Raw genomic sequence first — 72,089 nt, 5'->3', positions numbered from 1 at the left:
GATGATATGTCTGCGAAAAATTGGTCCTAACCTGCCCACTAGTGGTTCCTAATGAAGACGTGCATGGGAATCGATAATTGCGAAACGACTCGGCAACCTACTTGCCACCTTATATCTTGGTTCTCTGATTGCTAGCTAGTTAAACAAGGCCACTCATTTGCCTTTGCTTTTAACATTTCAACCTTGATCATTGGTGTTGAAATAACCATACACTGAAAGAGTTTGTACAGAACACTAGAGCTTCCAGGGAGCATAAGAATTTGAATATAAGTCCCCATGGTTCCTAGTATGGTGATCTACCTTCAGTTGCTGGCGATCTATAGCCGGTTTTTATATTGTATTGCCCAAATAGTGCTATTAGTTTTAACTTTCCACGCTAGTTTTAATTCTAATTGTGATATTCTAGTTTTTTTACTGTCCTTCGTCGACAGGTTTTTATACCATACGTATATTCCATTTCAATGTCAAATGTGTTCTCGTCACGATAGGGGCGGTGGGGTAGCCTAGTGGTTAAAACGTTCGCTCGTCACGTCGAAGACCTGGGTTCGCATCCCCACATGGGTACAATGTGTGAAGCCCATTTCTGGTGTCCCCCGCCGTGAAATTGCTGGAATATTGCTAAAAGCGGCGTAAAACCAAACTCACTCACTCACTCACTCTCGTCACGATATGGCTGCAATATTGCCGATGTGACGTTAAATAATAACTCACTCACTCAGTCATAAGAATTTGAAGAGTGAAAGTCAGGGCATGACAAGGACACCGGATCAACGTTAGTTATTTAGAAATTATATTCAGGCATTTATCTGACCGAGAACTTGATTTGTTCATGTTAACGAATCCATGTTAATATATACTTGAGGCTAATCTGTGTGAAAAAGGGATGCTTTAGATGTAATTTAGCAACTTCAGGATAAAAGATTTTACATGAAGTTATATGACTCTGTTTTACATGGCATTGTTCTCTGGGTTTAAATGTATTTTAGTACTTTAAGATAAGAAATTAACATAAAGTTTATGTTTTACATGGCACTGTTTGGCTTTATGAAGTTACATTTTGAGGCATTGGGCGTGGGATGGGGATACGTGATGATGACTATACGTGCGGATTAACACGATACCTCAGGTGACAATGATTCCCCAGTGGGTTAAAGGGCAAGTGTACACGAAAATTAACCTTTTTGTCTTGCACATTTTCTTCATAAAAAGTGTTTATCAAGACGTTTTATATCCAAACCCGTACATATATGAGAAGTAACTAATTTATTATTTGCGTTATATCAATTCATATTTTCAACATTTACCGAGAGTTCTATGTCCACAATAAACACACCATGGCTTATGTCCCTTGGAAATGACGTCATTGGTGCCCAAACGATAAACGAATGACGTCGTCAGACCTTATTAGACCCATTTCACGTGGTGCAGGTAAAGGTGTGGTTCTTGTGTCTCGATGCGCAGGCTACTGTTTTAATCCACCTGCTGCTTGGCCGTCAGCTGACTATGTGGTCAGTTCTACACTGTAATGACGTTGCAGTTTGAAAAAAACGTATACATTGTACTAAAAGTGTTACCACGTAACCAAATTGTATAACATATTCAACCTGAGTCAGTCGCTTTTCCAACAGTATCTTTTTTCATGAAACCTAAAACGTATATGCACTACATCTTGCTTGCCATCGGTGAATGTGCCGGCATTCTACGTTTGTTACTAAACTTCTTACATAAATCGTATGATATGTCACTCCTCTTCCACCTAATTCACTTTGATATCGATAGTACATATCCAAATACATCACGCAGATAAATGCAATTTGTAGTTTTGAACACTGTTTGAAATTCGTTTTTCTATGATATCATCCGCTCATTGTAGATAAAATTTACTGAAAATTACATGCATCGTAAATCTCGCCAGTTTTGACACATTACTAAAGCACCATTCACTGCGTTTTGCGTAATTTATGGTATGTCTTAATTCAAATGTCAAATTTTACTGGGAGAATTGAATTTAAAAGAAAAAGACGTGATCATTGTGATCAGCGGTAGTTTTGTTGTTGTATGATCGAATCACCAATGCTCGTTCTGAAACATTATCAATGAACCGAGAATCGCTGAGAATGTTTTGGAAAATACGCAAACGTCAAAGTGAATTTTCAACCAAATTACATAGTGTTTATAAAATCACGTCACATGTATGTCGGTTATGTTTCGTCCATAAAATTCAACACCATCTTCCTGACACGAATCCCTGAATTCCTCACACAGTTCAAAATAAACTGACAAATGGACTTTGTCACCAATACAAAGTGTTTCAGTGAAATCTAACGAAATATATCGAGGATATGAGATGCCGCGCTGTGAAAGAATACTTGTTTGAAATGTATACAAAGCCAATCTCAGATTTTACACTGTGTATCCGTTCGCCTACTTGTTGCATACAATTGCTCATTAGTTTTAGAACATGCATGGGAAAGGTATCGTAGCAAGCGATAGTTAAATAAAACAGGTGTATTCCAATGATTTTCTAGATTCATCACAACATATTATAGTTTTTTGAAAGCATGACGCCATAACTGACGCAAACTCAAGCACAACGATGACGGTACTTCTCTTAATTTCTGACTATTTCCCTTGGTCACAATGAAAACAAAAAGAAAATAACAACCAGCAGACTGACAGAAGTTTCGGACTACTTACATGTCACATTTATGCATATACGTTGCTTGATACAACGAAAATTTCTTTCGAAAACTCCGGCGTACTCGTGTCAGTGAACACGCCATTTTGAAAAAGTCGCTTCCCGATAGTGATGTCATACGGACGTCAACATTGTTATACATATTTGGTATTTTCATTGAGGCGAGGTTATGAATGAAAATACACGCGATCAATCTGTCCTGCTGCTTACATTTTCTGCTCTTACGCTTCTTCGTATTTTCACAAACTTTTTTTCACGTGATTAATATCAGTATTATTATCTTTTGATTTGGGACTAGACAGTAGACCAGTTTAAAATCAAGTGGCACCAATTACGTCATAATCAAAGGGCGGTAACTCTGGCCTGTTTAGCTCGGCAAACAAATACCTCATATTGGCATAACATTTCAGCACTTATTTTGAGGGTTATACTTACATTGTAAAAAAAATGAGTATATTTTCAAACATTGGTATTAACTAATTAAAACAGTTCACTTTGATTCACATAAGAATAAATGTGATTTATTCGTGTACACTTCCCCTTTAAATATAGCATTCTTTCTGATGGTCTGAGCTTGAATCTTGGACAGCGGCCATGCAGGTTGGGTCTCTGAGGTCTCCAAGACACCGCGCCCGATTAGCCCCTGTTGTACTTGAACGTAATTAAAGTTTAGGTCTCAAATACAGAACCTACTTATAGACTTCTGTGATTGAACGATAGCTATATCGTCTCTTAGGTTTGGGATGGATTGTTTAAATATTTGAACATCTAAATATTTGAATATTTTCACCCATGGGATGCACATTGATATTTTTGAAATATTACATGTCAAAATTGTATTCTGATTTTCATCTAACCAAAAAAGTAGATTTTAAGAATGCGAGAACTACCTAAAAATGTAACAGCCATTTTTAGGCTCTGACAATTTCTTATGTAAAAACCATTTCAACTGCATGCATATGTGTGACATTGATTATCTTTTCAGACAGATGTTTCGAGGATATCACACTTACTGGGGATCCAGTAAACATAACATCTCCAGGATATCCTAAACCTTATGGCGCGTAAGCATTAATTGTTAAGATCAAATGTTTGTTTTTTCACTAGTGCAATGTGAAAATGGTTGCTAACATGGGTACGATCAATTACATAACACCACGTGCAGAGAAAGGCCTTATAAAGAGTCGTGATATGCTCAGGATAAGTGCTGCACTGCGGGGGGGAGGGAGGTAACACTCTTTAATTGACTCTAGATATACGATCTTGCCACGTTGTAAAATTTCAGCTAATAAACATTCCTACCATGATTACTGTTTATTTCAGAAACTTGACTTGTGGATGGAAGATACACACATCGTCACCTGACCGTCGCGTTGGCATTCACATTGCGTACTTTTCCTTGGAACCGTCCGTAAATTGCAAATATGACAATCTGTCTTTCTACGATGGTACGTATATCATTTGCAAATATTTATATCATTGTAGACGGCCCTGGTTAAAATTCAGGTTAGAAGAAGGCAATTGAATAATCAGCAATAACATTAAGATCCTTAGTATTGTCAACTGAATGCCAACTGAATTGAGATGTTATTTACACTTAGGCCCCTACCACCTACATGAGATGTACAAAACATTTCAAGAAGATAATACCTATACATGTAGATGTTGGTTAGATATAAAACATTCTTGCCGAGCCAAAATATGGACATATTAAGACATGTTCCTAATCGTGGATTATCATAAAGTAAATGATTTATACACATCGGGTCGAATGCAGCAAAATCTCTGCACAATTGCTGTCTTTCGTTTTCTAAAGATGGACAAATGATGTAACTCTTCTCCTTCGTCAGATACTTTACATTTTTTTCCCTTTGATCAAAGGTATATTTATCTACCTCCCAGTTTGAACAGTTGTTATCAAACTATGCATTGCTTTGTGAGGACTCTATCGCTCGCACTTATCCAACAATGTAGGTTAATGGTTGGAAAGTAGGGTTGGTGAATTGTGTTCTTCAAAAGTTTGATACTTGTAGTCTATTTATCTTTACACTTACTTTCCAAATACATTGTAGGTTGTCCAAGGAAGGTTAATTTACATGATTTCCTGGAAGAAAAGGGGACATCCCATTCTCAAATTTAATAGGCACAGTCTTCCAAGTTCCCTATATACCAAGAAACAAGAGGTCCAGGGCTTGAGCAATAGTCATTGTCCGTTATCTCACTATCTGTCACGGTACAAATCGTGAGCACTCGACCCCCACTGTAGTTACTTCTTATGAGACGCATTGTCATTGTCCTGATTCTGACCGGAGTCCCAAAGTGTAACGATGAGAATTAGGCGGTTTGGATTATCTTGTGTATCATATACAGGCTGTGCAGATTATGTATGTTTTAATCTTTTGTCTTTATCTATTATTAAACTGAATTACATTAAATAATCAATGTCCCATAGCGCATGGAGTAATTGCAATAACATGAAAACGTGTCTGACGATATCTGTCATTAAAATGTTTGCAATTGTGATATTTTTGTCACCAGGACCAGAGAAATCCAATGTATCCATGTTCACATTTTGTGGCAAAGAATCAACCCCCAGCAGCTTCCTCAGCACCAGAGATAGCATGTACATAGAGTTTATCTCTGATTCTTTCGTGAATGCTGCAGGGTTTCGCATCAACGTTATGGATATTGAAAGTAAGTAAAACCCTTCTTTTTAGCGAATTCTACCGAACAGATCTTGACACAAACGCTATGACTGATTTTGAAAATGAATTCTTTACCTGTCATGCCCTAGAAGAATATACAGAAGAACATTTATGCATACACTCCTCTGTTCATAATATATGACCACTGTCACACATGGAAAATATAACAAAGTTGCCAAAATTCTGCAAGACCCTGAGCTTTGAAAATGTGCTTCGTGATTCTAATAGAAATATGTACATCATCTCGAAATACAAGAATGTTCAGATACTCAAATGCATTTCAGCTTGATGCAGCTCATAAAGGATTAACACCATGTGTAAAGCATAAAATATATTTTAAGACTCTAGGAAATTGTCGGATTTGTATTTAGTGTAAAAGCAATAACCTTTCGTTTATATTACAATTGTTTTTATCTGCGTTAACTGTTCGCCAACACCAATACCTATTGATACTCAAAGTATTGAAAAACATGAAAACCTTATTGACAGTTTACCCAATGTGTGAAAACTATTGTAGAATGCGGCGGAACGTTGACAGCAACATCACAACAACAACACCTCAATTCCCCGGGGTATCCTTACACCTACTTCAAGTAAGTTGATGTTATTTCACTACAAAGTGGTTGAAATCGGTCATTTCTTCAGCTGGTAACGTCTCAATTCACGCATTCATGAATGCTATAATCTTACGTTTGTAAGGTATAGACGTTATTGATGTGAACTTTTTAAGGTCATCAAGGAGTTCGAATATACCAGGAAACCTTACGTTCCTTACAATTAAGTTGACACACGTAAATTGTCTCCGTTATATGTATCACTCCTGAATGCACATTCTGTTACCTATAATTTAGACATGCTCAGATCTTTAACACAATTCTGGCACGAGTTTTGTCCTATGCTTTGCACAAAACATTAAAACAATATTTATTCGTACTTGTTTACACTTTATTTATACAAGTAATATTTTAAACAATCGCAAATGTAATTAGCTGTGACATACTGTCTCTTGTGTTTGCTAATGTTCATATCCAATTCCATAACGTTAATAGTGATTCAGAAGACTCAACAAAGAGGCATGGTATTGTGTTTTCAGTAACCTTCGCTGCACGTGGATCATTACTGCAGAAAATGAATCCGAGACAGTTGGACTGAGAATTCTACGGTCAGAAATTGAGATAGCAGCCTCTGCCTCAAATATGTGCCGTTATGATGTCCTTCGTGTTTATAACGGAAACACGACTGAAGGTACCTACTGCCTTTTGGTACTGACGGTAGGAAAGACGACCGCCCAAGTCGGTGTCATTGAGGGAGTTCATCATTTACTGGCACCACGCATGATATCACCTGATCAATCACGTACACGCCTAATAAAGCGAACTTTAAGCAAAACTAGGATTGTTATATCTTACACTCGCATCCTAGTACATGGACGTGCCATGTACAACAGCATGCGAAACCGTTTCACCTTAGTAATGCCATTGGGATTTAGTGTCAGGCAGGGCTCTAGCATGGGCCTTTTGAAAAAATCTGCTCACAGATGCCAGATTGAGACCTGTTTGCTTTCGTAATATCTTCAGCTGAATTATGTCTCCCAGGTGCGATTATCTTTAGCTGGGAAAACCATTTGTGGGATGTTAAGCATTATTCACTCATTCATAAACTCACGACGTTGTGTATGGCTGCTGAATGTAGGATATTTTCAGTTCCAATATAATAACTCCATTAGCACAAACCTTAATATTTACCCTAAGACGCAATTTTCTCTGTTACGGAACCAAATCAATTCAAGACCTGTTCGAAAAGTCCGAAAATGTTTCAAATGATTTTTGTGTACACTGACGACAAAGTTACTGACACTGTCGGGTACTGGGCAGTACTACATGCATGCCCTCCTTCTCTACAGGTTTCAAATGTGTGTGGAATATGAAAACATTGGTGCAGTTAAGGTTGCTGATAGCAAATGTATTTCTATTAATACATGTTTGAATATTGGTATAATATTTATATAATAATGATAATGATACATAATATAATGAGGTTGACTGATTCAGAAATGATTTTTTTATTCCAGCTGATCACTATCTAGGGCAATCCTGTTCGAACCAGATCCCCAGATACCAGAGTTCGAAGAATTCGCTGGTAGTACAGTTTATCACCGACACTAGCACAACTAAGCAAGGCTTCAGGTTACAATATACTGCACGAAAAGGTATTTCTTTTAAGGCTTGCAGTTAGATTACCAATGTGTTGGTAATATTCAATTCAATGCAAGGTTTAGTACGCGATCCCATTTATCCAGATTTAACTGTGTGGTATTGGCAGAATCACACACGACAGTCTCGGCACTGAGTACTTACATCAAACCACAGATAACTCTACACATTCGTCTGTACGTCTTCGACGTAAGTCTGTACATGTATTACATTATCAGAATACTTTGTTTCTATGAGTTTCAAAGGTTTATGCATCATGACAGATCTGAACATGAGGACAAGTCATAGTTAAGATAATAGCGACACAAATCTAAGAAACGATGTAAATATCAACTTCACAATTGTATACACGTGGTAAGACAACTTTTTAAGTATCTATACATATGATCCGAACTTCTCCTATTGATAGTATTTATGTTGAAGCTGACGAGCCTTCTCTCAAGCAACGCCGTATCAAACTGTCTTTGCAGTATATTACTAAACTATCTTCTAATCAGTCCAACCCTGCATATAACTGTGTCTTCCATCCTCTCTATGAGGATCTGTACAACAAAAAGTCTTCTCTTGTTCCGCCTCTTGGGCACAGAATTAAACCATTCATTGCTGCTGCCGGCATTGAGCTGGAAAATATAGCCCCTTCCCGTTTGCTTTCTTCTCCTCCTTGGCAAATGGTGAGGCCAGATGTTGACTTAACATTAAGCACATTTAAAAAATCCGAAACTAATGATTTACAGTATAAACAAGAATTTAGTCAATTAAGAAATAAATATAATACATATAAATCCTTATTTACGGATGGATCCAAAGATGGTGGCGCGGTGGCTTGTGCTACTGTCATTGGGTCCAAAACAATATCTTCTCGGCTACCAACTAACAGTTCTATTTTCACAGCAGAAGCTAACGCCATATTAACAGCTCTTAAATATATAAATAAACACCGTAAATATAAACAATACATCATCTTTTCTGACTCTCTTTCTTGCCTTCAGGCTATTAAAAATCTTTCTTGCAATCATCCACTTTTATTAGAAATTCTTGAATTGTTTAATGAGCTTGCTACTGGCCAATGCGACATCGTCTTTTGTTGGGTACCCGGCCACGTTGGCATTTCTGGGAACACAATGGCTGATATTGCTGCTAAGGCAGCACTCAACAAATCTGTGACACCACTTCTTATTCCATACTCTGATTACAAAGCTAGCATTAGAACTTACATCCGTGATCTGCTGCAAAAGAAGTGGGACACCCAAGCAGGTATTAATAAATTACATGCAATAAAACCCTATATCGGATACACTTACTTGGGTTGTCAGTCCAGATTTGAAGAGGTCATCATACGACGATGTCGTATTGGCCACACAAGATATACTCATGAGTACCTATTGAAAGGTGAGGATCCTCCGTTTTGTATCCCTTGTGATGAACAAATCACAGTCAAGCATGTCTTGCTTGACTGTGTTGAGTATTCCATCACAAGGGATATCTATTTCAAATCACGAACGATGAAGGATCTTTTAATAATATCAGTTCTCATTTAGTTATTGCGTTTTTAAAAGAATTAGATTTGTTGAATGAATTGTAAATAGATAAGTATTTTATAATTGGTAGTTTAATTGAGCAGCTGAGATTGTTAGTGGCTGTATCCTCACAGGGGTTGAAGCACTGTAAAATTATTGTCCTCCTGTGGGGGGTACGTAAGTCCCCAAACATTCAGACTAAATTTAAATATACCATTAGTTTTAATCGTAGAATATGTGTTATTTTAACTTATGGCTAATTTGTCAAAACTTGCTGACGGCTGAAGGGATGGTGTAAATCCAGCTAGGGTCCATGCAGGAAGCAAATGTACTGTAAGTCCCCATGGTCCCTAGTATGGTGATCTACCTTCAGTTGTTTGCGATCTATAGCCCATTTTTATATTGTGTTGTCCCCTATAGTTAAAATGTTTTAGATTCAATTACTAGTTTTACATATATATCTGTGATAATCTAGTTATTTTACTGTCCTTCGTTGGCAGAATTTTATAACTTCACTTAAATTGTTGATATATTTATAACTTGCTTTAGTCACGATATGGCTGAAATATTGCTGATGTGACTAAAAATCTTAACTCACTCACTCACTCTATACATATGATGTCAATAATATTCTGAACTTCCTGACACTATATGTAGAACTAATCGATGATGTGTGAGACGACAAGGCGCCAGAACCTGATAGCGTCACACCTAAGATAATTAAATGTTGTAATGATGGACTTTCACCATTTGCCATTGTTTTTGTAAATATAATTTCTGTATAGCTGATCCTTTCCTGTGGAATGGGTAAAAGGTTTACTAAAACTATATACAACGAAGAGGGGAAGCAATCAGAGATTAATAACTACAGGGATGTTACCATAGGTGATGTTACGCAGAAAATATTTGATACAAATGATATGGAATATATTATATTGAATACCGGATTAACTACGTTTTACTGTATATGAGATGCAGTTTCAGATTCGCAGGTAGGATTTAGTTACACCTCTGTCTTTTGCTGGTTATATCTTTCACGTTTGTCTTGTTTCACAAACAGTGCATTTGTGTAATGGGCTGTGGTGACAACATAATTAAAAATGTGGAATTAATTAAAATAATTTGACATTTTCAGTTGGAGACTGCAATAATACGTATCCCGTGTATTTCTCACCCCTGGTCATTGTGTCACCTGGATATCCCGACTCTTATGAAAGGTATGTTAAATGTACTGTAAAATCATGTCTATCCGCATGCCGCCGCTCAAAGCTAATACACATGGAGGATAACGAATCAAAGCAAGCTGTACTACATTTTAATAGGTCACAAAGGAACAAGATAGGTCCTGATTAACAGGGTTTTATTGTGTAATGCAGTTATGCATGGTCGTCTAAGTTTCTTATGATGTTACTCACCTGCTCATCCAAAGAGTATTTAAAGAACGTATTTGTATATGACTGGGATGCCTTATTGCAAGCAATGGGCCGAATCGTATCATCCCAGCATATGCACTAATCTTATCAGCATTACTTTGGTAAGAGTCAATAGCCTCATGTTATACCGAGACTATTTATTATAAAAATTGATTTTTCTTGCGCGTTACAGATAATTCCGTGATGCGTGTTTTTAGCTTTAAATTACCTGGTACTTTCTGACTTATCGTGGGTTTCTCCCTTATTGAGCTGAATATCGAGGAATTGGAAACCAAATAGTTTCAGTGGATTTAAGGACCAAGAGCATATCATGGAAAACATATCAAACACTCAATGGATATGTTCGAATTTTAGGTATCACAGAAATATTGTACACCTCTATCCGAAATGAAATACTTATGAAAAGTATCCATGTGGTATTTGTAACTGAAGATGGTGTTCGTAAATATACTATGTATACTTCTATCTTCAATGATTCAGGACACTGACTGAAAGCAGAAGTCTGACAAACAGAACGCGAAATTCCTCATGTATAGCATCCATTTGAAATTTAAGAATTTATCTCGATATAATGTAAACTTTAGATATATCGAAGATTTGAAACTATTCAATAACAGTACAATACCCGATTTTCGTCCAGTGAATTACTTCACAATAGCATGGGAAAACGCCTGAAATCCGATATGGTTTACAGCTGTGAAAAATGATTGGAATGGTCACTTTTATGTCCTTGCCAATGCACGCTGTTTCTTACTGAAAATCTGTTACACACTTGCCCTGTTGCAAAATACTTATCACAGTTGTAAAATGTTCAGACAACACAATGTATATAATGATTAAAATTGTTTCAGTAACTTGGAATGCTTCATAACATTGGCCGATATATCACATTCAACGCCACGAAACTTGAAACTAGACATCGTCCACTCGGATTTAGACGGCGCCTACCCACACTGCGAAAATGACTCGGTTACTCTTTATCAAGGTTTGTGAGTAATGTTCAAAACCATGGAACAAGACCTACGCGTTGTCTACTCGGTGCAAAAGACGTTCATTGTAGCCAGGACAATCCCAAATCTTTCTCTATAGGGAAATACAAACTGACTGACCATGTGTTGAGACTTGTTAGGAAAATGACTTGGCAAAGGAAAGTGAATCTCGATAGATAATTACCGAGAAAGTGCATAACAAACTTCGACCTGTTCTTTACTGTTCTGACGCCCCTTAAAATAACTGAAATTCTGTTCAAAGCAGCGTTTGACCCGACGTACTCTGTCTAGTTTATGAATTGTGAATCGTTGTAGATTTGCAAAACTCAAAGTAAAATTCAAGTGTGAACAAAAGTAGAGGTTAAAGCTTTGTTCTGTATTTATTTGTGGGGCGTCTAAACGTATGTTTTGAATGTAGGTCAGAGAGGGAGCCGCATTGGAGAGGTTTGTGGTGATTCTTCAACAACTCCAGTGGGTCCGTACTACTCCAACGGAATGATAATGAAAATGGTGTTCAAAACCAACGGTGACACAAGTGGTCGGGGCTTCCGACTCCGTGCTTCACACAGCATACGGAAAGGTATGTGAAAGAGCTGCAGAAGTATACACTAAGACGAAAGTTGAATAACGTATATAATATTCGAATGTTAGGACACCGTGTCGTGTTCTGCAAACGGCAACATGAAGTTAGAAACGGATTCGGGATTCGGGATTCGAATGCATGCATATTTTTTCATATTCGGGATTCGAATCCCGAATCTGATTCTTTTTCAGATTCTGGGTTTTTCTTTTGCAGATTCGGCACTCGGCATTCGGTATTTGGTATTTGAGCTCTTATTATGCATTTCCTTTACACATTTGGAATTCGGAACTTCAGTGTCCTTGTAACTATATTCTTTGCACCTTTATCTGTCAAACGTATCTATCCTCGACGTTGCCGTGCACCCTCGGAGATAGTCAACGGTCCTGAAGCTCTTCCCTGCTTGCAAGCGTCAAATAAGCAGATTCGGGATTCGAATCCCCAACCAAGAATCCTGAAACCGTTTCTAACTTCATGTTGCTCGCAGTTACGTAGCCTTCAGAAATAATATGATTGATGTCGTCAATGTTGCAGTCGAACCACCTCAGTCAGGAAACTGTGGTTCTCTGTTCCTTAATGCGACCACAAATCGACAGTTCTTACAGTCCCCTGGATACCCTGTACGATATCAAAAGTAAGTATTCACTTAGTACCTGTGTGTTTACATGTGTATACATCAGCGATTAACTTTCGTAGATCTACACTGCCCATTATTCAGTGACATAGCTATATTTTCCATTATGTGATTATTTAAAATGAAATCATGGAATAGATAATAAAGGTAGAGCTCAGTCTCCATTTACATGGCGATACTACTGAGATGAATTCTTCTTACAGCAAGGAAGATTGTCGGTGGACAATAACGGCTTCTAGTCCAAATATGATGTTGCGCATCGAAGTTATCGACTCGGATATATACTCTAATGATAGAAGTTACGTAACCTGCAGATATGACCATGTTACGGCTTATGACGGTGAGTTATATGCAGTCTCTACTTCCGTAATGAAATGATAACGACCAAGACCAATGTATTGATCCATTGCCTTAATATTCTTTACAACAATCAAGGGATCAAGCACATTTTGGCATATTCCTGTGGAGTGAAGACTGATCACACAATGTCTGTATGTCCTTGATCTAGCTACGTGACCGTGGTCTGTAAATAATCGAGCCTGGACCGCACAAAAAAGGTTATTGACTCTATGGGAACCGAGCTACGTTACTGCGTTACGTAACGTTATGTAACGTTAAGTGTCAAGAAAGTCAGCGAGCGAGACCACCCTCTCTTAACTGGCAAGAGTTGCTGATAATCAAGTTTCGTTTTGCTCAAGCTGTCATAAGCATATATGTCCACCACAAGGACTAACGATTTCAAACAGAATAGAATAAGTTTCATTTTGTTATATATATCAAAGGAAATGCATTGATACATTTTGATAATAGTGTGTATTGTAATAAGTTAGTGATTTTGATTAGGTAATGGCTGTACCCCCGAAGGGGGCCAAATTAGCGGAGTTACTTAAGTCCTTGTCATTCAAAGTATTTAATATGTTGAACATAACGTGAATCGAAGAATATTTGATATTTTAACGTTCGGCTAAATTTAACCTGCCCGCTCAAATAGCGAAGGTACTGTAAGTCCACATGGTCGCTGGTATGATGGACCACTTTCAGTTGCTGGTGGTCTATAGCCTGTCTTTATACAGTGCTGTTCTGACATCTTTTGAGGACAATTTGCTAGTTTTCTGAGTTTGATACACCAGTTGCTTCAGTGTCTATTGTCAACAGGTTTTCCTTGTCTAAATATATTCAAATTAATGTATAATTGTTCTTGCTATGATATGACTAAAATATAACAATACACCCTAAATATTCACATATTCTTGTCACTCACTCTAAAACCAAACGATGATGGTTCTTGACATTGTGGAAATGTAAACGAGAGAAAACATCCGATAGTTAGTACCTCTTTCCACTGATACACGTCATTATTACCCACGTGGTCAACGTATGGGTAGTTGCATACTAATCTCGTACGTCACACAGTGTCGTATCGCATTGACATGTGTCGTAACGACTTGACCTGAGATTGTAACGATTTGATCTCAGTTAGTCACATTGTGGCAATTCATTAATTCTACAACTTATATGCATTGTGAGAATGTAAACATTGCGAATGTAAACAGTTCCGTGTCGCTGTTTAATTGTGAGTCGAACTGAGACATTATATCCGTGGAAAAAACATATACGCAATGTTTCCACCAGTGATGTTAGCCGAGTGAAGCAACTGCAAACTAAGAAACGGGGTACTACGGAGTAGTTTACTGTAGGAGGCTCTTCGAGGCGACGACAACTGACATGCATCGTGACGTCGGTCACCAAGGGGACAGACGAGAAATGGCGTAGATCTGACGTCATCACAGTGTCTACAGTACAAAATTCTTCCGCAACCACTTTATGAAACTGGTTTCGATTTGAAACCTTAAAAAGTATGCTTTTTTATCAATTTAATGTATGTAAGACGTGGGTAATAAATCAAATACCACACTCGGTGTCATTACATACAAATTATACGAAATTCGTGACCTTCTTATGGTATCTGACCTCGGTTTTGCTCGGTCAGATGCGATAGGAAGGACAAACGTTTCGTGTAATTCTATGTAATGAGACCGAATGTAGTATTCTCTATATACTTTATTCCTTTCTATTCACTCTATTCAGAAACATGAGAACTCTATGCAGTGTATGGAAAGGTCCATTTTCATAAAGAGCTATAATTTATGATCTTGGAAACTACACTAAACGATCTTAAGGACAGTGGCTATGGGTAAATTAAATTCCACACAGGAAATGTTTACTGATTGCAACGTATGATCAATGTGAAAAGAAAACAAAGTTTAACGCATTTCAAATATTCCACCAAATCGCTCTCATAGATTTACCATAATGCTTTCCATGCAGTATTAGGACAAGTTGAATTTATACTTTTTTATACTAAAAAGAGCAAAATATTTCTTTGAAATTTGGCAACCTTGGAACAAGAAATCATATTTTTAAAATATTTTTCACTTGGTACACCACAATCCCAATCACCAACTGATTTATTAAAATGAAAGCAATGTCATTTGAAGTTCACTTTGAAAGCAATTACCAGAAAAATAAGCATTCATAAACCGACCCACAGTCTTATAAATTTGAACATGTACTGGTGCTGAAAATGTGCAGATAGATCAAAGGTAACATGTGTGTTATTTAGAATGGCATAATCTTCTTCTTTGTCCCTGTAATTTAGATTCGTAAGATTATTTACTACGCAGTAAATTTGAAATTATCTGTTTGATTGGCATTTAGAAGTTTGTGACTAATATTCATATCTGTGATACTCTAATATTTTTACTCTTCAAAATGTTTTCATCTTTATTGTATAAATTGTTTTCGTCACGATATGGCTGAGATATTGCCGATGTGACTTTAAATATTAACTCACTCCCTCCCTCTTGGTTTCCACAAAATGATTGACGATCTATATCAGCCCGGATGTTCCTCCTAACATTATGCCCACATATCTCAGTCACGCATTTGTACTTTCCCGCCGTCGCTTATGCAATATCATCATACTTATTCTTTCCAGGACCATCAATCTTTAATGACACATTATCATCATGGTGCGGCCCTTCACGACCGACCTTTCAGAGCACTGGATCAGCTGTGACAATTCACTTCCATACAGATACATCAACAGCTAAAAGAGGCTTCAAGTTGGCATACTTTGAAACGAATGGTATTCCCTTCTTTACAGTTATCCACTTTCCCCTAAGTGACGTAAACAAAATGTCTATTAACACACATAAATTACGAAAATGTGAGAGATGTTAAGAGTCAGGGTCACGTTTGAATAGCGTTCTGAACAGCTGACAAAGGTTCCTTCAAAAATTCTGATCGTCATAGGTTCGAATTCCAAATTACCCCGTATTTCGAATATTGGTTTGTCAGAACCAATGGATTCAGAAACTCTTTACCACCTGTGTCGACCTCTCTTTAACAAAATGACACGCTAATATATTGCTGAAATAATGTCTTTTTCAGAACCATACCATTGTGGGGGAACTCTGAATATCACTACGACTGACTTCACAACCTTAACATCGCCTACCACCTCCTCGTGGTGGGTGCTGGGTCACGCTAAGCGCCCTTCAACCCCCGTTGTGGACCCGGGGGATTTTTTGGTCCACCAACCCGTTTGCCGTGGGTTGCGCCCCTGTGTCGGTGGAGGAAGGTAGTCTGGTGGTTGAGGGCACTGGTTCCAGGAACAGTGTTCCTCTGCCCAACACACCACTTCGGCCCTGACTTCACCTAGACGGGAGGTAGAACTGGCCCGGTTCTATCAATCGGCTGGTCACGCCAAGCCCTGTGCATTGATTATATGTAATTGCACAAAATTTGATTTGGAATTGTTGAAATTTCGGTCTTGGCAGCCTTTGTTCCTTTACACTAATTTTGGAATATGTTTATCATGAACTTTGCCTAGAGTCTCAATGCCCAGAAGGCGGTGGCTCATGGGCCAATCTGGTGGGATTTATCTTTTCAAGATTTTTTCTGCTTGAGTATACCCTCCTAGTATCCTTGGTGCCGTCTGCTGGAGATCCACAGACATTGAGGCATCGTCCTTGTTGACACTCCATGGTGGGTGGGGAGCTAGGAGGACGAATCATATATATTTCTATCATGGCACCCCCACTCAAAAAAAACGCTCACACGAATCTGACGATTCGTTGTCTTCAGATGATGACGGTCAAGCAATCTCTAACAATCCGGATAATTGGCCTCGTTTTCTAGTTATGTGTGATCCTGACGGTGGCTCTTTAAAATTGAATCCCTTTGCTGTATCAAAGGGCATTGAAGGTTTGGCCGGAGACGTAAAGGAAATAAAAAAGTTGAGATCTGGTTCCTTGCTAATCGAGTGCAGGAAACAAATACAGTCAAATATTCTGCTCAAAACAAAGTCTTTAGCAAATGTTCCTGTGGAGGTGTCCCCTCACAGGACGCTAAATAGCAGCAAGGGCATCGTCCGGGATACTGGACGTTGCCTTTCAGACATGAGCGAAATTGATATCATGACTGAACTGCACTCCCAAGGTGTAAGTCAGGTCAAACGCTTTACAGTCAAAAAAGAATAACGAAGTTATCAAAACTAACACTTACCTATTTACATTTTGTTTGCCAGTTCACCCACAATCTCTGAAAGCAGGTTATTGCAACTTGAGGGTGGAGACTTTTATCCCCAACCCCTTAAGGTGTTACACTTGTCAGAAGTATGGTCACGGGGCCAAGTCTTGCAACAATCCAGCTGCATGTCATCGATGTGCGGGAACATGCGAGGACAGTAGTCTTTGTGACAAAACACCTGTTTGTGTCAACTGCGCGGGTTGCCATCCTTCTTCATCCAAGGAATGTCCTTCCTGGAAGTTGCAATCAAGAATTTCGCGAGTAAAGCATGAGCGAAACGTGTCATTCTTTGAAGCAAAACAGATTGTTCTTACACGAGAACAATCAGGTCCGAGTTATGCTGCCACTGTTTCTGCTTCTGTTCAGGCTTCTACATCAAAACATGTCTCATGTACTTCAGTTGGTTGCCAAACCGACTATACGTGGGCTAGGACTTCTGCCCCAACCTTGATAACTTCCGAAATTCAAGCGAGACCTCCAAAGGTGACTTCCAGTGTTCAAACCACACCTCCACAAACCATCATTCAGTCAAAGGCGTCTTCTGAGAAGGACAAATCCTTATCTCAGAACCAACCATCTAAATCATCTGACACAAGTGCGAAAGCGACTGTGAAAAATCCATCCAAACCTAACTATGAAAACAAAAAGAGTCAAAGCAACAGACCCCGAAAGGGGTCAAATAACCAGGTCCAAATTTATAATAAGTTTGGATCCCTTGAGGACATGGATGTGTCCGACCAGAGCCATGGTAGGACTCATAGCTTGTCACCCTCAAGGAAGGTAAGGGGTAGATCTCCCGTTCATCCTCCGAAGAAATAATGTCTTCACCTATAATTCAATGGAATTGTAGAGGACTCCGGAATAATTTAAATGATTTACATCTGTTAAACCAAGATTTTACACCTTCAGCGTTCTGCATCCAAGAAACGTATCTGAAACAAACAGATAACTTTGACTTCCGTCATTTCAATGCATATCACTGTTTTTCTCCTCCGGGTGATAGAGCTTCTGGTGGATCATCCATCCTGGTGAGGAACACTGTGATCCATAGCCCAGTTCCACTTAAAACAAATCTTCAAGTCGTTGCAGTTCGACTTACATTACAGGTTGCTTTTACTTTATGCTCTTTGTACATTCCACCTTCATCGGCTGTACAACTAACCGATCTGCAAGCTCTTTATGATCAATTACCTAAACCCTGTATAATCATGGGTGATTTAAATGGCCACAACCCGCTCTGGGGTGGCACTCATACAAACACCAAAGGTAAATTACTTGAGGAATTTATTTCCAATAATGATTTATGCATTTATAATGACGGCTCAAATACGTATTTACATCCTGGCACAGGAACATATTCAGCTCTTGATTTGTCTATTACTGACCCCAACCTATTGAGTGAATTCGAATGGTCAGTCCACGATGACCTCTGTGGAAGTGACCATTTCCCAACAATACTGAAACCTGTGAATCCATCTGATGTTCTTCCTTCATCAAGATGGAATTTTAAAAGGCTAACTGGCCTTTATATGAAAATCTTTGTACTGACAAACTCAAACCTGAACTTTTCAATGACATTCCTGATGCCATACAATGTTTTTCAGATGAACTAAATAACATAGCTGATGAGTGTATCCCAAAGTCCTCTGCAATTCCTCACGTACGAAAACCATGGTTTACCAATGACTGCAAACAGGCTAGGAAGGCACGGAAGAAAGCCGAGCACTATTTCCGTCGCCATCCTATGGTCCACAATTTGGACAAATATAAAATTTTAAACGCCAAAGCACGACGTACTTTTAAGCAAAGTAAACGCCTATCTTGGCGAAATTATATATCAAAAATTAATTCTCGCACACCTATATCCAAGGTGTGGAATATGATCCAGAAAATCAAGGGTAAGGGCTCTAAGTCTAGCATTCACCATCTCAAAGATGGAAACGAATTACTTACTAATAAATCTGATATTGCTAATAAACTTGGTGAGACGTTGGTTAAACATTCTTCCTCATCTAATTATGTACCTGAATTCCAAAAATATCAAAAACAGCAAGAAAAGAAAGCTATTAATTTTAATTCTGATAATGGGGAAGACTACAATGAGACCTTTTCGATACATGAGCTACATACTGCTCTTGATCAGGCTCATGATACTGCTTCAGGGGCTGATAACATACATTATCAACTCCTGAAGCACTTACCTGAATCATGTTTAGAGACGCTCTTACACATTTTTGACGACATTTGGACATCTGGAAATTTTCCTTCGTCGTGGCGGGATGCTATTATTGTTCCCATACCTAAACCTGGACGGGATCATACAGATCCCTCAAATTATAGACCAATTTCACTCACTAGTTGCGTTTGCAAAACCATGGAACGCATGATCAACAATCGACTTGTTTGGTACTTGGAAACCAATAACCTTATAACTAATATACAATGTGGTTTCCGTAAAAACCGTAGTACCATCGACCATTTAGTGCGTTTAGAATCTTTTGTAAAAAATGCCATAATTAATAAACAACATGCAGTGTCAATCTTTTTTGATTTAGAAAAAGCATATGACACTACATGGAAACATGGTATTTTAAGAGATTTACACGATTTTGGATTGAGAGGCCGTTTGCCTCAATTTATATCCAAGTTTTTAGCTGACAGGCAATTTCAAGTCCGCGTGGGTTCTACCCTGTCTGACCATTATAATCAGGATCAGGGTGTCCCACAAGGCAGTATTTTGTCTGTCACACTTTTAGCATCAAAATTAACAGTTTATCCAAGGTTTTAAATGATTCAATAGATGGATCACTTTTTGTGGATGATTTTAATATTTCTTGTCGTGGTAAGAATATGCATACTATTGAACGGCAACTGCAGCTGTGTTTAAATAAAATACATAAATGGTGTCTTGAAAACGGTTTTAAATTTTCCAAGTCAAAAACTAATTGTCTACACTTTTGTAGAAAATATAAGCCGCATAAAGACCCGGAACTATCTCTAAATGGCACTCCTATCAAAGTTGTGAAGGAGGCCAAGTTCTTGGGTATTATTTTTGACTCACACTTAACGTTTCTACCACATATTAAAGCACTTAAAACTAAATGCCTGAAGGCACTTGACTTGTTGAAAGTCGTTTCCAATTCTAAGTGGGGAGGGGATCAAGCTACCCTCCTCCAACTATATCGATCATTGGTCCGCTCGAAACTTGATTATGGATCCATCGTATATGGTGGAGCCTGCAAAAGCAACCTAAAACTACTGGATTCTGTCCACCACCAAGGCCTAAGACTTTGTCTTGGGTCCTTTAGAACCTCTCCTATTGACAGTCTATATGTTGAAGCAGATGAGCCCTCTCTAACACAACGTCGTATCAAATTATCTTTACAATACATAACTAAACTATATTCTAGCGAGTCTAACCCTGCATTTAACTGTGTCTTTAATCCCCTCTACGAGGATTTATACAACAAAAAACCGTCTCTTGTTCCGCCTCTTGGGCACAGAATTAAGCCCTTCATTTCTGCTGCCGGCATTGAGCTGGAAAATATATCTCCTTCCCGTCTTCTTTCTTCTCCTCCTTGGCAATTGGTGAGGCCTGAAGTTGACCTTACTCTGACAAAGTTTAAGAAATCTGTAACTAATGAATTACAATATAAACAAGAATATAATCAATTAAAAAATAAATATAATACATACAAATCCTTATTTACAGATGGGTCCAAGGATGGTGGCGCGGTGGCATGTGCCACTGTCATTGGATCCCGAACAATCTCCTCTCGTTTACCAGATAACAGCTCTATTTTTACAGCTGAAGCAAACGCCATATTAACAGCCTTAAAGTATATTAAAAAACACACTAAATATCGACAATATATCATCTTTTCTGACTCTCTTTCTTGCCTTCAGGCTATTAAAAATATTTCTTGTAAACATCCACTTTTATTAGAAATTATTGAATTATATAATGAGCTTGCTACTGGCCAATGCGACATCGTCTTTTGTTGGTTACCCAGCCATGTTGGCATTTCTGGGAATACAATGGCCGATCTTGCTGCCAAGGCAGCACTCAACAAATCTGTGACACCACTTCTTATCCCATACTCTGATTACAAAGCTGCTATAAGATCTTATATCCGTGATCTGATGCAAAAGAAGTGGGACACCCAAGTAGGTATCAATAAATTACATGCAATAAAACCCTATATCGGTTACACTTACTTGGGTTGTCAGTCCAGATTTGAAGAGGTCATTATGCGACGATGTCGTATTGGCCATACTAGATATACGCATGAGTACCTATTAAAAGGTGAGGATCCTCCGTTTTGTATCCCTTGTGATGAACGAATCACGGTCAAGCATGTCTTGCTTGACTGTGTTGAGTACTCCATCACAAGGGATATCTATTTCAAATCCCGAACTATGAAGGATCTTTTTACTAATATAAGTCCTCATTTAATTATTGCTTTTTTAAAAGAATTAACTTTGTTAACCGATTTGTAAATAGCTAAATATTTTATGATTGAAAGTTTGAATTAGTAACATAGATTGTTAGTGGCTGTATCCTCGAGGGGGGTTAAAGTACTGTAAAATTATTGTCCTCCTGAGAGGGTACGTAAGTCCCAAAACATTCAAAGTGAATTTCAACTTTCCATTTTTTAATCGTAGAATATTTGTAATTTTAATGTATGGCTAGATATGTCTTAATTGCTAACGGCTGAGGGGATGATATAAATCCAGCTAGGGCCCATGCAGGAAGCAAATGTACTGTAAGTCCCCATGGTCCCTAGTATGGTGATCTACCTTCAGTTGTTAGCGATCTATAGCCCATTTTTAGATTGTGTTGTCCCCTATGGTTAAAATGTTTTAGATTCAATTACTAGTTTTACATATATATATCTGTGATACTCTAGTCGCTTTACTGTCCTTCGATGACAGGTTTTTAATTATAATATATTACATATTCCATTACAATGTAAAATGTTCTCGTCACGATATGGCTGAAATATTGCCGATGTGACGTTAAATAATAACTCACTCACTCAACTCCTTGAATGGTGTATCCCGCTTTAGACAACCACTGAGCATGACTCATTTAACGCTCTAATTGTCCTAGAAAGGGACATGCTCAAAACTGCAATGCGAAAGAACCCGTTGACCCGTGGAAAGTTGAAATTATCCCTCTTACAATACAGACTTTCGTGGACTTGTTTATATTTTTGAATTTTATGCCCGACTTTTCGCTGCAGACGTAAAATAAATAAAATAACACATGATGCTGAAGCTGCTTTCTCTCTGACAAGCAGCTGAGTTGAGAAAATTGTGTTGAGATTACGAACTTAAAGAAAATAGAAAACAAAGATATTGATCTTATGTATTCAAACACACAGTGCTTGTGGACCTATCAAGAAATTCCATGTAGCCATAAATGAAAATGTTTGTTTTCTTGTAATTTCATAGCATTTATGCGCTTACTATGCAGTATGAATATCATATTCTTTTTGCCATACACGACATTGTGAACGAGTGAATCTCCTTCACCTGTAAGTATTCTTGTGTGCTCTGATGGCATAAACCAGTCTGTTATGATTTTCATTTCAGCCACGAGGAATGCATCTGGACCATACATGCTCCAGCAAACACGAACATTGAAGCTAAAGTCAGGAACACATTGATTGAATCAACATCCCAATGTACATACGATTTCCTGGAAATATACGATGGTAATTATTCTTGAAACCATTTGATAATTGTAACATAGGAATATACCAATACTCCAATTTTATATGTGTCATTTGAACAAGATGTAAAGATAGCGTGCTACAGAAATGGGAGGGAGGGGAAGGGCATAATGTTGGTGGTGTTCACCAAGTCATCTTTTGCAGTGGATTATGAACAATATTTCCCTAATATTGCAAACGTCTACGACGCGTTATTGGCGCTTTTCATCTGACAGCTTGCAGACCGAGGCGGTATCACTGAAAATACACTTTTAAACAGTGTAAACGTATAATCATAAAATTTAAACATACAAATGATAATCATATAAGTTGGTTTATGAATTCTCGATTTGTATTAACGCGTTTTTGTGCTCAGGAGTATCATCCAGTTCATCAAGTGCCGGGAGGTTATGTGGGGATGACGACACTGACTACATCAGTTCCGGTCACGTCATCACCGTTAGGTTTCATTCTGACTCATTTACCAGACGCAAAGGATTTCAAATGCATCTCAAAGCGGGACACTTTAGTGGTAAGAAACGTGTATGCGCAATTCCAACACTGGACAAATATGATGTTGTATGTAACCTCTGCCTTTTATTGCCTTTTTCCCTTTGTACTCAAAGGCAGAAGTAACCGAAGAATGTCCTTGTTTATACCAAAGAATTTTTGAAAGTACGTCTTTCCACTTTTGTGCAAATTTCTTAAGTTACATTGAATTGTATAGTTGGTTACATTCATGCATGCATGCACGCACCAGCGCACGCACGCACAGACATGTATTGGATGCATGCATGCATACATACATACATACATACATACATACATACATACATACATACATACATACATACATACATACATACATACATACATACATACATACATACATACATACATACATACATACACGTATCTAAGTATTGTGTCATATTATATTTCAGTTTCTGAGACCGAGGAGTTTTCAGCTTCCTACAGTAGCAAGTACATATATTCTCCGAATTACCCATTTAATTACCCGAGGTGAGTGCTCGAGTTATGTACACAATTTACGATCATATGTCCTTTCCGCGATTCCGGTTATTTATGCCGACTATCAATACCATGTCTAAATACGAGGAAGGTAATCAACATTGGTCAGCCTGTTTTTTCACTAGATGTTGGCAAGCCCGTCGTAAACTACTGTTGTGTCTGGAGGTATAGGTGTAGGTATGATATAATATAAATGAGTGAGTGAGTTAATATTTAACGTCACATCGGCAATATCTCAGTCATATCGTGACGAAAACAATTTATACAATATAAAGAGAAAACATTTTGAAGATTAAAACCTGTCAACGATGGACAATAAAAATACTAGAGAATCAAAGATATGAAAAAAACTAGCGAGCAAAGCTAAAACATTTCAATAAAAGAGGACAATACAGCATAAAACAAGGGCTATAGATCGCCAACAACTGAAGGTAGATCACCATACTAGGAACCATGGGGACTTACATTACTTTTGCTACCTGCATGGACCCTAGCTGGATTTACACCATCCCTTCAGCCGCTGGCGATTGTAGGAAAATGTAGCCGGCAGTTAATATAAATGAAAAGCTATAATGAAATTAATATTGAAAAGAATAAGAACATTCCCCTGATCATCAATCCTGACAACAGTACCAGCTATATAACGGTTTCCTGTAAATAACAGAGTCTGGACAAGACAATCCAGTCATTGACATCATGAGCACCTATCTATTTGGAAACAATGTCATGCATCAACCAGGTCAGCGATCCAGACATCACGATGCCGGTTTTCGCCTCTTACGACAAACATGGGTTGCTGAAGATCAATTCTAACCCGATTCATCACGAGTGTTAAACTTTACTACACGTTAGAAATGTTATGACGTCGCGAGTAGAACAAACACAAAATTCATCACTGGTGAAAGGTTTACATATTGCCTACCTCCACTGTTTTGGCAGATCGTATGACCACAATACACGTGTGTTCTGTATTCTAGTAACGCTGAGGTCGGCTGGAAGATCACCGCGGATGAGGACTACATTGTCAAAGTCAACGTTATTGAATCTAGACTCGAAAAGTCCTTCGGCTGTGCCAATGACTATGTGGAGGCATTTGACGGTAAGGGATGGGCCATTTGGTATTCTTTCTGTTGATGTTCTTCGACAATAACTTCTTTTTTAATCCTCTGGAAAGCAATTTCGGATACAATTATTTTTCTTTACATAATATACAAGCATCTCACAAACATCGAATGGTCGAAGTGAATACATTTTCTGTATTCTCTGTGTTGCAAAGTATTGTGTTATAGTAAATGGTGTGCGTGCGTGCGTGCGTGTATGAACATTCTATGTATAAAGTTTCTGTGCCACTGTTGTCCAGTCCTGAGGTTATGATCTTTGTGGCTCCAGTATAACTATCGGATGTGAGTGGACACGTCATTATAGAACATGTGTCTGCACTGATTTGTAGAAAATATATAACTTGTTGGTTTAAAGGGCCGAACTCGAATGCCCCTTCACTTGGTTGCTGGTGTGGAAAGAGTGAGCCTATCAAACGCAGTTCTGGTTCTGTTATGTTCCTGAAATTCAAGTCGGATTCATCTGGTGTTGATCGTGGGTTCAAGATAGAGTATACCAACGAATATAATTATCATTCTGGTAAGTGTCGGACAAGTTGAATACACGATTTATAACCACATCAAGTTGAAAGGACTTTAACATAAGTCATTACAGTAAATGAATCAGTGTGTAAACATGGTGGCTGGGTGGGGTGATTTGGACGAGGGAGTAAGTGATATAAGCATCAGGTGCTTGCGAAGATTCCAAATATGTCTCTTGCTTGTATGTTGTTGATGCAGTTAGGTTCACATCCCAGGGGCTGTCTGGCCAAAATCGTCCCCTTCCTTAACTTGTGCCATATATCCCTTTCACTTGCTTGCGATTTGTTAAGGCTGCATCGACTGATCAGGATACGCTAAAAACACGAACGCTTGATGTCGTCGCTGTAAGATGGTGATTCATGTACGTTGTAGGAGACGTTCATGGACAGCTTTTAGCTCAATTTACCTATGATGAAGGAAGGGAGTTGTTCGATTATTATTACAATCATTACTGCACGGAATCCTTCTGACTGCATTTATTCCAAATTAATTCAATCAAAGAATAACAGTTTCTTGACAAATATGAATACAGTTTGTGGTAGAATTAAGCCACAGATTGAAATATTAAATCAATTAGAAGCTAACTGTCTGTAGAGTAATACCGTTGAAGCTAAATGAATTGCTGAATACCTTTTATCTTTCTGCTGTTATGCTACACTGAGATTTGCAATGTGTGAATTCATTCACAGAAATACTTTAAATTGGGATTTGAAAGAATTCGTATTACATGTCTGTTGAACTGCAATTAGGTATTTCACTGCCTGCTAATTGCATAAACATGAGCGACAGACTGTAAGACGTATATAATGACATACTTGTCAGATCCAAGTAAGGGTAGGCAATCTAATTAATGTGTTGCATCTGCTTGTCAGTAGTTTTCTGACTATTGATTTGTTAGTGAGTGAGTGAGTTAAAATTTAACGTCATATCGGCAATATCTCAGCCATATCGTGACGAGAACAATTAATTTTATACATAATAAGCAAGGGCAAACTATAAAAACCTGTCAACGAAGGACAGTAAAATAACTAGATTATCACAGATTCGAATTTAAAACTAGCAATCAAATCTAAAACAGTCTAACTATAGGACAATACAAGGTAAAAACCGGCTATATATTGCCAACAACTGAACGTAGATCACCATACTAGGGACCATGGGGACTTACAGTACATTAGCTTCCTGCATGGACCCTAGCTGGATTTACACCATCCCCTCAGCTATTAGCAATGTTAGATAATCTAGCCATATATTAAAGGAACATATATTCTACGATTAAAAGAGTAGTAGGTTGAAATTTACTTTGAATGTTTTGGGACTTACGTACCCTCTCAGGAGGACAATAATTTTACGCTACTTCAACCCCCTTTGAGGGCACTGCCACTCACAATCTAAGTTACAAATCAAAACTACCAATAATTAAAATACATCTATGTACAGAACATATTAATCAAAATTCATTCATTAAATCAATTTCTTTTAAAAAGCCAATAATTAAATGATAATTAACATTTGTAAAAAGATCCTTCATTGTTTTTACATTGAAATATTTATCCCTTATGATGGAGAATTCAACACAGTCAAGCAGGACATGCTTGACCGTGGTTCTCTCATCACAAGGGATACAAAACGGAGGATCCTCACCTTTCAATAGGTATTTGTGAGTATAACGCGTATGGCCAATGCGACATCGTCGCATAATGACCTCCTCAAATCTGGACTGACAACCCAAGTAGGTATAACCAATGTAGGGTTTTATTTCATGTAATTTATTAATACCTACTTGGGTGTCCCACTTCTTCTGCATCAGATCACGGATGTAAGTTCTAATGCCAGCTTTATAATCAGAATATGGAATAAGAAGTGGTGTCACAGATTTGTTGAGTGCCGCCTTGGCAACAAGATCAGCCATTGTGTTCCCAGAAATGCCAACGTGGCTGGGCAGCCAACAAAAGACGATGTCGCATTGGCCAGTAGCAAGTTCATTATATAATTCGATTATTTCAATTAAAAGTGGATGTTTGCAAGATAGATTTTTAATAGCCTGAAGGCAAGAAAGTGAGTCAGAAAAGATGATATATTGTTTATGTTTAGGATGTCTTTGAATATATTTAAGAGCTGTTAAGATGGCGTTTGCTTCTGCGGTAAATATAGAGCTGTTATCCGGTATTCTAGAAGATATTGTTCTGGATCCAATGACAGTGGCACATGCCACTGCGCCACCGTCCTTGGACCCATCCGTAAATAAGGATTTGTATGTATTATATTTATTTCGTAGTTGACTAAATTCTTGCTTATACTGTAAGTCATTTGTTTCTGATTTTTAAATGTAGTTAATGTTAGGTCAACGTGTGGTTTAACCAATTGCCAAGGAGGAGAAGAAAAAAGACGGGAAGGAGATATATTCTCCAACTCAATGCCGGCAGCAGAGATATATGGTTGGATTCGTATCCCAAGAGGCGGAACAAGGGCAGTTTTTTTATTGTACAAATCCTCATAAAGAGGGTGAAAAACGCAGTTGTGAGCAGGATTGGAATCATTAGAAGATAACTTTGTGACATATTGTAAAGACAATTTGATACGGCGAAGTGTTAAAGATGGCTCATCGGCCTCAACATAAAGACTGTCAATGGGTGAGGTTCTAAAGGATCCAAGACAAAGTCTTAGACCTTGGTGGTGGACAGAATCTAATAGACTCAAGTTACTTCTGCAGGCTCCACCATACACGATCGAACCATAATCAAGTTTGCAACGAATTAGTGCTCTGTATAAGTGAAGGAGGGTCGACTGATCACCTCCCCACTTAGCATTGGAGACGACTTTTAATATATCTAATGCCTTCAGACATTTTGCCTTAAGATATTTAATATGAGGTAAAAACGTAAGATGATGGTCAAATATGATACCCAAAAATTTAGCCTCCTTAACTACTTTAATGGGGGTACCCGATAGATGTAAATATGGGTCCTTGTGTGGTTTATATTTGCGACAGAAATGGATGCAGTTAGTTTTAGATTTAGAAAACTTAAAGCCATTTCGTTCGGACCAATCTTTAATTTTATTGAGACAGAACTGCAACTGTCTCTCAATCGTGTGCATATTTTTACCCCGACATGAGACATTAAAATCATCAACAAATAATGACCCATCAACAGAGTCATTTAACACTTTCGATAAACTACTTATTTTGATACTGAACAACGTTACAGATAATATGCTACCTTGCAGGACACCTTGATCTTGTTCATACAATTCAGACAAGGTGGAACCCACACGCACCTGGAAATGTCGATCTGTTAAAAACTGTGATATGAAATTAGGCAAACGGCCTCTCAGACCCATATCATGAAGATCATTCAAAATTCCATGTTTCCAGGTGGTATCATAAGCTTTTCGAGATCAAAAATATAGATACAGCATGTTGTTTATTTACGATAGCATTCTTAACAAACGTTTCTAATCTAACTAAATGGTCAATGGTACTTCTGTTTTTCCTAAACCCACACTGGATATTTGTAATAAGATTATTAGTTTCTAAGTACCATACAAGTCTGTTATTGACCATTCGTTCCATGGTCTTGCAAACGCAACTAGTAAGCGATATTGGCCTATAGTTGGAAGGATCAGTATGATCACGGCCTGGTTTTGGAATAGGAATAATGACAGCATTCCGCCACGAGGAAGGGAAATTACCCGTTGTCCATATTTGATCAAAAATATTTAACAGGGTTTCTAAACAAGAATCAGGTAAATGTTTAAGTAACTGATAATGAATACCATCAGCACCCGTAGCAGTATCATGAGCTTGCCCTAAGGCAGTGTGTAGTTCATGAATGGAAAAACCCTCATTATAGTCCCTCACCATTATCAGACGCAAAATTGATTTTCATTTTTCAGCTTGTTGTTTAAATTTTGAAATTTTGTGTATAATTTGATGATGAGGAATGTTGAGCTAAAGTTTCTCCTAATTTATTAGCTATGTCAGATTTATCAGTTAATATGGTGTTTCCATTTTTAAGATGATGAACACCAGATTTTGATCCTTTACCTTTTATCCTTTGCACCATATTCCATATTTTGGACATAGGTGTTCGTGAATTAATTTTGAAACATAGTCTCGCCAAGACTGACGTTTAGTTTGTTTGAAGGTATGACGCGCCTTCGCATTTAGTATTTTGAATTTATTTAAGTTATGGACAGTTGGGTGATGGCGGAAATATTTCTCTGCCTTCTTCCTTACTTTTCTAGCATTTTACAGTCTGCATTAAACCATGGCTTCCGCACATGTGGAGTTGTAGAGGACTTTGGTATACATTCATCAGCTATTACAGTTAAAACGTCAGAAAACATCTCAATAGGATCAGCAACATCACTGAAACATTCAGGTCTTAGTTTAGATGTACATAAAGTTTGAAATAAGGACCAATCTGCCTTGGAAAAAATTCCATTTTGAGTAAGATGGAGAATCAGTTGGGGAAATTTGTGATAGTATCGTTGGAAAATGATCACTTCCACAGAGATCATTATGGACTGACCAATCAAATTCATTGAGTAGATTAGAGTCTGCAACAGATAAATCTAAAGAAGAGTAGGTGCCGGTTGCAGGATGCAGATAAGTGCTTGAATCATCATTGAATATACACAAGTCATTGTTCGTGATGAAATCTTCTAGTAGTTTACCTTTAGTGTTAGTAGCTGTGCCACCCCAGAGTGGATTATGGCCATTGAGATCACCCATTATAATGCATGGTTTCGAAGCTGATCATAGAGACCCTGAAGATCAGACAGATGAAGTGTGAAAGAAGGCGGATATACAACGAGCATATTGTAAAGGCAATATGAAGAGTGATTCTTACTGCAACAGCTTGAAGATTAGTTGTAAGTTTTACTGGGCTGTGAATAACATTCTGCTTAACAAGGATTGAAGATCCGCCAGTGGCCCTGTCACCCAGAGGTGAGAAATAGTGATATGCATCGAACTGACGTAGATTAAATGTATCTGTCTGTTTCAGATAAGTTTCCTGCAGACAGAACGCTGATGGTGCCAGATCTTGAACTAAAAGATGTAACTCATTAAAATTTGTCCTTAATCCTCTACAATTCCACTGTACTATATTTTTGGAAAACATTATCTTTTTGGTGGGTTGACTGGGGATCTACCCCGCACGGTTTTTGAGGGCGACAAGCTATGTGCCCTGAATGGATAGTGTCAGACACTTCCATATCCTCCATTGATCCAAACCTATTAAACAATTTGATCTTATCATCTGACCCTTTAGGAGCTCGAGTTGGTTTCGAAGATTCTGTTCTTGTTTTGGTTTTCGATTTTACTGTTTGTTTTTCATTCTTCTTTTCACACTGAGATCGAGACTGAGAAGGAGGAGATACGTTTTGCTGCGTAGAAGGTGGTGTTGTCTGAGTGGTCTGTTCAGGAAAGATAGATTTGGGATGTTCTGTATTCACCCATGTCAAGTCAGTCTGACATGAGCTTGATGAAGTGATTACAGGTGAAGTAGTTCTTTTTTGAGGACGATTCAGGAGTTTTAGTGACGGAGGCGTAAGTCTCAGTGAGTTCAGAGGACAGTACAATTTTTTTGGCTTCTGCGAAACTGACGTTTCTGGAAAATTTGACTTTGTTAATTTCCATTTGCGTTTTCCAAATGGAACATTCTTTAGAAAAAGACGAGTGAGGTCCTGAACAGTTTGCACATTTTAGAAATACTATCACAATCTTCTGTTACATGTGTATTCTCAGCACAGTGAGCACATGTAACAGACAATGTGCAAGTATTCACACCATGTCCGTATTTCTGACACTTGAAGCAGCGCAGAGGGTTTGGAATATATACATCAACGTTTAGATTGCAATAACCTGCCTTGACTGACTTTGGAGGAAGTGGTGCAGAAAATGAAAACAGGTAAGTGTTTGTTTGAATGATCTCATTATTTTTCCGGGTTGTAAACCTTTGACGAATGAAACTCCTTGGTCTTTCATCTCGGATACAATATCGAGCTCAGTCATGTCTGCAAATAGATGATCCTGATCTCTAACAATACCTTTGCTGGTGTTTAACGTTCTGTGAGCTGACACCAGAACCGGAACTCCAATGAATACATCAATTGATAGCAGGTTGGTTGCTTGTATCTTTCTGTTACATCTGATTAACAGCGATCCTGTTCGCAAGCGTTTGATGTTTTGACTTCTCCTGCTATTCCAGAGACACCTTTAGAAATTGCAAAAGGGTTTAGTTTTAATGGAGTCTTGTCAAGAGTCTCGATAACCAAAAATCGTGGCCAATAATCGATAGATGTGGAGGGACGTTGCTGATCATCGCTTTCAAGTGGACGTTTGGTTTTTTTGTTAGGGGTTTGATAATCCATGGCTGTTGTTATATTGTTTCGTCATCCAAGCTCCCCACCCACCACGGAGTACCATATAGACAATGCTAAAAACAAGTGGATTTCCGACTTGTAGCACCAAGGATACTTGGATGATATACTCCAGCAGAAGAATTATAAATAATTACTCCACCAGATTGGCCCATGAGCCACCGCCTTCTGGGCATAGGACTCTAGGCAAGTTATAGAATGAAAGTTCTAATTGAATTTCGAAGGAAACATCATAAAGCCAAGACATTTGCCAAAACATTTAACTATATAAAATATATGTGCACCACAATATACATGCACAGGGCTTGGCATGACCAGCCGATTGGTAGAACCGGGCCCATTCTACCTCCCGTCTAGGTGAAGTCAGGGCCGAAGTGGTGTGTTGGGCAAAAGGAACACTGTTCCTGGCTCCAGTGCCCTCAACCACCAGAATCCCGTCCTCCACCGACACAGGGGCGCAACCCACGGCAAACGGGTTGGTGGACCATATATCCCCCCGGGTCCACAACGGGGGTTGAAGGGCGCTTAGCGTGACCCAGCACCCACCACGAGGAGGTGGCCCTTCATGGGTGCCTGATTTGTTAGTGAGTGAGTGAGTATGGTTTTACGCCGCTTTTAGCAATATTCCAGCAATATCACGGCGGGGGACACCAGAAATGGGCTTCACACATTGCACCCATGTGGGGAATCGAACCCGGGTCTTCAGCGTGTCGAGCGGACGCTTTAACCATTAGGCTACCCTACCGCCCCTATTAATTTGTGAAGAACGGATATAAAGGTACTGTACACAATTGGTAGAACTATGGTTGTGAGCCAAACCAAAAATTAATCCATGGATACATTGTAAATTACAACTCGTAAATAATTATTTTAACTCGGGATTTTGTACATAAACTTTGCAATGTCTTATTGGGTAATACCTAATGTTTCTGTATCATCATATTTTATAGATTTGGATACTGATGTTGGAGCCATTGTTGGGGGCTCGATTGGTGGCGCGTTTCTTTTGCTACTCATAATAAGTGTAATCGGCATATGCATCTACAAACACGGCCAACGCACCACTGCCACCAACCTCCCAGTGCAATATACTGTAGGCCAGGTACCTGTGATCAACCATTTTGGCCAAGCTCAGATCACCAACGCAATGCCCGCCACAACCTTCACTGGACCTCCTACCTACACACCGGCAGCTCAGGGTGCTGCCGTACCTTATTCAGGGTACGTCAATGCGGAAGCACTGCCAAACAAATATTGAAGGTCCATGTGTACATCCATCATCGATTATCAAATGCATGATATCACCATTCTGTCATGACTACAACAGGATAGTTAGGTTATTAGGCCATTTAAAATAGCACAATAGACCTCCACTCAAATGACTAATGGGCAGGGGTGCTTTAGCGAATGGCTCTGGCGTACTTATCCTCACTGATACCTGTGGTCAACAACTTTGACCAAGCACACACCGCCAACGCACCTTCTGCCAACACACTGGCAGCTCAGGGTGCTGCCATACCTTCTTCAGGGTACGTCAAGCAGGGTACGGAAGCATTGCCAAACAAATATTGACCTTCCATGTGTATAAACATCGTCGACTTTCTGATGCATGATATCACCATTCTGTCATGACTACAACAGGCTAATTAGGTCATAAGGCCATTTGAAATAGCATAATTGGCCTCTAATCAAATGACTCAAGCTGATTGGCAGAGGTGCTTTGGCGAATGGCTCTAGCGTACTTACCCTCAAAGCGTACATACCCTCACTATACACTTGTGTTCGCTTTATGCCATGTGCAGTCCGAAGCTTGAGTGAATAAAGTTCAGTTCATTTAAGTTTATACCATGTGCAGTGTAATAAAGTATTCTGTTGCCCTTAAAAGAACGATCAAATCAAGAACGATGCTACCAACAATGCCTCAGATCATACGGGAAGGGGGTCAGAGTTTGTGACGTCACCCATTATTTCGTAGTTCCACAGGATGCAGCACCGCCTGTGCCTTTGATCTTTTGATGACAGGATACGGCATGCTGTGATATGTATTGATCTGTTTTAGTTCTCTCCCTTTTTTCACATTTTTGTGATGGTAGAATTAGATGTTTGGTTGCGAATTCAGTTATATGAATATACTTGTACAGTTGTATATAGTTGTTTGATATCTTTATGTACTTAAACGTTGTACAGAAATGCATAATGTAACTATTCAGGGATCATGTATGCCTGTCTGTGTTGTACATGTAACAAATACCTCGGGTAACATGGATCTGAATGTAGAAATATGACGTTTATTGTGTTTATGTACTCCAACCAGACTGAAAATAATTCATGAACATTAGACAGCTACAACAGGGTATTAGTCTTTTCTTTCATATGTATTTTTCTGTCTTCGTTTAAAATTTAGGTGCAACATATGAATAAAACGATGACTGAAGGACATTTTCATTTCTTTTGTTTTATATTCATACGCCCCATGAAAGTCCGGGTTAGAATATTGATATTGAACTCGATTATTTACAGACCGCCGCCATATAGCTGGAATATTGCTGAGTGCGGCGTAAAACTAAACTCACTCTCTCTATATTCATAAACATATACACGTATTACAAGGGACGTAGCTCTACACAACGAATTGCGGATGGAAAATACACAATCCTCAATAGTTACGTAAAATCGTATATTCGACTGTATTCATTAACCGATGTGATTAAAGGATTTGTCTTTAAGTAAAAAGTAATTGTATTGTCAGCTTAATCACTCGGTGATAAACATAAACAACCCCGTCGTATACTGCAAGTACATATAATTCTGCATATTTGAGATACTGACACTCGCTTGCCAAGGAGATATATTTCTAACTACCTGTTAAGAAACTTACAAACGAATAAAGATTATACTGTCGCCAAAATCCACTCTCTTTGGAGTGTAACAGTTTATTACTATGAATATTCTTTCTCGATTCTTTTATTTGATAATCGACTTTTCAATTAAATTGGTAGTGCCCGGAGCAGAGAGAATCAGTAGTGTGATTAGTTTGTTTACATATCCTCTTATGTCAACGTAAAACAATGGTACGACACAGCAAGCTACATTTTCAAGTTATATCTGGGTAAGCTGAATGCTCACTGCGAATGCTTACGGGAGTTAGTTTCTCTGTGTTTTCAAACCACGGTTACTCGTTCTTAAATAACCATCAACAGGTTTTCCAGTGAACATGAAATTGAATGTCAGAGCCTTTTTTCTTTCAGAGTCTAAAAGGTTGAAAGATATGCACGTCAGTTTACCAATATTGATGTCAAATTAAATCAGAATGAGAGAAACAGCTGTGAGGGTCATATTACACTAAATGAATGTGCCTCTGTTTTAAAATCTATGACAAATCGAATGAGTCCAGGATCAGACGGTTTTCCAGCAGAATTCTACAAGTTTTTCTGGAAAGATATCGGAATTATTCTCCTTAGATCTATAACACATGCTTTCTATATTGTAACTTTGGCAAATATTCAAAACCAGGGTATAATAACCTGCATTCCTAAAGAAAACATAGACAGGCGTTACCTAAAAAAACTGGCGCCCAATAATTTTATTAAATGTTGACTATAAAATAGCTTCTGGAGTAATAGCAAATGAATCAAGAATGTTCTACCAAATATCATTAGCGAAACGCGAACGGGCTATCTTACGGACCTATTCATTGGGGAAAATATTAGAATATTATATGATATCATGAATTACTGTGAAATACACAAAAAGCCAGGGCTTCTTATAACAGTAGATTTTGAAAAAGCCTTTGACACTGTAGAGTGGCAATTTATAGATAAAGCACTGGAAGCATTCAATTTTTTACCTTCTCAAAAACAATGGAATACATTGTTTCAATATAATAGTAACAGTGCAATAATAATCACAGGACACATTTCAAATTATTTTAATCTTGAAAGAGGCTGTAGACAAGGCGATCCTATCTCCCCCTATCTATTCATCATTGTGCAGAATTATTATCTATATCTATTAAGAATAATATTTGAATAAAAGGTATAGATGTTAATGGTGTTGAATATCTAACCTTCCAATATGCTGATGATGCAAATTTCACCTTAGAAGGATCACAGGAGGGACTCTCGGAACTTATTGGAACAATACAGGATGTTGCTAACGCGTCCGGTTTAAAGATTAATTGTGACAAGACCAAGGCTATTTGGATTGGTTCAAAACAGAATTCAAATGAAAAGCTTTGTCCCCATTTGCCTTTGCAATGGTCAAAAGAACCTTTTAAAATTTTAGGGATAATTTTTTCGACAGACTTGAAACAAATGGTTTCCTTGCATTTTGATAAACAAATTAATTATGCAAGACAGATCTGTTTTTCCTGGTCAAAAAGATTACCAACATTAAATGACAAAATAACGATTATTAAATCACAAATAATCCCTTTATTTACAAATCTGTTTTCAGCCCTTTCATTTGTAACATATGTTATATTTGGGATTACACTTTCTTAGTAAAGTACAAATTCTAGTACTTTTTTGAGTTGAGCCCGAATCCCGGATGGGGCTCAACTAAAAAAAGTACTAGACTATAACTTCCAATATAACCTCATCCATTGTTTCATACCATCAAAATCATTTCTTTACAAAATAGGACTGATAGAGGATGACCTTTATACATTTTGCCAATCGGAAAGTGAAACACTAGAACGTGTATTTCACATTTTGGTATGAAAGTAGAACCAATTTAAAATTAGACTTAAATATGAATAATTTCCTTCTTGGCGATTCAAAGTTGAGTATCCTTGAAAACCACCTTTTTTATAATAACCAAGCGTTACATTCAAAATTGTCATTACAATAAGACTATTCCCATATTTACCCAATTATTACCTGTATGAATATTGTATCACTTGCTATCACAATAAAAAAAACAAAAAACAAAAAAAGAGTTAAAAAAAAGAAGGTTTGAAAGTTATGGGCTTGTCTTCTTGTTAGTTACATTTGTCCAACTGGTAACAAGTCTGTGTTTACCTTTGCACATGCACGTACATTTATAGTTAAGGCTAAAGTGTGTCAAAAGCGCTGGCTGTAATAGTTTGCGTGGAACAGCGGATATATGAACGGATTGCTATAAGGTATGTGTTTCATGTAGAAGCTGGACTATTTGACCTTTATGTTCCAAATATGAAAGTATGTATGCGTACTGTAACATGCCTAACATGTAACATGAAGTCTAAGAAATATCACGCACACATACACTGGGGCAGACATATAGACGGGCAGGCAGATAGACAGAATGTCGAAATGCTTATTACAAACATTACGGATCTGGACTATATCGAACTATAATTAGTTTTCCCTTTGTTGCAACACTCTCTTTCTAACCACACCTAAACACCAACACATTCTTGTCTATTAAACAGCAAACTATGTTATGTGAGATATAAGTATTCAATGTTTGTGTACAATTCTAGAACACAATGTGTTATGAATGAGTGAGTGAGTTTAGTTTTACGCCGCATTCCACCTTGTATCAGCTATACGGCGTCTGTCTGTTATAATCGAGTCTGGTCCAGGCAATCCAGTGATCAACAGCATGAGCATCGATCTTCGCATTTGGGTGAGTGAGTGAGTTGAGTTCTACGCCACACTCAGCAATATTCCAGCTTTATCGCGCGGTCTGTAAATAATCGAGTCTGGACCAGACCATTCAGTGATCAACATCATGAGCATCGATCTACGCAATTGCGAACCGATGGCATGTGTTAACCAAGTCAGCGAGGCTGACCACCCGATCCCGTTAGTCGCCTCTTTCGACAACCATGGGTTACTGAAGATCAATTCTAACCCGGATCTGAGGGTTGAGGTGTTATTAATCAGGATTGATTCACAAAGACGTCATATACGAGAACAGGTTTGGGTGTACGTGTGACCATTAGTCAACAACTGACAACTCTTTGTAACCATATATGTATAATCATTCACACTTGTATTTCTTGCATTTACTATGTACACAGATATCAACTTTACGTTATCACAACGTTGTGCTGTAACGTTATTATGTGGACTGTTTCGATTTCCAGTATCACAAAGTTGTTAAGCATCATCGTATCATACATACGTATTTGCTGTTAAAGTGTTTATGCAACATAGTACAGGAGTGTCTCCATATGGTATTCGCTGTTGCGCAATGAGTGCTCGCCTTGTCGAGGTTACTACCCACGATATCTCACTCACCTACAGGGTTATATCCAGGCGAAAATGTCGCAATCGCGGTTGAGTTTTTGCACCCAAAACCAGGAGCCCCAGAAACAAGATTTCTCTTCCTTAGTTTGGCACCGTTAGGATTTTAAGTCCACAGTACCTAATTTACATAATGTTTGTTTCGTTTACTTAGAAGTACTTCCTGTTTGCAGGAAATTCAAATAACCTCCATGTCCATGTTACTGTAAAGGTAAACAATGTTTAAGACGATATTCAACAAACAATGCGACCAAACAGTTAACTAAACATTTCGATTTATTCACTGAGTGATAGAAAAAATCATATTGGAACAATAGAATAACATCATTAATTGCTTTTAGGAGCTATTAGCTGTACTGAAGCATGACTGTCTGATTGATGATTACATACTAAATTATCGATAGAACAACGTTCCCGCTTTAAAGAGTCGTGTGTATCGCTGACACGCTCACTAACACTAAGCATACAAGTAGTTTGATAAGGTTCCCTTGACGTCACAACCTGGCCTCAATATATTCACCGCGTATGACAACAGCTCGCCATTACACTTGCCACCCGAGTCTGTTGGATGTTTATTAAGCCGGAATTCAAACAAATGTTGGGGATATACAAAACTATAGCCGTCTTTCTCGGTACACTGTCGTCATTGCATGCTGCAAGTACAGGTAATGTTTCCAGGTTTCTACAGGTAGATAGTGACGCTAAGTGACACAAAGGTTTATCAAACAGAGTGTAATTTCTGGACTACCTTGATGTTTGTATTCGATAATCCGGATAACATCGGCACACAGTCAATAACCATACGGAAGGCATGCCTTGACAGCACACTCTATGAAAAATCTATGTCAAAATCTATATCTGAAGCATTGTGCTTAAGAATTACATAGTGATGATATGTCTGCTGAAAAAAATGATCGTAACCTGCCCACTGTTGGCTCCTTATTAAGACGTGCATGGGAATCGATAATTCGAAACATAATAATGCTAAACCACTCGGCATTCTACTTGTCAAGGTAAATCATGGGTCTCTGATTGCTCACTAGTTAAACAAGGTCACTCATATCTTTGCCTGTGTTGTCAACCTTTCAAAACTCGATCATTGGTGAAGAAATGACCATGTATTGAAAGATTTTGTACCGAACACTAGAGCGTCTAGGGAGCATAAGAATTTAAAGAGTGAAAACCAGTGTTTAACAAGGACACTTTGTGGCCCACCGGATCAACGTTAGTTATTTAGAAATTATATTCAGGCATTTATCTGATCGAGAACTTGATCTGCTCATGTTAACGCATCCATGTTTATATGTACTTGATGCTAATCTGTGTAAAAAAGGGATACTTTAGATAAATTTTAGGAACTTCAGGATAAAGGTTTGTACATGGAGTTATGTGACTCTGTTTTACATGGCATTGTTCTCTCAGTTTAGATGTATTTTAGGACTTTAAGATAAGAAATTAACATTAAGTTTATGTTTTACATGGCACTTGGTTTATGAAGTTACATTATCTGGCATTGTTCTTGGGATGCGGGATACGTAATGCTGACTATATGTGCAGATTAACACGATACCCCAGGTGAAAGTGATTTACCTGTGAGGGTTAAATATAGCTTTGTTTCTGTTGGTCTGAGCATGAATCTTGGATAGCGACCAGGCAGGATACCGTGCCCGATTCGCCCTTGTTGTACTTGACGCCGTAATTCAAGTTAAGCTCTCAAATAAAGAACCTACTAATTGACTTCTGGGATTGAACGATAGCTATATCGTCCCTTAGGTCTGAGATGCATTATTTAGATATTTGTAGTTGATCTAAGTGCTTCTTTTCACACATGGGATTCACATAAATGTTTTTGAAATATTACCTTTAAAAATTGTATTTTGATTTATATCTAACCAAAAACTAGAGTTTAACAATACGACAAAATTTAACGACACATTTCCACTACCTAAAAAGTAGAAGCCAGTTTATGCTCTGATACTTTCTTGAAAAACCATTTCAACTATAAGCATATGTGTACATGTGTCATTGATTGTCTTTCCAGACAGATGTTTCGAGGAAATCACACTTACTGGGGACACAGTAAACATAACATCGCCAGGATATCCAAAACCTTATGGCGCGTAAGGATCAAATGTTAAGATCAAATGTTTGTGCAGTAAGAGACTGGGTGCTAACATGATAACGTTCAATTAGATGACCCCACGTGCAGAGAAAGGCCTTATATAGAGTCGTGATATGGTCAGGATAAGTGTTGCACTGTGGAGGGGCGAGGTAACACTCTTTAATTGATTATAGATATACGATCTTGCTACATTGTAAATGGTTTGCCCGTTTGATGAATAACTTCAGCTTATAAATATTCCTACCATGATCACTGTTTATTTCAGAAACGTGTCTTGCGGATGGGAGATACACACATCGACACCATATCGTCGAATTGGCATTCACATTGCAAATTTTCCTTGGAATCGTCCCTAAATTGCCAATTTGACAGTCTGTCTTTCTACGATGGTACGTATATCATTTGCAAATAGTTGTATCATTAAAGACGGCCCTGGTTAAAATTCAGGTTAGAAGAAGGCAATTGAACAATCAGCAATAACATTAAGATCGTTAGTTTTGTCAACAGTGTACATGGTTTCAGGCCTAGCCTTTGCGATGAAAACAGAATAGAGATGTTATTTACATTCAGTCGCCTACCACCTACACGAGATGTACAAAACATTACAACAACATAATGTCTATACATTTATTTGTTGGATAGATATAAAACATTCTTGCCGAGCCAAAATATGCACATTTGTTCAATGTTCCTAATCGTGGACTATTGAAAAGTAAATACATTTTGTACATATCGGGTCGAATGCAGCAACATCTTTGCACAATTGCTGTATTTCGTTTTCCAATGATGGACAAATAAACAGGTAATGTAACGCTTCTCCTACGTCAGAAACTGTGTATCCTATACAAACTGGGGGGTTTATTTATGTTTTAATCTTTTGTCCTGATGTATTGTTGAGATAAATTACATATTAAATAATCAATATCCCATAGCCGATTGAGTAACTGCAATAACATGAACACGTGTCTGACAAAATCTATCATCATGATGTTGACTATTGTGACATTTTGGTCACCAGGGCCAAACAGATCCAAGGTACCCATGTTCAAATTTTGCGGCGAAGAATCAACCCCGAGCAGCTTCCTCAGCAGCAGAGACAGCATGTACATAGAGTTTATCTCTGATTCTTCCAAGAATGCAGCAGGGTTTCGCATCAACGTTATGGATGTTGAACGTGAGTGACACCCTTCTTTTTAGCGAATTCTACCGAACAGATCTTGGTACAAACGCCATGACTGATTTTGAAAATGAATTCATTTTACCTGTCATTCCCAAAGTGTTTTGTTTGTCTCAGCGTTCGTTATGTGGTTTAGAGGAATATACAGAATAACTTTTATACAAACACTCCTCTGTTTATAGTATGTTACCACTGTCCAACATGGAAACTATAAAAACGTTAAATGTTGCCAAATTTCTGCAAGACCCTGAGCTTTAAAAGTATGCCTCTTGGTTCCAAAAGATTCACAGCATCTCATCATACAAATATGTTCAGATATTCAATTCTATATCCTCTTGATACAGTTCATAGAGGATTGGCAACATACGTAGAGCATAAAATATAATTTACGACTTCGCATTGATTTTTATTGTAAAAATCAATAACCTTTTGTTTAATATGTACTCTCTCTAAAAAGAAACGCATCATGAAAGTAGCAATTTCATGTAGCAATGAATTAACACGTGATTCATTTTACAAAAGGTTTTGCTCTGTTTATGAGTCCTATGGTGTTTATGTTTTGAAACATCATAACAAAACGCACCATCCGTAAAATACTCGTATTTAACAGCATGATTTTCAATTTCGGCGTGTAGTGTCAGAGAATACACAATTCACATGTAATGCACGTGAAAGTTGGGAATCAGATAGTCTCAGTGATGGGTATAAAAGGTTGATCGCTTTCTGTCGATTATTCACTGTATTTGGAATATTGTTAACGAACGCAAAATGCCACGTCTAAGTGAAGCAAACCGTCATATCGCCATTGGTCTGCTTGAAGCTGGCCAGTCTCAACGTGCAGTTGCCCGACGCATGAATGTTCACCAAAGCACCATTTCACGGCTCTGGGAGAGATATCGCCCGCAGATGCCCTCGTAGTGGGCGACCTCAAGCGACCACTGCGGCGCAGGATCGCTTCATCCGGGTACATCACCTGCGTCCTCGAACAGCTACGGTGACCAGTACCGCTCGACAAATACCCAGATTGAGGAGGCTTTCTGCAGAGCGTCAGAGCGTCAGGAACAGGTTGAGAGAGGCTGGTTTACGTGCCAGAAGACCTTATTTTGGCCCTGTGCTTCGTCAACAACATCGTCGACATCGAGTTCAATGTGCACCAACTTTCAGGCCTGGAACCTACCGAATCGGCGTAGAATCTGGTTCAGTGATGAATCACGATTTCTATTGGAACGACGCGATGGAATAATGTGGGTGTACAGACGTCGACGTGAACGTTTCGCCGACGCTTGCGTTCCCCAGGTGGACAGATTCGACCGGGGAAGTGTTATGATGTGGGGGGTGATCACCTACCGTTGGAGAAGTGATTTGGTGATGATCCAGGGCAACCTGACAGCTCAACGGTACTGTGACGAAACCCTACGCCCACACCTCCTTCCAATCATTGATCGCCAGAGGGAGTTGTTTCAACAGGACAATGCCAAGACCGACACAGCACCTCACACTAGAAACTTCCTCCAGAACCACAACATCAATGTGCTCCTCTGACCCTCAAGATCACCGGACTGAAACCCGATCGAACATCTGTGGGATGCCCTGGACAGACGGGTGCGACGCTGTAACCCTCAGCCCCAGACACTTCAGCAACTCGCACAGGCACTACAGGCAGAGTGGGCTGCGATTGGGCAACACGAGATTCTGAGGCTTATTCGTTCGATGCCGAGGCAATGCCGTGCAGTTGTGGATGCCCACGGTGGTCACACGAGGTATTGACTTCAGCGGCACCACACCTCTCCATGTGACACTCAAACTGACTTTCCTCGAGTTGGTGCCAAAGACGGATAAGTCTGCATTCCCAGTGTGCAATTTCATTGACTCATAAAGCCCACAAGATGTTTCAAAATAAACATAAAAATACAGTTGAAATTCCTATATGCGTTTCTTTTTTGGGAGAGTATACATACGGTTTAATATGCGTTAAGGGCCAACACCAATATCTATTGATACTCAAAGGATTGAAAAACATAAAAACCTTATTCAATGTTTACCTTAATGTTTGAAAACTATTGTAGAATGCGGTGGAACGTTGACAGCAACATCACAACCACAACACCTCACTTCTCCGGGATATCCTTACACCTACTTCAAGTAAATTGATCTTTATTCAATACAAACTGTTGTTGAAATCTGTCATTTCTTTAGTTGGTAACGTCTCCTCAATTCACCAGTTCATGAATGCTATAAAATCACGTTTATAGGGGACCGAACTTATTGAAGACAACTTTATAAGGTCATGAAGGAGTTAGAATACCCGGAAACCATCTCTCCGTGATGTGTATCACTCCTGAATTCACTTTCTCTCTATTGCCCATATTTTAATTTCGTTTTTCTTGTTTTGTGGAAGGTATACTGTAGTAGACAAGCTCTGATCTTTAACACAATTCTAGCATGAGTTTTGGCCTATGCTTTGCACTAAACATTTGTTAACAAGATATTTATTTGCACTTATTTACACTTTATTTATACAAATAATATTCTAAACAATCGCAAGTGTAATTGACTGTGACAAACTGTCACTTCTGTTTACTCATGTTCCTATCCAACATCATAACGTTAATTGTGATTCAGAAGAATCAACATAGAGGCATGTTATTGTTTTCAGTAACCTTAACTGCACATGGATCATTACAGCGGAAAATGAAACCGATACAGTTGGACTGAGAGTTCTAGATTCAGATATTGAGAAAGCTCCATCTGCCTCAAATGCCTGCCGCTATGATGTCCTTCGTGTTTATAATGGATACACGGCTGAAGGTACCTAATGCTTTTTGAAACTGACGGTAGGAAAGAGGAAGTACGTATCATTGAGGTAGTTCATTTAAAGGCCTCGCACATGATATTACATGAAACATTATGTACAAGCCTAATAAAGCAAATTACATGAAAAACTAGGATCGTTATGTGGAACGAATATCGTACACTTACATGCATACATGGGCGTGCCATGTACAACAGCATGTGAAATCGTTTCACCTTAGTAATGCCACTGGTATTTATGGTCAGGCTAGGGCTCTGGTATATTAAAACTAGAAGAAACTACTTACAGATGCCAGATTTTGACCTGTTTGCTTTCGTAATCAGCATTTTTTTATCAGCATCATTCACTCATCCACAAACTCATGACGTTGTTTATGGCTGCTGAATGTAAGACAAATGCTTTTTATGCACACTGATGACAAAGGTACTGATACTGTCGAGTACTGGGCAGTGATACATGCATGACCTACTTTGGTTCACTTTCAAATGTGTGTGGAATATGAAACCATTGGTGCACTGTAGGTTGCTGTTAGCAAATGTGTGTCTGTTAATACATGTTTGACTATTGGTATAACATTGTAACAATGATACATAATATATATTTAGGTTGCCTTAGTCAGAAATAATTTTATATTCCAGCTGATCAATATCTAGGGCAATCCTGTTCAAACCAGATGCCCAGATACCAGAGTTCGAAGAATTCGCTGGTAGTACAGTTTACCACCGATATGAGCACAACTAAGCAAGGCTTCAGGCTACAATATACTGCACGAAAAGGTATTTGTTTCACGGCTTGCTGTTAGATTACCAGCGTGTTGATATTATTTAATACAATTGAACGTTGATGGCGCGATCTTATTTATCCAGATTTAACTGTGTGATATTGGCAGAATCACACACTACTGTCTCGGCAGTGATTACTTTCATCAAACCACAGATACATTTGTTTGTACCTCTTCGACTTAAGTCTGTACATGCATCAGATCATCAGAATACTTTGTTTCTATGAGTTTAACAGGTTTATGTATTATGACAGATCTGAAAATAAGAACGAGTCATAGTTAACATAATAGAATAATGAAAATAATGTAAATATAAACTTCACAAATGTATAGACTTGGAAACTTTTAAACTACTTTTAAAGACTCTAAAACGATGATGTCACTATTATTCTGAACTCCTGACCCAGCACATTTAGAACTTATCACTGAGACAGGACAAGGCGCTAGCACCTGATAGAGTCACCACTAGGATAATTAAGTGTAGTGGTGTAACAATGAACTTTCACCATCTGCCATTGTTTTTGTAACTATAATTTCTGAATAGTTGATACTTTCCTGTGGAATGGGCTAAAGGTTTACTCAAAATATACAACAAGGAAGACAAGTAAACAGATAATAACTACAGGGATGTTACCATAGGTGATGTTACGTGTAAAATATTTATTACCAATAACATAGGATATATTGTATTGAACACCAGATTAACAACCTTTTACTGTGTATGGGATACAATTTCAGATCCGCAGGTATGGTTTAGTTACACCTTTGTCTTTTGCTGGCTACTCCTTTGTCTTATTTCACAAACAGTGTATTTGTGTAATGGGCTGTGGTGACAACAGAATTAGAATAAATGTGATATTAATTAGAATACATTTGTCGTTGACAGTTGGTGACTGCAACAATACGTATCCTGTGTATTCCTCCCCCCAAGTCATTGTGTCACCTGGATACCCGGACTCTTATGAAAGGTATGTTAAATGTACTGTAAAATGATGTCTATCCGCACGCCGCCGCTCAAACCTAACACACATGGAGGATAACGAATCAAAGCAAGCATTACTGCATTTTAGTAAGTCACATAGAAAGAATGTAGGTCCAGATGAACAGATGTGCAAAGCAGTTACGCCTACGTTCACTTTTATTTGATGTTATACACCTGCTCATGCGCGATGGTATACATCTGCTTATGGGCAGAGTATTTAAGAAAGTACGTTGTTCCTGCATGACTGGAATGTCTTGATTAAGTATTTGCTTAATACCGTATGGGGTGTCATCCCAGAATATGGCCTATTCTTATTAGCATTACAATGGCAAGAGTGAATCACCTCATGTTGTAGATGTCCTGGAGAATATTAATTATAGAAATGGGTTTTCTTACGAGTTAATTCCGTGGTGCGTGTTGCTTACTTTATCGGGGGTGGGGGGCTGGGGGGGTGGTGGGTTCTTCCTTACTAAACTGACCTTTTCAATGGCTGTAAGGACTAAGATCACATCACGGAACACATCTCAAACACCCAAGCTATCACAGAAATATTGTACAACTGAAAATGATGCACGCTGTTCCATAAAGAGAATCTTTTACACACTTCTCTTGTCGCAGTTGTATAATGTCCAGACAATAATATACCTATCTATTAAAATTGTTTCAGGAACTTGGAATGCTTCATAATACTGGCCGATCTATCACAATCAACGCCAGGAAACTTGAAACTGGACATCGTGGACTCGGATTTAGATGGTGCCTACCCAAACTGTGAAAATGACTCGGTTACTCTTTATCAAGGTGTGTGAGTAATGTTCAAAACCATGGAACAAGACCTATGCGTTGTCGACTCAGTTCAAAATACGTTTGGGGCGGTGGGGTAGCCTGGTGGTTAAAATATTTGCTCGTCACGCCAAAGACCCGCGTTTGATTCCCCACATGGGCACAATGTGTGAAGCCCATTTCTGATGGTCTTCACCGTGACATGCTGGAATATTGCCAAAAGATAAAAGCGTCCTAAAATTAAACTCACTCATTCAGGGACAACCTCAAGGCCAGGCTACGCTTCCTCCATCGCGAAATGCAAATTTAACGATTACGTACTAAGAATTGTTGGGAACAAAACCTCACAAAGATAATTGAATCGAGACATATAATTATCGGCAAATCACATAGCAAACTTCGACCAGTTCTTTAAGTGGACTCAGTCAGTCGATTTTATGCATTGGTGAATGTTTACAGATTGGCAGAATTAACCAAAACACCAAAAGAGTAATTCAAAATATAATTCAAGGGTGAGGAAAGAAGAGGTTTAATTGCTCTTCTGTATTTGTTTGTAAGTGTCTATATGTTTTGAATGTAGGTCAGAGAGGGAGCCGCATTGGAGAGATTTGTGGTGATTCTTCAACAACCCCAGTGGGCCCTTACTACTCCAACGGATTAGTCATGACAATGGTGTTCAAGACCAACGGTGACACAAGTAGTCGGGGCTTCCGAATCCGTGCTTCACACAGCATACGGAAAGGTATGTGAAAGACCTGCAGAAGTATAAACTCAGTCTAAAGTTGAATGACGTACATAATATTCGAATGTTAGGACACCATGTCGTATTCTGCAAACGGTGTAGGCCTCCGAAATAAAATGATTGAATTCGTCAATATTACAGTGGTACCACCTCAGTCAGGAAACTGTGGCTCTCGGTTCCTTAATGCGACCACAAATCGACAGTTCTTACAGTCCCCTGGATACCCTGTACGATATCAAAAGTAAGTATTCATTTAGTACCTGTGTGTTTACATGAGTATACATCAGCGATTGACTTTGGTAGATCTACACTGACCATTATTCAGTGACATAGCTATATTTTCCATTATGCGATTACTTAAAATGAAAATATGAAATAGATAATAAAGGTAGAGCTCAGTCTCCATTTACATGGCGATGCTACTGAAATGAATTCTTCTTACAGCAATGAAGACTGTCGGTGGACAATAACGGCTTCTAGTCCAAATATGATGGTGCGCATCGAAGTTATCGACTCGGATATAGAATCTAATGATCGAAGTTACGTAACCTGCAGATATGACCATGCTACGGCTTATGACGGTGAGTTATATGTAGTCTCTACTTCCATGATGAATTGATAACGACCAAGACCAATGTATTGATCCATTGCCTTTTTGTTCTTTACAAAATCAAGGGGATGAAGGACATTTTTGTATATTCCTATGGAGTGAAGACTGACCACACAATGACTGTTTGTTCTTCATCCAGCTACGGGGGCGGTGGGGTACCCAAATGGTTAAGGCGTCCGCTCGTCACGCCAAAGACCAAGGTTTGATTCCCCACATGGGTACAATGTGGGAAGCCCATTTCTGGTGTCCCGCGCCGTGGTATTGCTGGAATATTGCTAAAAGCGGTGTAAAACAAAACCCACTCACTCATCCAACTACGTGACAGTAGTCTGTAAATGATCGAGCCTGGACTGGACAAAAACAGTGATTGACGTCATGGACTTCGATCTACGTTACTGCGTTACGTAACATTACGTTACGCTATGTGTCAAGAAAGTCAGACACCCCGGTCGTACCTCTTTTAACTGTCATGGGTTGCTGATGATCATTTTTCACTTTGATCAAACTAGGCCGCCTCCGTGGTGTAGTGGTTAGAGCGTCCGCCCGGAGATCGGAAGGTCGCGGGTTTCGATCCCCGACCGCGTCATACCAAAAGATGTTAAAATATGTTACTTGTTGGTGCTGCCTGGCGCTCGGCATTAATGGGTACAACAAGGACTGGTCGGCTCGGAGTCAGTATACTGTGTCTGAGTGGGGTATTCATGCTTCACTGCGGCATGGTATCTCAATGAGCTAGCACTATAAAACCAGCTTCAGTCTGGGCTAGTACAAGCAGCCGCACATACACATACACACGCCTGCACGTCGTCATATGAGCGAAATATTCTCAAGCACGACGTTAAACCCAATTTCACCTCACCTTGATCGAACTGTCAAACGCATATCTGCCCAACACAAGGACTAAATGTTTATCAAATGTTATTTTTGAAGGATCTTTTTAATTAATTATCATTTAATAGTCGAATTTTTAAAGGAAATAGAATTATTAGATAAATTTTGTATCTATGAAGGGGGGTTAAATTATCGTAAAACTATTGTCCTCCTGAGAGGGTACATAAGTCCCAAAACTTTCAAAGTTAAATATAAACTTACCAGATTTTTAAACGTAGTAAAATCGGCTAAACGTGTCCTACAATCGCCAGCAGCAGAAGGGATGGTGTAAATCCAACTAGGGTTCATTCAGGTACTATAAGTCCCCATGGTCCCTAGTATGGTGATCTACCTTCAGTTGTTGGCGATCAGTGGCCTGTTTTTATAATGTATCGTCCTCTATAGTTAAAGTATTTTAGATTTCATGATTAGTTGTAAATATATATCTGTGATAGTCTAGTTGGTTTTACTGTCCTTTGTCGACAGCTATTAAACAAATTGATTACCTTGTTTTCATCGCTATATGGCTGTAATATTGCCAATGCGATGTAAAATTTTAACTCACTCACTTCTTAATAGAATTAGTTTTCATTTAGTTATATTTATCAAAGGAAATTTATTAATACATTTTGATAATAGTGTTTATTGTAATTAGTAAGTGATTGTGATGAGGTAATAGCTGTACCTTCAAAGGGGGTCAAATTAGTGGAGTTACGTAAGTCCTTGTTTGTAATTCAATGTATTTTAGATGTTGTAAATAACATGAATTGAAGAATATTTTTTTAAACGTTCAGCTAAATTTAACCTGCCCGCTCAGGTAGCGAAGGTGCTGTAAGTCCACACGGTCCCTGGTATGATGGTCCACCTTCTCTCGAGATCTATAGCCCGTTTTCATATAGTACCGTTCTGACATCTGTTTAGGACAACTTGCTAGTTTTCTGTGATACACCAGTTGTTTGACTGTTTATTATAAACCGGTTATCATCGTCTAAATTTATACCTATTAATGTATTATTGTTCTTGCTATGATGTGACTAAAATATAATACCCCTAAATATTCACATATTCATGTCTTTCACTTTCCAAAACCAAACGGTGGTGGTTCTTGACACTGTGGATATGTAAACGAGAGAAGACATCTGACAGTTAGGGCCCCTTTTCACTGACACAAGGTCACCACTTTATTCCTTCTACTCATTGTATCCAGAAACATGAGAACTGCAATGTCTGCAAAGGTCCATTTTCACGAAGAAGCTACTTATGATCTTGGTGCCCATTTTACATTGTATTGTCTCAAATAGTTTCCTACTTTTAAAAATATTACTAGCTAGTTTTAACTCTTTTTGTGATACTCTAGTTATTTTACAGTCCGTCGATGACTAGGTATTTAATTACTTGTATTTATTGTGTATGTACAACATTTCTCGTCACTATATGGCTGAAATATTGCCGGGGTGACGTTAAAGTTTAACTCACTCACTAAGATCTTGGTAACTGGAGAAAGCGTTCTTGAAGACAGTTGCTACAAGCAAATTTCATTTCACACAGGAAATGTCTACGAATTGTAACGTATGATCAACGTGAAAAGAAAACAAACCCATGTCAAATATTCCACCAAATCAGGCTCATAGATTATCCACATTCCTTTCCAAACTTTGGACAAGTGGAAATGAAACTATTTGGATCCTCAAAACCGCAAAATATTTGCTTGAAAATTTGCAACCTCTGGAACAACAAAAAATATGTTAAAACATTTGATTTTTCACCATGTACACCACAATCCAAAGTCACCAACTTATTCATTTAAATTACAGCAATGTCAAATGAAGTTCACTTTGAAATGAATTGCCAGAAAAAATAGCATTCATAAACCGACTCACATTATTTTAAATTTAAACACGTACTGGTGCTGAAAACCTGCTGATAGATCAAGGTATCAGCAGTGTCATGTAGGATAATCCCGCTTGACTGTGTTGAATATTCCATCACAAGGGATATCACAAATCTCAAACTATGAAGGATCTTTTTAGTAATGTCAGTTCTCATTTAATTATTGCATGTTTGAAAGAATTAGATTTGTTAAATGATTTGTAAATAGATAAATGGTATTTTAAACATGGTAGTATAAATTTGCAACTGCGATTATTAGTGGCTGTATCTTCGAAGGGGGTTAAAGTATCGTAAAATTATTGTCTTCTTGAGAGGGTACGTAAGTCCCAAAACTTTCAAAGTTAAATTTTTGCTTACCCGATTTTTCAACGTAGTACATTTGTCCCTTTAAATTTTGGCTAAACTTGTCATACAATCGCCAGCGGCTGAAGGGATGGTGTAAGTCCAACTAGGGTCATTGCAGATAGCGAAGGCACTGTAAGTCCCCATGGTCCCTAGTATGGTGATCTACCTTTTGTTGTTGGCGATCTATAGCCCATTTTTACATTGTATTGTCCAGAAATAATTTTCTACTTTTAAATATATATGCCAGCTAGTTTTAACTCAATCTGTGATAATCTAGTGGTTTTACTGTCCTTCGTTGACAGGATTGTATATATTATATGTATGTATTATTAATTTAGAACTAGATTTGGTCACGATATGGCTGAAATACTGCCGATGTGACTTTACATCTTAACTCACTCACTCATTTAGGATAACATATAGCCTTCTTCCTGGACACTGTAATCCAGATTGTTTTTTATGTATAGAAAATCTTTCTCATCAGTGCCCTGCTTGCTCATAACAGTCGTTCTTACGAAATATTTACATAATTGTGCTTAGATATCTTTTTAGATTTGGCACCAATGAAGGGCCACCTCCTCGTGGTGGGTGCTGGGTCACGCCAAGCGCCCTTCAACCCCCCGTTGTGGACCCGGGGGGATATTAGGTCCACCAACCCGTTTGCCGTGGGTTGCGCCCCTGTGTCGGTGGAGGACGGGATTCTGGTGGTTGAGGGCACTGGTTCCAGGAACAGTGTTCCTTTGCCCAATACACCACTTCGACCCTTACTTCACCTAGACGGGTGGTAGAACTGGCCCGGTTTTATCAATCGGCTGGTCACGCCATGCCCTGTGCATGGACTACATTCTTATGCACTTATTGTATATTATTGTGCATTTTTGTCTTTGAATGTTTGAATTTCAAATGATATTCTATATCATATGTTTGCCTAGAGTCCTATGCCAGAAGGCGGTGGCTCATGGGCCAATCTGGTGATATGGACCGCTGATTACTGTGTTGGTACAGGAAAGTGCCATGGGCCGAACCAGCCTGACATTTCTCCTTTATTAACAACAGCTTTTCATGTCCTTATTTCTGAGTATGGCATTCCTGTAACCCTGGTGTCGTAGGTTGGCTTCCACTACATCACTGTCCTTGTTGACACTCGATGGCGGGTGGGGAGCAGGGATGCTGAAACTTATTCTTACAACATGGCTTCAACTGCGCACTCTGGTTCGTCGAAAAATAACAAACGCCGACATGTGGATTCTGTTTCCTCTGATGATGATGTCTCATCACAAGTTTCAACTTTTTGGCCAAGATTCCTAGTTATTTCATCTGCTGATGGCAATGCCCTAAAACTGAATCCCTTTGCAATATCTAAGGGAATCCAAAGTATCTGTGGGGAAGTGAAAAACGTCACTCGTCTTCGTTCTGGATCAATCCTCGTAGAATGTGATCGGAAACAACAATCAGTTAATCTGATGGGTCTTCAGAATTTTGTTAACATACCAGTTGTTGTTTCTGCTCACAAGTCACTTAATTCTTGTAAAGGCATTGTGAGAGATCGTGCTCGCTGTCTGTCAGACATGACAGAGGAGGACATTGCAGCTGAACTGACATCTCAAGGTGTAACCTCTGTCAAGCGCTTTACCAGAAAAACAGAAGCTGGAAATATTGTGAACACTCACACTTATCTTTTCACCTTTTCCTTATCAAAAATCCCCACATCAATAAAAGCTGGTTACTTTAACATTGGAGTGGAGGTATATGTCCCGAACCCACTCCGATGTTACAAGTGTCAACGGTTTGGCCATGGAGCGAAATTTTGCACTGGTATGACAAGATGCTTCCGTTGTAGTGGAACTCATGAGGGTTCTGAATGCACGGATCAGATTAAATGTGCCAACTGTGATGGTCAGCACTTGTCCTCGTCCAAAACCTGTCCAGTATTTGAGCGCGAAACGAAAATATTGAAACTTAAATGTACCAACAACATCTCTTATACTGAAGCAAAAAAGTTACTTTCAGCTCAGTCTCCTCCTTCCGCTAAAACCTATTCATCTGCTGTGACTTCCACTCGTCCAGCCCCACAAATGTCAACGGCGTCGACGCAAACTGACATCTCCTGGGTAAGTGACAATCAGATGAACTATGGCAATACACCAGTATTAACATCCGCCACACAAACAGAATTTCCATCCACAACTCAAACTAAATCCTTAGATACAGTGAATGTACAAGATATCAATCAGGATGACCCCCATTTATCAAGAAAATCAAAAAAGCAAATGAGGAAAAAAGCCAGGGCACTCCAGCACTTGGAGGAGCTTTCTCCCTCAAAATCCCCCGTAGAGGTTCAAAATGTGTTTGACCCTCTGGAGATGGAGGTGAGTCCCTCACTCCCACTTAACAGGAATAGGACTTCCTCCCGTTCTCGATCTCCAGTTGAAGCTCCATGACCGGATGCAATATAGTTCAGTGGAATTGCAGAGGACTGAAGAATAACTTCAATGAATTACAATTACTAATACAAGACCTTCAGCCGTCAGCATTCTGTCTCCAAGAAACATATCTTAAAAGTACTGATACCTTTAACTTAAGACAATACATTGATTATCATTCTTTTTCCCCTCCAGGGGATAAAGCTACTGGAGGCGCTTCTATTTTGGTGCGGCAGGGTATTATACATAGCCCTGTCTCACTTAATACAAATCTTCAGACTGTTGCTGTTCGTTTAACTCTGCACATAGCACTGACACTGTGCAGCTTGTATGTACCACCTTCCTGTAATATTCGACAATCTGATCTTCAAAATCTCTATGATCAGCTTCCAAAGCCATGTGTTATCATGGGCGATCTGAATGGACACAATCCGCTTTGGGGAAGTGTCAACACAAATAGTAAAGGTATAATCATCGAGGAATTCATTTCCGATAATAATTTATGTATTTTTAATGACGATTCAGCCACCTATTTACATCCAGCTACGGGAACATATTCTTCCCTGGATTTATCACTTACTGATTCAACCTTATATGATGAATTTGAATGGATGGTACATGATGACCTATGTGGGAGTGATCACTTCCCAACCATTCTCAAAAACATCAACCCTGGTGATGATCCACCTGTATTCTTTGGCAGGGCTGATTGGGCATTGTATAAGACTCTGTGTGTTGAACACATTACGCATGGATCTTTTGGAACAGTGAAGATCCTATACAGTCTTTTTTCGGATATTTTAAATGGGCTGACAAAACAATTCCACAGTCCTCTGCAACTCCACCCATGGTTTAATAATGAATGTAAACAGGCCAGAAAGTGCAGGAAGAAAGCGGACAAATATTTTCGCAAACATCCTACAGTCCATAATTTAGACAAAGTTAAAATATCAAATGCCAAGGCTCGACGTGCCTTTAAAACAAAATAAGCGTCAGTCTTGGAGGAATTATGTTTCCAAAATAAACTCACGTACACCTATGTCCAAGGTGTGGAACATGGTCCAAAGAATTAAGGGCAAAGGTTCTAAATCTACTGTACACCATCTGAAGGATGGTGATAATCTCTTAACTAATAAAACTGACATAGCAAATAAAATTGGCGAAACTCTTGCCAAACATTCTTCATCATCAAATTATGTCCCTGAATTTCAAAAACACCAGAAACAACAGGAGAAGAAAAGAATAAATTTTAACTCAGACAATGGTGAAGATTATAATGAAGTATTTTCACTCCATGAGCTACATACTGCTCTTGAGCAAGCTCATGATACAGCTACAGGGGCTGATGATATCCACTATCAGCTCCTAAAGCATTTGCCCGAATCGTGTTTGGAAACACTGCTAAATATATTTGATATGATATGGACTACAGGGAATTTCCCAACTTCCTGGCGTGATGCCATTGTTGTCCCAATACCAAAACCTGGCAAGGATCATACAGATCCGTCTAATTACAGACCGATATCTCTAACTAGCTGTGTCTGTAAAACCATGGAACGTATGGTGAATAATAGATTAACTTGGTATCTTGAAACCAACAACCTTATAACCAATATTCAATGTGGTTTCAGGAAAATCGAAGTACCATTGATCATTTGGTACGATTAGAATCCTTTGTTAAAAATGCAATCGTAAATAAACAACATGCCGTATCGATATTCTTTGATCTCGAGAAAGCATACGATACCACCTGGAAGCATGGCATTTTAAAGGATTTACATGATTTTGGTTTGAGAGGCCGTTTACCTCTTTTTATATCACAGTTTTTAAAAGACAGGCAATTTCAAGTCCGAGTGGGTTCTACCCTGTCTGACCATTATAATCAGGATCAGGGTGTCCCACAAGGCAGTATTTTGTCTGTCACATTGTTTAGCATTAAGATCAACAGTTTATCCAAGGTTTTAAATGATTCCATTGATGGATCACTTTTTGTGGATGATTTTAATATTTCTTGTCGCGGTAAGAATATGCATACCATTGAACGACAACTAGAGTTGTGTTGAAACAAAATAAATAAATGGTGTCTTGAAAACGGCTTTAAATTTTCTAAATCAAAAACTAATTGCATACATTTCTGCCGTAAATATAAACAACATAAAGACCCGGCACTGTTTTTAAATGGCAATCCCATCAAGGTTGTAAAGGAGGCCAAGTTCGAAGGTCTCATTTTCGACTCCCATTTAACTTTTCTTCCGCATATCAAATCTCTCAAAACAAAATGCCTGAAGGCACTCGATTTATTGAAAGTCGTGTCTAATTCAAGGTGGGAAGGGGATCAAGCTACGCTCCTACACCTTTACAGATCACTTGTCCGCTCAAGGCTTGATTATGGCTCCATCGTATATGGTGGAGCCTGCAAAAGCAACCTCAAACTACTTGATTCTGTCCATCACCAAGGCCTAAGACTTTGTCTTGGGTCTTTTAGAACCTCTCCTGTTGACAGTCTTTATGTCGAGGCAGACGAACCTTCTCTTAACCAACGCCGTATAAAATTATCATTACAATATATTACAAAATTATATTCAAACGAGTCTAATCCTGCATTTCACTGTGTCTTTAATCCTCTTTATGAGGATTTGTATAACAAAAAATCTTCTCTTGTTCCGCCTCTTGGGCTCAGAATTAAGCCATTTATTGCTGCTGCCGGCATTGAGCTGGAAAATATAGCTCCTTCCCGTCTTCTTTCTTCTCCTCCTTGGCAATTGGTTAGGCCACAAGTTGCCCTAACATTAACATCATTTAAAAAAGCAGAAACTAATGAATTACAATATAAACAAGAGTTTAATCAATTAAAAAGTAAATATAATACATATAAATCCTTATTTACAGACGGATCCAAGGATGGTGGCGCGGTGGCCTGTGCCACTGTCATTGGATCCAGAACATTATCTTCTCGTTTACCAGATAACAGCTCTATTTTTACAGCAGAAGCAAACGCAATACTAACAGCCTTAAAATATATTATAATACACCCTAAATATCAACAATATATCATCTTTTCTGACTCACTTTCTTGCCTTCAGGCTATTAAAAATATTTCTTGTACACATCCACTTTTATTAGAAATTATTGAATTGTATAATAAGCTTGCGACTGGCCAATGCGACATCGTCTTTTGCTGGTTACCCAGCCACGTTGGCATTTCTGGGAATACAATGGCCGATCTTGCTGCCAAGGCAGCACTCAACAAATCTGTGACACCACTTCTGATCCCGTACTCTGATTACAAAGCTGCTATTAGATCTTACATCCGCGATCTGATGCAGAAGAAGTGGGATACCCAAGTAGGTATCAATAAATTACATGCAATAAAACCCTATATCGGTTACACTTACTTTGGTTGTCAGTCCAGATTTGAAGAGGTCATCATACGACGATGTCGTATTGGCCACACAAGATATACTCATGAGTACCTATTAAAAGTTGAGGATCCTCCGTTCTGTATCCCTTGTGATGAAAGAATCACGGTCAAGCATGTCTTGCTTGACTGCATTGAATATTCCATCACAAGAGATAAGTATTTTAATGTCAAAACATTGAAGGATCTTTTTAATAATGTTAGTTCTCATTTAGTTATTGCCTTTTTAAAAGAATTAGATTTGTTAAGTGATTTGTAAATGGATATATATTTTATTATTGGTAGTTTGAATTAGTAACTGAGATTGTTAGTGGCTGTACCCTCAAAGGGGGTTGAAGTAGTGTAAAATTATTGTCCTCCTGAGAGGGTACGTAAGTCCTAAAGCTTTCAAAGTTAACTTTTTGCTTACCCGATTTTTAATCGTAGTATATTTGTTCATTTAAATTTTAGCTAAACTTGTCCTACAATCGCCAGCCGCTGAAGGGATGGTGTAAATCCAACTAGGATCCATGCAGGTAGCGAAAGTAATGTAAGTCCCCATGGTTCCTAGTATGGTGATCTATCTTCAGTTGTTGGCGATCTATAGCCCATTTTTATATTGTGTTGTCCCCTATAGTTAATATGTTTTAGATTCAATTACTAGTTTTACATATATATCTGTGATACTCTAGTTGCTTTACTGTCCTTCGATGACAGGTTTTATAATATATACATATTCCATTACAATGTAAAATGTTCTCGTCACGATATGGCTGAAATATTGCCGATGTGACGTTAAATATTAACTCACTCACTCACTCACTCTTTTTAGATTTGCATATGTGCAGGACCTTTCAAGCCGCTATGCTACCAACGTTGGTCTTCTTTGCCACATGGTCATTGTCATTTCCACTAAATAACTGTAAATACAGAAACTTCTTGGCTTCAGCAAAGTGGTTGACGATCTGTTTCACCCCTGAGGTTACTCCTAGTGTTATTCCCACATATCTCAGTCACGCATTTGCACTTTCCTTCTTTCGCTTATGCTATAATGTCATAATTATTCTTTCCAGGACCATCAATTTTTAATGACACATTATCATCATGGTGCGGCCCTTCACGACCGACCTTTCAAAGCACTGGATCAGCTGTGACATTTCACTTCCATACAGATACAGCAACAGCTAAAAGAGGCTTCAAGTTGGCATACTTTGAAACGAATGGTATTCCCTTTTTACAGTTATTCGCATTCCCCTATGTGTAGTAAATAAAATGTCTGTAAATATACATACATTACGAAATGTGAGAGATGTTAAGAGTCAGGCTCACAGTGGAATAGAGTTTTGAACAGCTGACAAAGTTTGCAGCCTTCAAAATTCTGATAGTCATAGTTCGAATTCCAAATTCCCCGTTATTTCGATCTTGTTTGTCAGCATTAATGATTATGGTACTCTTTACTACATGCGTCGACCTCTCGATGACAAAATGACATGCTATTATATTGCTGAAATAATGTCTTTTTCAGAACCATACCATTGTGGGGGAACTCTGAATGTCACTACGACTGACATCACAACACTAACATCGCCTAACTACCCTGGACCTTACCCAAAGTAAGAAAATGTATACCAACCTGCGGTTGGTGTGCAACAGATATGTATATATGTGAACAACCGGGTCAGAACTGATCTTCACTCACGGCTAGTGTACTAGTTTGTCGTCGTAGCCAATCGACGCACCTGGTGTCAATCACCGGATTGTCTGGTTCAAGCTCTATTAAGTACAGACTGCCGTCACATGACTGGAGTAATGCTGAGTGTGGCGTTAACCAAACACACAAACATAACTTAATGTTCTATAGGAATATTAAATATGATATAAGTAGGTAACACTATTCGACTGACTGACTGACTGAGTTTGGTTTTACTCCGCTTTTAGCAATATTCCAGCAACATCACGGCGGGGGACACCAGAAATGGGCTTCACACATTGTGCCCATGTGGGGATTCGAACCCGGGTCTTCGGCGTGACGAGCCAACGCTTTAACCATTAGGCTACCCCACCGCCCCGTAACACTATTCGAAGTGCACGATGTATACCAATATATTTTAAGCTAGAAACATCAATTGTGTGAACTATCTTAAACGTTGTATATCACCACGTGGTATATCAATCATATGACGCTTGTGATTTGTATTCTGTTTAATTGTCAACAACATAAATAGACGATAGTGAAAATATCAGAATTACCTTCTCCCTCACAACATAGTCTACGAAAATAGTCACAAAATAGAGGAGATTAACAATAGCCAGTGCGTGGACAATACAGGCGTTGGACAGTAGAACTGGACCCATACAGTTTATTACATCACTACTACAAGTTGTGTTAAGAACACCATAAGTAATTTAACATTTCTTCAACAAGATTAATGCTGTACAAGTGTCACAAAAGTATTTATATAACTTCACTTAAACTCCTTTAGGAAAGTTGATGCACATGAAATGCTAACAAATCATTTTTATTCCCAAGGAGCTAATCCACTTGGCCTTCACTACTAAATTTGTCAGATAATATGTTGCGGCGATTAAACTGTAAAGGTAAATAATCCTGCATATTTCCATATTTATTTTCGGTATTATCTTTAAATTAATACTGTAAATTTGAAGTTTCTAAATGAACAACGCCTTGAATGATGTATACCGCTTTAAGCAACCACTGATAATGACGCATTTACCGCTTCACTTGTCATAGAAAGTTATATACTCAAAATTGCATTGTGAAAGGACAAGTTGACCAGTAGAAAGTTGAAATTGTTCCTCTTACCATACACACTTTCGGGGAGGTTTTTTCATATTCTGAATCTTTATGCCCGACTTTTCGCTACATACGTTAAATGAATAAAATCGAAGGAAATAGCACATGATGATTAAACTACTTTCTATCTGACAGACAGTTGAGATGAGAAAAATGTGTTGAGATTATGAACTTTAAGAAGACAGAACACATAGATAATTGATCTTCTGTATTCAAGCGTTCAGTGCTTGTGAAAGTTTACACCTATCAACAAATTCCCTACAGCCATAAATGAAATGTTTGTTTTCTTGAAATTCATAGCATCTATGCCTTTAGTATGCAGCGTGAATATTATATTCTGTTTGCCATTCACGACATCGTGAACGAGAAAATCTTGTATTCTGGTCTGCTCTGATGGCATAAACAAGTATGTCATGATTGTCATTTCAGCCGCCAGGAATGCATCTGGACCATACATGCTCCAGCAAACACGAACATTGAAGCTAAAGTCAGGAACGCATTGTTTGAATCACCATCCCAATGTACATACGATTTCCTGGAAATACACGATGGTAATTATTCTTGAAACCATTTAATAAGTGTGACACAGGAATATGCCAATGCTCCAATTGTATATGTGTCATTGGAACAAGATGTAAACATATTGTGATGAAGAACGTGGAAGGAGGTGGAGGACAGGATATTACACCAATTGCATTCCTTTTGAAAGACTCTGCCTTAGATTTAGCTCGTGGTTTAACCTCTGATGTTCACTAAGTTGCTTTTCATTGGATTATGAACAATATAGTCAGGATCATGGGTTTCCTCAATATTGCAGTGTCAACGTATAATCATTTAAAATTTAAACGTAACAATGATGCTCATGTCATTTGTTTTATGAATATTCAATTTGTGTTAACGTGTTTTTGTGCACAGGAGTAAGTACCAGTACATCAAATGCCGGGAAATTCTGTGGGGATGACACTGACTACATCAGTTCCGGCCACATCATCACCGTAAGGTTTCATTCTGACTCATCAACCAGACGCAAAGGATTTCAAATGCAACTCAAAGCGGGACACTTCAGCGGTAAGGAAGGTGGATGCGCAATTCCAACACTGGATAAACATGATGTTGTATGTAACCTCTGCAGTACACATCACTGGACCGTAACCTTATATTGGCCTTTCTGTTTTATGTTAAGATTTAAAAAAACACCGATAATTTGTACATCACGTTTGTGCATATAACCAAAGTTACGATATATTGTCTAGTTGGTTAACTTCCCACTTGGATAATATACCGTTCACATACATCCATACATGCATACACATACATACATACATGCATGCATACATAGTTACACATACATACATACATACATACATACATACATACATACATACATACATACATACATACATACATACATACATACATACATACATACATACATACATACATACATACATACATACATACATACACGTATCTAAGTATTGTGTCATATAATATTTCAGTTTCTGTGACAGAAGAGTTTTCAGCTTCCTACAGCAGCGAGTACATATATTCTCCGAACTACCCATTTAATTACCCGAGGTGAGTGCTCGTTTTATACGATCATATGTCCTCTCCACAATTCCGATTATTTATGCCGACTATTAATACCATACCGAAACAGGAGGAAGGTAACAAACATTTGGTCAGCCTGTTTTGACTAGATAATGGCAAGCCCATTGTAAACCACTCTATACTACTAAGGTGTGTTAGAAGATATAGATTTAGGCGTGATATAATATAAATGAAATGCTATAAAGATAATAATATTGAAAAGAATAAGAAAAAAACCCATTTCCCTATCATCAGTCCTGAGAATAGTACCAGCTATATATCGTTTCCTGCAAAAAATAGAGTCTGGACACAAGTGATTCACATCATCAGCACCTATTGGGAAACAATGACATGCATCAACCAGGTCAGCGATCCTGACCTCCCGATGGCGTTTTTCGCCTCTTACGACAAACATGGGACGCTGATGATCAATTCTAACCGCAAGATTCATCACGAGTGTTACACTTTACTACGTGTAATAGTTTTTACTAGAAATGTCATGACGTCGTAAGTAGAACAAGCACAAAAAAACATCACCCATGAAAGGTACATATCGTCTACGTCCACTGTTTTGGCAGATCGTATGACTACAATACACGCGTGTTCTGTATTCTAGTAACGCTGACGTCGGCTGGAAGATCACCGCAGATGAATACTACATTATCAAAGTCAACGTTATGGAATCTAGAATCGAAAACTCTTTCGGTTGTGTCAGTGACTACGTGGAGGCATTTGACGGTAAGAGATGGGCCGTTTGGTTTGGCTTTTTTGTTTTTTTCGACAATAACTGATGCTTAAAAGCCAATTCTAATACAGTTACCTTTATTTTCATAATATACTAACATCGAATGATCGAGGTAAACAAATTTTGTGAGTGTGTATTAGTAAATGGTGTGCGTGTTGTCCAGTGTCCAGTGTCCTGAGGTTATGATCTTTGTGGCTTCAGAATAACTATCGGATTCGATTCAAGTGGACACGTCATATAGAACATGTGTCTGCACGGATTTGTAGAAAATATATATTGTTTTACAGGGCCGAATTCCAATGCCCCTTCACTTGGTCGCTGGTGTGGAAAGAGTGAACCTATCAAACGCAGTTCTGGTCAAGTTATGTTCCTGAAATTCAAGTCTGATTCATCTGGTGTTGATCGTGGGTTCAAGATAGAGTATACCAACGAATACAGTTATCATTCACCCGGTAAGTGTGAGACAAGTTGATTATACAATTTAAAACCCCATGTTCGATGTTATCGAGTTGGAAGGAATTTAGGATCAGTCAATGAAGCAGTGTGTGAACAAATATGACTCTTGCTTGTATGTCGTTGATGCAGTTAGGTCCATAGTCCGGGGGTTGTCTGGCCCTTTCTTTGACCTGTGCCCTATATTCCCCTTCTTGTTTGGGCGAACATTTCACTTGCATGTGATTTGTTAAGGCTGCCACGATTGAACAGGATACGCTAAAATACACGAACGTTTAGTATCGTGGCTGTTTGACGGTGGTTTATGGAGATATGCTCGTGGCGTTTTAGAAGACGTTGATGGACTACTTTAGCTCAATTTACCAATGATGAAGGAAGGGATTTGGTCGATTATTATTGCAATCGTAACTGCACTGAATCCTTCTGACTGAATTTAATCCAAATTAATTAATTCATAATTAAAGAACACGAATTACAGTTATATGACAAATACAAAAAAAAAAAATAGTTGGAGGCAACGATGAGGTCTCCTTGGCTTTACTTTCTATCTATTGTATCTGAGGGCTAGATATCACCGTCCAAAACGGAGCCAGAACACGTGTTTTGACAGGCGAGCGGATCTTCCAAATACAGCCGGGGTAGTTAAGTAGTTCCGGAGAAGAAACAGTTCCCTCTTTAAAAGGCTGTATCTTAGGTGTTCTTGGGTCTACGTTCAAAACAATTAGTGGTCTGGAATCACCAGGACATCATCTACCATACTGGCACTCTTTGTGCAGAATCTGCACATTTTGGGAGCAAACTACTCAGAAAAGTGCTGAAAAACATGGCCCAAAACTGAAAACAAAAGTAATTGCCAAACGGTACGTTTTAGCGATTTGACCCGTCCAGGCAAAATTGTTGGGAATTCGATTGTGCAACTGTACAATAATTTGGAAGCGGTGGAACAATTAGTTCTTGAGATATTTGCTGTCAAACGTTGAAATTTTGGAATTAATTTTGAATTATCTCCTCTTTGCTATTGGGCCAAGAGCCTAGAGATGTTTAAGGGGAATATCTACACCTCGGTTCGCATCTGTGTGATTTTTTGTAAGCGATTCGGAGCATTGGTTTAGGAGTTATGTTTGGTACAAAAATCGGCGGAATAATAAATAATAATCCGGACGATTACAATAGGTCTCCTGCCTAGAGGCAAGGAGCCCTAAATATGAATAAAGTTTGTTTTAGAATTAAGCCACAGATAGAAATATTAAATCAATTAGAAACAAACTGGCTGCAGAGTAAACTGTGGTAAGCAAAGAGCTTGCTGAAAACCGTTCATTGCTCTGTTATCGTGCTACACTGACTGACTTTAAAATGGAGTTTTGAAAGAATTCGTGTTATATGTCCTCTTTTGTTGAACAGCCATCGATAATATACTTCAGGTATTTCACTGCATGCTAATTGTAAAAACCGGAGACTGTAAGATGTATATAGCGACATATTTATCAGATTCAAGTAAAGGTAAGCAACCTGTAAAGTTAATGTGTTCTGTTTGTCAGTAGTTCCTGACTATTGATTTATGAAGAAGAGAGATAATAGCTACTGTATACAAATGGTGAAACTATTGTTGAGAGCCAAGCCAAAACTTATAGGTTGTAAATTACAACTCGTAAATTTGGTCCATGATGACTTGGTATATAAACCTTGCAATGCCTTAGTGAGTATTACCTAATGTTTCTGTATCATCATATTTTATAGATTTCGAATCTGATGTTGGAGCTATTGTTGGGGGTACGCTTGGTGGCGTGTTTCTTGTGCTTCTCATAATAAGTGTAATCGGCATATACATCTACAAACACGGCCAACGCACCACCGCCACCAACATTCCAGTGCAATATACTGTAGGCCAGGTACCTGTGATCAACAACTTTGGCCAAGCACACGTCACCAACGCAATGCCCGCCACAACCTTCACTGGACCTCCTGCCTACACACTGGCAGCTCAAGGAGCTGCTATGCCGTCTTCAGGGTACGTCAATGCGGAAGCATTGCCCAACAAATATTGAAGATCAAATTTGTTCAACCGTCATCGATTATTAAAAATAGCACCCCATTGACGTCCAATCAAATGACTTAAGCTGAAGTGAAGAGGTGCTGTGGCGAATAGCTATGGGGTACTTATCCTCATAGAATGGAACTATACACTTGTGTTCGCTTTACACCATGTGTAGTATAATAAAGCATACTGGTGCCCTTAAAAAGTAAACTACAATTAAAGCAAGAACGATGCCTCCAATAGTGCCTTAGAACACGTTTGGTAGTGGTCAGAGGTTTTGTACAGCTTTGTGGCGTCAGCCCATTATTTCAAAAGGTGTAAATTTGGCACAGGATGCACAGGATCATTTGACGATGCAGCTTAAAACAGATAATCGGTAACAGGATACGGCATGATCTGATATGTATTGATTTGTGTATGTTATCTCGCATATTTTTCACGAATGATGTTCATGAAAAAGAAAATAAGATAATATGCGAATTCAGTTTTATGGATATCTTAACAAGAATGTATAAAAATGTATAGTTCTTTGATGCTTTTTTCTCGGAAAACTTCAACGTTGTACAGAAATGGATAATGCCAATTTCAGTGATCATGTATGTTTATCCGTGTCGTGCACAAAACAAATCTCTGACAGTCATGGATTCAGATGATTTTGTTTGAATTGAATTTTAGTTAAACGTCACTTTTATCCTGCAACCAAGATTGGAAATGATCTATGAATATTGCCAACCGCTAAAACACGGTAATTTTCTGTTCTGTTTTTCTGTATGTTTTTAATTTTCAGCTATAATGTAAATAAAGCGACCACGTATGTTCACACTTTGTTCTGGTTTGGGTAAACACTGAACTCTCAGGTACCATATATATTTCCTGAGCTTGACATATCTAGGCGCAATATAGCAAAATGGCGCAATTGCTGTTAGTAGGTTGTAGTGAAAAGGGTTATGTCATGGTTGTGGTTTACACTCGTAACCAGGTAGACGCTAGAACAAGACTCTCCTGGCTATGTATATAACGTCGGGACACAAATCTATGGGTTTCATATTAACATATTTTCGTTGATGCATTTTTTAACACGTGATACCATATGCATTTCTTACCTTCGAAGACACCAACCCATTTACTCCCGAAAATACCAATACATGTAGTACATTTATCAAAGCGGTAAAACATTTATCAAAATCCAATACTACCTAATAATTAAAATAATAATATATTATGATAGATTGTGCATATCTGATAATATATTTCGTTATCTTATTCGAATTAATATACCTCTCAATATCAATATGCCTTATTAACTCAAAGGTATGAAGAGTCACCGCTGGGAACAACGTTTGTGTTTATAAGCACTTTGCGATTCGCTCAAACGCCAATAGCTTGAAAACTAAATGCTGCACAGTTTCTGCAGCTGATATCGACCTGACCTTTGCATCGAAACCGCATTGAAGATCAAATCCACCTCACATTTAGAGCCCGACTTTGTAGGATGTATATTTTGTAATGCATCTGTCGTAAGAATTAATACAAATGCAGGAATAAACCTTACTTTGGCCATCTTTCTCGTACCCTGTCGTCATTAGTTAGTACAGGAATTTGTGCATGTTTCAGATATTGACACTCGGTTGCCAAGGACAGTCATGTCTATGAAGAAAAATAATGATAATATAAGGGTTCTATTATTTATTTCGCTAAAATCCAGTCTTTGTGGAATCCCATGTCACAAAGGGGATTATTCTGTAAAAATCTTTCTTGGTCCATATATGAATATGATAACGAAGTTTTCAATAGAACAGTCAGGATGACATCTATCTTACTTTAACCGTTGATCTGTTGAAGTTTTTGGGAAGCTTACTTTCACGGGGAGAAGTGTTTGTCAACTGGTATATATATGTGAAAGTAGGCTTCACAAGATATTCAATAGATCAACGGTTAACGTAAACTACAGTTTCATGAAAGAGAGAGAGAGAGACAGAGAGAGAGGGGCGGAGAGCGAGAGTGGGGGGAGAGGGGAGGAGTGAGAGAGAGGTCGATCAGTTTTTATATATCCTCAGCACAAGTTACACAAGTAACATTTTCAAGGTGTATCTCGGTGAGCTGAATAGCCACTACGAATGCTTACTGGAGTCAGAGAAGGTTACATAATTACTTTCTCTGTTTTGAAACCACGGTGATTGGTTCTTAAATAACCATTCATTTAAAAAGTCTGTGCAAAACACCAGGTTTTCAGTGGTTGATAAGAACCATTTTTGTCTACAGGATCCAAATAATTTGAAAATAAAACTTTTAAAACTTTGTTCTTAAATACATTTATCCGACTGGGATCAAGAGTTTGTGAGTTTTAAACGTGTACGTAGAAATGTACTGAAGGCTAAAGTGTGTCAAAGGAGTTGATTTTTTAATTTTGCGAGAAACAGTGAGTATTTTAACATTAGACTGCCCATATTTAGATTTTGGTTGAAACTTTACTGTTCAAACTTTTTGCTCAAAATATTAAAAACTGGCAAACCAAAAATACAAAAAAATAAAATAAAATGAGACTTCCGGTTGCTCATGGGAAGACGATAACGTCTGTTTGAAGGCTCCCGCCAATCCACGGGTAAATCAACAAAATCCTCATAAATGAAAGTTTAGAGAAACAAAACTACTAGATCAAACAGAAGGTGGATCAGTGGATTTACCTGGAAGAACATTTTTTCAATATTTCAAATTCCTGTACCAATTCAAATCGTCAGAGAAACGCCTGTCTGAGCTTATTTGTTCGGTAAAAGTGAAATACAAGATTCAATAGAGTCAGTGAAATCAGAAATGTCTGAGATGACCTAAAAGGTTACCGCAATCGACCACAGTGTGTCCCAACACGAAGAGGCGATTACAAAATTACTTGACGAACTTATTGAAGTGAAAAACAAACACACTCATCTTGAAAAAACAGCTCCTCATGAAAGATATACACGACAGGAAAACAAACCTCCTGTTCTATGGAATCCCCGAATATCCACAGGACAATGCTTAGCGGGCTCTCAGAAACTTCCTCGTAGACAGGTTGAAGTTTAGCAGTGCGAGAGTCGACGAGATGTTCCTCAAACTCGCGAAGCTGCTGAGATCAGAGGGAGAGAAATGATCTGGACTCGGGTTCGGGTGGTCGCCACAGAGGTAGTTATCGAAATAAAGGATCCACAAGACCCAACTTCATCGTGATTAAATATGACCTATAAACAACGTATACTCTCAGTGTGTTTATTTACGTGCCATGTATGCAAGACACGGAGTCTTCCCGGCAACAAGTTATATGCAGAATCTGTATAAAAATGTCATATCCGTAAGTACAGTCTCCACCCCTTGATTAACCCGCCATTAACCCCCCATTAACTCAACAACTGTATTGAGTACTTTACTGTACATACATCCAACGAATAAGCTACGTTTGTTTTTATATTTGTAGGATCAAACAATATAATACATAACACAAGTCGTGCATAGAAGCTGATTCAACTACTACGATGAACAACGCTGCACGTTTTTTACGCGCTGGACCAGTCCATTAGAGACGCACGTGCCCCCAACAGTATCGGGTTTTGCTTTCCTTCAGAGTGACAATTTGTGTTGTGACATGGCGTTCAAGAGGGACAGTGTGTTCTCTCTGCTGCTCAATCATGGCAGCCTTACACTTATTTGGGGAGGTGTGTATAACATAAAGTTATGTGGACACTCTGCACAAGAGTTTTGTATTTACTTTACGTTTGAACATTAGAGCAGTGCGCTATCGCACCTTGTGCTTTATCTAATTGTGGATTATGTCATGTGTGGATATTCCTTCGGACATTTAAAAGTGAGTATAATTTACTTTGCTGAATCCTCTACATCCGATGATATTATGATGGCAATGTCCATGAAATATATAACCACCCCTCAGTGTACTGTGAGTGCGCGCCTATCTCCGTCGCTTACTCCCTGTATCTTGTCCATACTCCTATTCAATATCCAACTACACACACGTTCAGCAAACGTGTTATGGACCCTTCCTCTCTGTAGGATCAAATAATAACATAACTGTCCAAAGCCTGCGTAGAACGTATGCAACTGTTACGTCAATGCTGTATTCTGGTGCTGTTACGCTGAATCATTGCCGTACGCTTTTTGCGTTCTTTTGAGGCGACGATTTTAAGATTCATTAGTCCCCCAAACCCACACATCAAACCATGGTATAACCCACTCTGTATAAGTATTAGTACGCCATACCTAACAGAGGGCACATATAGGTGAAATCATAATTCATAACCTCTCCATGGGTTCAGTACCATGTGTGCCTCAGATGCTATTCCCCGTAGTAATTCGTGTAAGAATCTGTACAAGAGTATCTTTCCACAGATCCCCTTCCCTAACTAAAGAACCGGAATCTATACCCGTACATTCCTTTACATATTCATATATGTATACTGGCGGTGGGCTACCCTAGTGGTTAAAGTGTTGGCTCGTCACGCCGAAGACTCGAGTTGGAATCCCCACATGGGTACAATGTGTGAAGCCCATTTCTGGTGTCCCCCGCCGTGATGTTGCTGGAATATTGCTAAAAGCGGCGTAAGACCAAACTCAGTCAGCCAGTCAGTCAGTCATATATGTATGTGTATGTGTATGTGTATACGTATACATGCGTATGTGTGTATATGCGCGTGCGTCTTCAACTAATGTACGGTTTTATACACATATTTGCGTCATATTTGATTTTTATTTGTATTATGTCGGGACTAGATATAATGGTGTGTTGGATCAGGTTATTTATGTTTATCATGATATGTGCGTTGTCTTTTGGAGCATAATTCCGCTCTTTCACATCCTTCAACGCGACAATTTAGATGGGTATCTATCGATGAAATTTGAGCTATGAAACCCGTGGGTAGGGTTAGCCTTCACTTTGTTCGCAATGTTATGTTTTTCATTTATGTGTTTTTAATGTTATTGTGTTTGCACCTCATTCTATGCATTTACCACAACTCTGTTAAAAACATAAACAAAAGCCCGAACATGGGCCTTCTACGACATTGCCGTTTTGCTGTCTACGTAACCCTCTCGCATATTCGGTTTATTGGTAAAAGCCTCACAATTCGTCTAAACATGTAACAAGCCTTAATAAATGGACGATACACTGAAAATAGTAAAATGTTGAGGCATCAATGATAAAACTAAACGTAAAGAAATATCCACATTTCTAAAGAAAAGGAAAGCCAATGTCTACTGTTTGCAAGACGTGCAATATGGAAGAAAATATGGAAAAAAATATAAAAGAAGAATGGGAAACAAAACTGTTTCTTTGGCTCGTATAAAGTAATTCTAGAGGTATAGGTATACTGTGTGTTAATAGTTTTGACTGCAAAATCGTGAACGACAAATGCGATGACAATGGCAATGTGCTGATTGTCGAAATGGACATTAACGATTATAAGCTATGTGTTACTATTTATGGACCAAATAAAGACGACGAAAACTTTTATGACAACCTAGACACGACAATTAGAGCTCTCGATGGTGATCATATCGCTCTGTGCGGAGACTGGAATGTTATCCAAGATTATTCAAAATTGATGTATTCAGCTACAAACATGTAAACAACCCAATAGCAAGGGATAGAATTCTACGACACTTGGCGACAACCCACCCCTTTGAAATAAGCACGCTTGACTACTTTTCATTTCCATAATATAGTACCTTCCGTTATGAAAACGGAAGGGACCTAGCTTCAGAACGGACCACTCACCAATATCACTAACGTTTAAACTTACAGACCTTAAACGAGTGAAAGGGTTATTGGAAATTCAATAATTCTCTACTAGGAAGACGAAACGTATGTAACACTCGGTAAAACTACCATTGAAGAAACAAACAACAGTATATAAATGGTAACAACCCAGAAACCGAATTTATTATAGACAACCAACTTTTCTCGAACTATCAACAATGCGTCAAAATTAAATGGAACAATCAAATGGTTAAAATGTTAAATAATTGATGGTCAGAACAATTGTATTCAGATAAAATCTCGACAAAATCGTTGTTGAATATAAACCAATCAACATGGTCTATATCAAGTAAAATAGCCCAGTGGTTGAAGGTGAGCTGACCTGGCGAGATGCTGGAAGCTGTAAAGGCACTTAAAAGAGCGGTAGGAATTCCTGGGCCAGATTGTTTTACGTCGGAATTTATCAGGTTTCTGGAACGATCTTGTAGTATCTTCTAAACTCCTTAAATGGCGCTTACAAAATGGACAATTATCAATATCCACGAGAGGCAAGGACAAATAACGCTACTTCCAAAGGAAATAGAAACCAAAACAATACTTAAAAAAACTGGCGACCAATGGCTTACTATCCGTGTTCTAATAAAATCGCATCGATAGCAATATATCACAATGGGTAAAAGTCACTGAACTACAGTGGTTCCAATATCAAAATATTTACCATATATTGCCAACCAACTGCCTTGTCACTAAGATGAATTTGCGTGGACGGTACAAAAGCAGTTACTGTTCTAAAAGAGGGAAATGGAAGATGTCATACATATATTCTGGGAGATGCAACAAAGTGAGTTCCATCTGGAGAGACCTGGAAAGCTGAATATCGCCTGAAGCACAGCAAAATCAAGATTTAACAATATCCAAAGAAGACGTTCTTTTTAGCTATCTATCGAAAAATAACAATCCCTTAAACCTTGTTATCATCCTGTCAAAACGAATCATTTTTTCAACTTTAGAAACAATAACTACCCACCAACATTCCAGTTCCTTATAAGAGATCTCACTGAATTTTATAAGTTAACGTAACTGTAATAGAGACTATTTCAATAGGTTTGGTCAAACTGCCATGCTTTATTCTCTTAAATACACTGTCATGCCCAACCGTGTAAATGCTTAGAATAAATAAACAGAGTTATATAAAAATACAACTCTTTACAGTAAATACTACCTGATGATTTTTAAACCAAGTTTTAGAAATAAAGTTATCGTGGTGGGTATCCGACATTGTTGGTAATTTAAATGGACCTATCTCGGTCCTTTGATCCGTGTTATCTGTGCAAAATGACTGATATTGTCCCGGTTCTAGAATATAAAGATCTGATAATCGGTCACAAACCAAAATTAAAAGA

At 38.4% G+C, this 72,089-nt stretch overlaps 3 protein-coding genes across 4 annotated transcripts in view; all 3 read left to right on the top strand.

The window, feature by feature from the left end:
• LOC124263238 (dorsal-ventral patterning tolloid-like protein 1) overlaps window positions 1-6,000 on the top strand; it is a 6,372-nt gene extending 372 nt beyond the window's left edge. The window contains exons 2-5 of the mRNA XM_046697829.1: window positions 3,684-3,762; window positions 4,022-4,146; window positions 5,237-5,392; window positions 5,921-6,000. Of these exons, the coding sequence (XP_046553785.1) occupies window positions 3,684-3,762; window positions 4,022-4,146; window positions 5,237-5,392; window positions 5,921-6,000 (440 nt within the window). The remainder of the gene's footprint in view (window positions 1-3,683; window positions 3,763-4,021; window positions 4,147-5,236; window positions 5,393-5,920) is intronic.
• Window positions 6,001-10,272: 4,272 nt separating this feature from the next.
• On the top strand, window positions 10,273-34,569 carry LOC124263237 (bone morphogenetic protein 1-like). The gene is made up of 13 exons (XM_046697828.1): window positions 10,273-10,350; window positions 11,418-11,551; window positions 11,974-12,135; window positions 12,670-12,769; window positions 12,973-13,109; window positions 15,768-15,917; window positions 17,763-18,110; window positions 22,939-23,082; window positions 23,456-23,611; window positions 24,024-24,102; window positions 25,089-25,210; window positions 25,588-25,749; window positions 33,092-34,569. Exons 3-13 carry the CDS (start codon window positions 12,051-12,053, stop codon window positions 33,397-33,399), a joined length of 1,791 nt encoding a protein of 596 aa, XP_046553784.1. The 5' UTR covers window positions 10,273-10,350; window positions 11,418-11,551; window positions 11,974-12,050; the 3' UTR covers window positions 33,400-34,569.
• Window positions 34,570-38,862: 4,293 nt separating this feature from the next.
• LOC124263249 (cubilin-like) lies at window positions 38,863-65,766 on the top strand. 2 transcript variants are annotated; one of them, XM_046697841.1, is made up of 20 exons: window positions 38,863-39,039; window positions 40,416-40,494; window positions 40,762-40,885; window positions 41,515-41,670; window positions 43,740-43,815; window positions 44,330-44,481; window positions 45,124-45,261; window positions 46,153-46,234; window positions 46,916-47,049; window positions 47,612-47,773; window positions 47,915-48,014; window positions 48,218-48,354; window positions 58,382-58,531; window positions 58,834-58,921; window positions 60,553-60,674; window positions 61,039-61,191; window positions 61,623-61,701; window positions 62,330-62,451; window positions 62,746-62,910; window positions 64,649-65,766. In XM_046697841.1, exons 2-20 carry the CDS (start codon window positions 40,420-40,422, stop codon window positions 64,954-64,956), a joined length of 2,523 nt encoding a protein of 840 aa, XP_046553797.1. In that variant the 5' UTR covers window positions 38,863-39,039; window positions 40,416-40,419; the 3' UTR covers window positions 64,957-65,766. The 2 variants fall into 2 exon arrangements, with proteins under 2 accessions (XP_046553797.1, XP_046553798.1); XM_046697842.1 differs by lacking the exon at window positions 40,416-40,494.
• The last annotated feature ends 6,323 nt before the right edge of the window (window positions 65,767-72,089 follow it).

The sequence above is a fragment of the Haliotis rubra genome, unplaced genomic scaffold (genome assembly GCF_003918875.1).
Source record: "Haliotis rubra isolate DU_JTF1 unplaced genomic scaffold, ASM391887v1 Scf874, whole genome shotgun sequence".
Taxonomy (NCBI): Eukaryota; Metazoa; Mollusca; class Gastropoda; order Lepetellida; family Haliotidae; genus Haliotis; species Haliotis rubra.
This window is presented reverse-complemented; position numbering and strand designations above follow the sequence as displayed.

Coding starts and splice junctions, on each gene's coding strand:
- LOC124263237 (XM_046697828.1), top strand. CDS start 12,051: ATGATAATGAAAATGGTGTTCAAAACCAACGGTGACACAAGTGGTCGG. Junction 18,111..22,938: donor TGTGTCCGACCAGAGCCATG/GTAGGACTCATA, acceptor GGCATAAACCAG/TCTGTTATGATTTTCATTTC. Junction 23,083..23,455: donor TTTCCTGGAAATATACGATG/GTAATTATTCTT, acceptor TTTTGTGCTCAG/GAGTATCATCCAGTTCATCA.
- LOC124263249 (XM_046697841.1), top strand. CDS start 40,420: ATGTTTCGAGGAAATCACACTTACTGGGGACACAGTAAACATAACATC. Junction 60,675..61,038: donor TTTCCTGGAAATACACGATG/GTAATTATTCTT, acceptor TTTTGTGCACAG/GAGTAAGTACCAGTACATCA. Junction 61,192..61,622: donor CAAAGCGGGACACTTCAGCG/GTAAGGAAGGTG, acceptor ATAATATTTCAG/TTTCTGTGACAGAAGAGTTT.